The 72,089-nt window shown below is 42.4% G+C and overlaps 1 long non-coding RNA gene across 1 annotated transcript; it reads left to right on the forward strand.

The window, feature by feature from the left end:
• The first annotated feature begins 31,839 nt into the window (after positions 1-31,839).
• On the forward strand, positions 31,840-53,182 carry LOC124238367 (uncharacterized). The gene is made up of 4 exons (XR_006888296.1): positions 31,840-31,989; positions 33,918-33,982; positions 52,025-52,070; positions 53,100-53,182. It is a non-coding gene; the product is annotated as an uncharacterized LOC124238367 (long non-coding RNA).
• Positions 53,183-72,089: the final 18,907 nt, after the last annotated feature.

Below are 72,089 nucleotides of genomic sequence, written 5' to 3' on the forward strand. Positions count from 1 at the left end.
GGCTATGCAGACAGGGCCTCAAGCCATTATCAAATATGTCCATGAAGCTTGTTTTACTTACCTAATTTTCCCTGAGAGGAATTTTATGCTTATTCTCACAGTAACCATCACCTCCCTTGTCTGCCTGCTTGATCACGGTGTCTGTAGCTGGGAGAAGCTGGGTGTGAGTCAGCCTCTGTAACATGTGATGGCAGTCACGAATTTGGCAGATTGTCATGATGGTTAAGAGCCTCAAGTCTGCAGACTTGCTGGTTTTAGCTCCAGTTCCTCCACTTCCTGGCTCTGCGAGTTGGTCAAATTGCTTCTCTGTGCATCAGAATCCTCATCTTTAAAATGAGGCTGCTAAGAATATTACCTCTTAGGGTTATTGTGAGAATTAAATGAGTTAATTCATGAAAGTGGTTAGCTTACTAAGGGCTCAAAAAGAGACAGCTATTATTATTTCTAGCACTAGGTGACTTTAGGCAGACTGCCGAACCCTCCAAAACTGTTTTGTTTTTTCTATTTGTAAAACAAACTCCTGATGACATCAGCCACTGCATCAAACTACTGCTTTGTGATCATTTTTTCTGCTCATTGCCCTGCTGTGAGAGTTCAATGAGCGATGCATGTTGAGATTCTGTTCAGACTGCAACCCCCTAGGAGGCAGGGACTCTCCACGAGTGTACAGCTCCCAGCTGAGGCAGGCCACTGCTTGATGATGCCTGGATTGTGAAGATGACCAAAGTGGTGGGCTTAGACCTCCCTTTTTCCAAATGTCTTTTGGATTCAATTTGGAATTATGAACAAGTAAAATGTTTGAAAGTTTAAAAAGGTGACAATTACACAGGTAAGGAGACTATTATACCTTGTTAAAGAGACCTATGTTGAATTTTGATACACTTTTCCTTCTTCCTTTTCTTTGTCCACCTTTAACAAATAAACACACATGCCAAGTAAGGGGTAAACAAAATCAGCATGGTCCTGGCTCCCACAGGGCTTATAACTAATGGAGATGCAGACAGGTAATTAAGTAATTGTAGTACAGCCTTGCTAGATCAGAATAGAATGAGTGAAAGTTACTGAATTTATCATAGACAATGTCTGTGATCATAAACCTCTCTAAACATGTCATACATGTCTTGAGATGTATAACAAATATCATTTAAGAACAGACAATCTTTATTTAGGATATTGTTAAAAGTATTTTATATCCATCAATTTATATGGTCCTACAGCATCTCTAGCCAGCCCTGGTGGTTTAGTGGTTGAGATTCAGTGCTCTCACCACTGTGGCCTGGGTTCATTTCCTGGTCAGGGAACCACACCACCCCTCTGTCCATTGTTTTACTGTCACGGCTGTATGTTGCTGTGATGCTGAAAGCTATGCCACCAGGATTTCAAATACCACCATGGTCAGCCATGGTGGGCAATCAACAGAACTTCCAGAGTAAGACTAGGAAGAAGGACCTGGTCACTCACTTCTGAAAAAATTGGCCATGAAAACCCTATGAATAGTAGTGGAGCAATGCCTATAGTGCTAGAAGATGAGAGGACAACACAAAAAGACCTAGCAGCCTTCCGCTCTGCTGTACACAGCATGCTAGGAGTCAAAATTCACTCCATGGCACTAACAACAAACAGTATCTCTGGGAGGTATTCACTTCTTTCTCCATCTCTCCATTCATCTATCCTTCCAAACTTAGGGAACACCTCATATATTCTATCTAGGCCCTTGCACAAAATATTGGGTATAATAAAATATGGTTCTAGACGTAGAGAACCTTACTACCAAATAGGGGAAGACAAGAGATGAACACACAGTTATTTAGAGAGATAGGTGTGGTATAGACACAGGTTTTCCGAGGGAGTGAATTGTTCTGGTTATTTACTGTTGTATAACAATTCATCTCAAAAGTTAGTGGCTTAAAACAAGAATAGTCATTCATCTGATAGTTTCTGTGGGTCAGAAATTCAGGAGCGATTCGGTGAAGCAGTTCTGGGTCAGAGTGTCTACAGGTTGCCTTCAGGTGATGGCTGGGGCTGGGTCACCGCAAAGGCTTATTCACTCACATGTCTGGCACCTGCACTGAGAAGACACAGCAGCTGGGGGCTGGAGCAGCTGAAGCAATTGGGGACATTCAAATATCTCTCTGTATCTCTGTTTGATGTCTCCACATAGTCTCTCCTGCTTGGTAGCTTCATGGTGGACAGACTTCTTATGTGGTGGCTCGGGGCTCTGACGGTGAGTGTCTTCAAAGAGGGCACAAAGCATAAGCCATTGTCGCCTTTATAAACCAGACCTGGATCTTATGCAGCACAACGTCCGTGCACTGTCATTCATGGAAGGTGTCACAAAGACTTGCTCAAAGTCAAGGGGAAGAAAAACAGATTTTACCTCCTGATGGGGGAGTGGCAATGTACTGGAAGAGCATGTGGGACTAGTGATACTGCTGTGGTCATATTTAGAATATTCGGTCTGCCGCAGAGGCATCTAATATTTTTCTTAGTGGGAGTGTGCACAGGAGCAGCGTCAAGCAAGCCTCCACAGGTGAGGTGATGCTGGGGCCTGGTTTAAGGATGAGTAAGAGTTGACAGTCTGGATTAGGCAAGTAGGACATATTTATTATTCCCATTTTGTATACAGGGAAAAGAGGCACAAAAGAGTTTCTAAAGATACCTAAGGTTGTGAACTTTCATAATAGAAATGCTGGAAGTGGTTTCTAGTCTCCTGACCCTCAGCTCCGCTCTTGAGACAGCCAGGAGATACTCCCCCCGGAGTGGGGCACTTCCTCCCCTCAGCTCCAGGAAGCACAGCGGAGTCTCCAAGAGTGGGACACGGGGGCTTTTATTTAACAAAAGGAAACCTGTATTAGAAACGGTTGAAAAATGCTCCATTAGATCCTACTGCTGCAATTAATTGTAGACTCTTTTGATGAGTTCTTTGATGCTAAAACCTATCATTTAATTAACAAAAAAACCTGAATACAAAATCCCAGATACTAGAGATTCTAAGAAGTATATTTGAATTTAAGGGGGAAAGAAAGCCTTTACTTCATAGAGATAATTCCTTAAGGAGTTACCAGGTGAATTGATAAATTGAGTTAGTGACTTATGCTTTCCCCTCATGTACATTTTCTAAAAACCTTTAGAGATTATTGAATGAGGAGGATATTCTCTTTCCTTAGAGATCTTCAGGTCAATAAATGTTTATTGAGAACCGACTATGGGCCAGAAACTGTGTTATGTGTTAGGGGAACAAAATGCACACACCGTGGTATTTCCTCTCAAAAAGCCTACCCATGGTTAATTTGAATGTCAAACAAGAAATGTAATGATACATAGATATGCATGTATTGCTCTGCTGGTTTCGAAACTGGTTTGGGAGGAAGGGGCAGTCCTGCAGGAGAGGATGCTGGGCAGAGTCTGGAAGAATGTGTAGGAGTTCCCCAGGCATAGCTGGTGGGAAACAGGCAGAATAAAACATAATCTTTTGGAACTGCATGCAATTCAGGATTCACGGGATTGATAAGAATGGTGAATAAAATTAATTTCCTCTCCTTCTGGTGTAGCAGTTTCCATTTGTCCACATCAGTGGATTTCCTTAGCTGATGTCTCCCAGTACCCTTACAGATCAGATATAGAACTAATCTATTTTCTCATTTGCTTAAAAAGAAGAAAAATATTATACATTTGTAAAATGAGTAGCAGTGACTGCATTTCAAATCCTCTTTGTCTGGTTTGTGGAGCTGAAATTCCCATACTTTATCAATATCAGCCTTTCGAGTTGGTTTGGATTTCCGATGATGGAGCTCTCAATCTTTCAGGACTAATCGCTTTGGTTATTTCAGGGAGGACTCGACACCATAGTTACATGTGTTTCTACTTGCAGTCTCCTCCTTAAACTGGAAGACAGGCTGTGTCTTTCTTTAACAGTAACTGCTAGTTTCCAACAAATTTGATTTGTGGCCACTGGGGAAAGCAGGAAATTTCAGACAGAAATTCCAGACCCTCAGCTTCAGTTACAGGCGTCGCATCTCTCTCTCCTGGGATGCTTTCTCAGATAATTCTCAGAGGTCTGTCCTATCTCAGATCCTTAAATGTGTCTGGAATATCACCACATGTCATGGAAAGACTGATACATAAAAAAAGCCAGTCACAACGTAAATGCCTGACAACAGGGGAATGTCTGCATAAGTTACGGCACAGCCAAGCTGTTGAATGCATTGCTGCGGTTAAAATGAATGAGGCAGCTCTGGGTGTTCTATCAGAGAAAGACCTCTAAGATGTATTATTGAGTAAAAAAAGCAAGCTGCGGAGCAATATATGGCACCATTTATGTGCAGGTTACTCCCATAAAACAGTACGACACGTTTTCATGGGTACAGATATACGAACGTAAATGCGAGGAACCGCTCTGGAAGCAGAGATGCCAAAGGGTAGCAGTGGTTCTCTCTTTGGAAGACAGGACTGGGGCGATGGCCCAGTAGGAGCTGGACTTTATCTGTAACAGTTGAGAGCTTTTGTTACTTGTGTTTTTGTTGTTTATAAGGAGACCATACGCATGTGTTACCCACGTGATTTTAAAAACTAAAGGGAACCTAGGAAAAGGGACTGTCCTAGGCAATGGTTCCGAGCCACAGGGACATGATTGCCACAGAGGTGTTAAATTAATTAAACAAGGAGGCTGCCTTGGCGTCTACGTAAGCAAAGCAATTACCTAAACCTGTAAACGCCTCAAGGTTACGAAATCAAAACTCTAAGGACAACCAACCACGAACAGCCAATTAGGCTTTAAGCTGTAGCCAATCAAATAGTTTCCTTCTTTTGCTGCCTCAGTTTCTCTATATGTCTTTCCCCTGGTTCTCGTTGATGGAGAGCTATTAACCACTTCTGGTTTGGCGCTGCCCAATGATTTGAATTGATTTTTCTCAAATAAACTCTTTAAATTTTTAATATGCCTCAGTTTATCTTTTAGCAAAGGAAGGGCTGAGGCCCCTACAAACACTCATTCTGCCACTCATGACTGTGTTATTTTACTAAGTCACTTATCTCCCTGAGCCCAGTAACAACCACCTTGGAGAGTTGTTATGAGGATTATGTTTGATAATTTATAAAAAGCGCCAGACTCTTTCTCTTTCTGCTTTTGTGTTGTGGATGCTGGCTTCATGGCCCCAGCTTTAGTCCTGCTCTTGGCCTTCTCAGGGTTAGACACCCACCTGGAGTCTCCTATTGTTCTTTTGTTTGTAGTCCCCCGGAGCTCATGCCTCTGATGGCAGGTCCCCTGGAGCTTCTGTGGAGAGGCTCCCTCTCCCGTCTCCCTGCAGTCACGCAGAATTCTACCTGCTGGGATGACAACCTCCCTCGGGTGGAGGTGGGGCCTCCTGCCTTGTTGGCATTCTTTATCATTTATATTCTCATCCTCAACACAAAGAGGAATGTTTTCAGTTCCTGGCACAGTCTGGGCTTAATTCTCCTCTGGCAGTTCACCCCCAGAAGTTGTTCTCTGCGTGGGGAGCTGGCATTTGTAAATCAATGGAAGATTTGCCTGAGAGCAAACAGCAAAAAGACAGCCCAGCGCTGGGGTTTTGTTTGGATCTAATACACAGAGGGTGGGCTCTTCTGGGGCAAGTTGAGCACGCTGGCTCTGGCTTCAGGAGAGAGCAGGCTGCTGCCTCCGCCCCTCAAAAGGAGACACTTCCAGTTAGCACATTCTCGGGTCACCAGAGAAGGGCCTTCCTGGCACGAGGACGCTTTAGTTTCCTCCTTAGTACGCATCTTGTTGTTTTACAAAATCATTGCCCCTTTGAGCTTTCCAGGATGGTGGGAAATGTGGCTTATTAATTCCTTTTGTTTTCCCCCTGCAACACACTGCCAACAGAGAGATTTCGTTGTGTGCTTGTAGATTTCCAGAGCATGTTTGAGAGCCAGGTTTCTTATTGCCCTTATTTCTTGTTAATGATAGGAAGAACGTGAATTTCTCTTGTTGCTGATGGAGGTGAAGGCTTTTCTGTGAGCGTCTTTGGAGAACTGAACGCAGCCCACGGAGGTGTCCACACTGACTGTGGCGTGGACTGGCTTCACCCACAAATGGTCCAGCCACTGTGGCTGGTGGGAATTAGAGGATCTGGCCTCCTGGCCCAAGGATCGTCCTTCTTCCTCACGCACTTGCACTGTTGCCTGAGTCTTCCACTGTAAGAGTCTCCTCAAGGGTTGGTGCCAGTAAGATGCAAAATTGTCTGGAAGGGGAGCTGATCAAGGGATTCTCAAATAGTTTTTGAAAAACAAATGCCTGAGAAACATGGCATTAACTATCACCTATCAGATATTAATAGTATAAATTAGCACAGTAAAGATTGAAGACGTTCTCAAGTAAATAAAGTGGTTTATATTTGTTTATGCAGGTGTTTTCCACATTACACAATTTTCAGGTAAACTCTTTTATTGTCTTGAGGAACCAGTGTTCTCAGAGCGACCAACAACCTGATGGAATTAGTTTATTATTTTCCCCAGTCACTCTAGCAAGTCTGAGAGTTCAGGACCAGAGGAAGGAAGCCATTAAGAAAGGAGCAAACCCTGGATTTTGCTCCAAGGGAGGTGAGTGTTCAGTGATGTCTAAAGGGCTAGAGAGCCCTGTGAACTGATTAGCAGGAAGGGGATCTCGTAAGACTGCATCTTTTACATATTGACCCAAAGTTTATATTAACTTTAAGAAATCCTAGGTTCACCCAAAGACAACTATTAAATTGTTTCAGAATCTTCTGGCAAGCTGTGAGTCCTTATCCTACTTATGATGAGGATTATTTTATGCTGGTTACTTTTAAAAACTGCAGATGAGAAGGAGGCTCTGAGGAGTGGAATTTGCTTGCCCTTTGATGAGAGACATTTGCATTTGTGAAGGAAGTCTCCATCTGTGGGGGTGTCTCCCTCTCTGTGCCAAGAGAAAGGGGATATGGCCTTATCTCTGGAAACTCTTAATGGGGAACGCAAGGACTTAAGTTGTTTACTGTCTGATAACCTCATGTAACTGACCCCCCACCCCACACCACCAACATCCTCCTTTGTCTTTAGCTGAAGATAATATTTAAGGTGGTGACTTCTGGCATTTACTTAATCTGGTTTGATTTTTATATAAAAGCTATAGGACCACCCACTAACCAGACCCCACCTGAGCTGATACCATTTTACCAACTTTTTTTTACATATTCTTTCCTTTGTCTTGTAAAGAGATAACTCACATACCTATGCCTTAAATTTAGCCCTACTCTCAACCCATGTTTGCAGCAGCAGCTCCTCCTGCCTGTGGGTCCTGTCCCCATGCAACAGCAGCTCTTTACTGCCCATGGGTCCTGTCCTTGTGCTATTCCACGCTATTCTCTAAATAAAAGAGCACTACTGCCAGACCTTGAGAGTCCAAGAAATCTTTCTTTCGACTCCTTGGCTCACCGACCCTGCATCACTTATACGGAGTAATTCCAAATGGAATTATATACTAAACCAAACCTTTCCATCCACCCTGCCTCCCTCACTCCCTCCCTTCCTTCCTTCTTTTGTTCCTTCCTTCCCTCTCTCCTTCCCTCCCTTCCTCTCTCTCTTTCTTCTCCCTCTCTCTTCTTCCTCTCCTCTCCCTCCCCACCCCTACTCCTTCCTTTTCTCTTTCCTTAAATGGCACAGTCCATTTCTCATTCTGGACCTCCATTTGCCTCCTTATGAAGCTTTCTCAATTAACCAGTTTTATAGGCCATTCATTTCTGAACTCCACTCTTGTAACTTAGCTCCTTTAAAGTTGCCTTGGTCGACAGTTTTTTTTTTTTTCCCCCAAATAAAGCAAAGTCTGTAGAAATAGTGGCTAAGAGGATAGACCTTGGAGTCAGATGGACCCCGGTTCAAATCCTGGCCCTGTAGTGGTGGACACTGCAGCTTGGCTCATCCAGTCTCCATTTCCAGCCTCCTTATCCTGTGTCTAACTCTGTTAGGGAGGCTGTAAATGCTAAAGACTAAAGCAGCTAGGATTTGTCACCTGACATTATTCTGGTAAATGAGTTATTAACTGTTCATATATATTTAAAAATATAGTGAGAGTAAGGGGGGAGAGGGCGTGGCCCATACCATATGGAGTGTTAGGTGCATTACCATTTTCCATTAGAGCCTTTGCTTCTATTTTCATGGGCACTCCAGTGCAGAATCTGTGATCTTTTTTACTGAAATGCTGTTGAAACCTTACTCCCTACGTAGTAGAATTTAGTGTAAGTTGAGGTTTCCAAAGCTCTCCCAGAAAATCTTTGGGACTAAAGAGTCTAAAGGATCTTGGAAGATGGTGCTCTCAGCCATCCGCCTAGATCTGCGTGCTGCCTGCTTCGAGGTTGGAGTGCGTCAGGACTGAGCATGACCCAGAGAACAATGTCCCAGAGCAGGCTGACTGAGCTGGGGAGAAAGGGACACTTGGAGTTGTGGATTATCAGGGTCAGTGTCTAGAAGAACCAAGGTTTATCTGGAGTTATAGGCAAAGCAACAAGCCTAAAGAATAAGATGAGGGTGGAGAACAGCAGTTCAGCACACCTGAGAATCAATGCACAGAGAGAGCCCAGAAGCAGCATACAAGTGGTGACTGTGCACGGCACTCTGGTTCTGAAACAGCACTTGTAAGCTGTGTGGCATGTGAGCTGTGCCCCAGCTCACAGGAGGAATGCTGGAGCAGATAATAGCACTGATCCTGATAACCCTGTTTTATGGAGGTGGATTGTCACATGGGGCGTCCACCAAGAGATTTTCTCTATAGGTCTCAGTTCATTGACAGCACAAAGGTGTATTGTCTGTGCTCCTTGCTTATTTCCCTGGATTTCTTTTTCCAGCTCTGCAGAAGCCAGTGCTATTTAATGCATCTTGGCGTCATCACTCATCCCCTCCAGGCATTTGAATGATCTTTTTATCATCCCAGTCCACCGAGCGTGACTCCTTAACCCTCTGCCAGGGATCACTCAGTGAATGAAGCCAAATGTGGTAGTTTTAGAGCTGTGCTGACTCTTCGCCTTGGAACCGTTGTTTGAGCACACTGTATGGAGCATTTTCCTTGTCACTGGGCCACGAAGGCAGCTTGTCCCTGGCTTCAGTGGAAAGCTGGCATTTGTGAATTGATGACTGGCTTCTGGGGTATTTTCTCTCCATAAATTAAGATCCTGGATACTTTTGAAAATTAAGAGAAAAGGTGCTTGATTCATTTTCATATTCTCACGGGAGGCTTGTGGTCTACACTCAGCATTAATGTATCTCATAAAAGACTGCCTGATGCATAATTAAGATTTGGAAGCAGGCACTGTGTGAAAGCCATACAGAATGCATGCATTCTCCAAGCAGGTTAGAGCATTTGGTGTCCAAGTTCTCTTGTACAGAGTTTTAGTTTGCATACTGCTCTTTGCTGTTTGCTCTCTACTCTCAGAGCTCCCGTGTACAATTGTAAGCTAGGCTTATATGTTGTGCAGGTTGTGCACTGCAAAAAGGCACCATTATATTGTATACATCATGGCTTTGTGTACTTATTGTAAAAAAATCTCTCAGATGGCAATAAGTGTCTTATTTTAACAAATATGGAAAATTTTCTGACAGATGGTAGTGATGTGCTTAGAAGAAAGGGTACCTTTTCCGTATTTGCACAAAGGTCCCTGATGAGCAAGCTTCAGGAAATTTGAAAGGTTAAGAGATTGTTTTCCCTTGTCTCAAAATGTGAGGGTAGCCAAGTGTCTGCGTGGCCCTAACGAGGCAACCTTTGGAAAGTGGAAGCTTTTCAGGGAGATGGGGAGAGGGGCTCTTAATGGGAGTTGAGGAAGCAACACTGGCTTGACCCTCTTCTCCCCTAGAAATTGGAATGGCTTCCCTATGACCAGGGAGAGATTGGAGTGGGTGGCGGTCTCCATGAGAAGTGGAGATCCAGTCTCTGCTTGTGCACAGCACCCTGGATGGAATGTGCCTGGCCTGAGCCAGGGGACAATGGTTTGGCTTGGAAGTCTTGGCAAAAGATCTCTGAGGCTCAGCTTGATACAAGTCAGGGACATTCCACCTTCTAAACAGGCCTGGCCACCTTGGGCACTGAACATCTTAGCAGCAACCCATAGGGGTGTAAGGACATGGATCCCTTCCTCAGATTTTCTGGTCTGTGTAAGCCATTCCTCCCTCCCTAGGACTTCTGTAGGAATTTATATGATATTAAGCATCTCACTAAATTTAATCTAATGTAAAAATAAAGCAATGTGGTGTTTCTTGTATCCAAGTCCAATGGAGCAAATTTATCTGCTCTACACTTGAAAACAGATGATGCTTTTAGCTCAGAATCACAATATTTCCAAAACAGATCTCTCGTGTCAGTCACTGGGACCAAGTGTGATTGAGGGAATGTCTATGTTTAGCATTTTGTCTCTTTCTTTATAAAACACCCTCTCTCATTCGACCTCATTCACTTCTTCACCCCAGGAACCCAGCATGCATCTGGTGCATGTTTGCTGACCCAGGTCCCTCTTCTTACAGGAGGCACCCTGCACTCTCCTCCTTGCCTCACTCTGGATCCTATCTAAGCATACGGGTCCTGTGAGTCATCCTTTTCAAACCTACCTTCTGATAACAAATTGGGGTGATGCATTAATGACTTATGGTGAATTAACAGGTTACCCTGCTGTCAAGGACAAATAAACCAGAGACCCAATTAGCAAAGGCTATTTATTCATAAACTTGTACCTGCAAGGGAAGCATCCACTGCCACTTTATTTTCAGCAAGGGCTGGAAAGGTTTTATAGAATAAAAAGAAGTCTTGAGACAGTATTTGATTGGTGAGCTTTCAATTAGGGTGGCTTTCTGGTTGGCCTTTGTGTATATTTGGTAATCTTTAACTAATTCAATATTCATTTTTACATGACTGGGGAATTTTCAGGCTGGGCAGAATTAGAAGCGCTTTTCCGCCTCTTCAGGGCTATCAAGATATTTCTTAACTACGAGGGGCAGAGTGAGAAATGTGAGCCTGGCCGAGACCAGGCAGGGCTTCTTTCCTTTGTGCAAGAATGTGTTGTTCTTACTTCCAAGAATACAATTTCTCAAGAAATAGTTTCTCACTGCTGGCATTCTGCCCTTCCTCTTGTCCTATTTCAACAGCAGCAGCAGCAACAATAGTATAAGAAAAAAATCTGTTGTGCACTGAGTACTTATTAAGTATGGAGATTACAAGGTAAGTGTAGCAATTCCTGTTTCAGTGAAGGAGAAACTGAGGCTCAGAGAGGTTGAATGAACTGACCAAGGATTTTCAGCTATTCAGGTAGTAAGAGTCAGGGTTGAGATGAGGCCTGTTTGGTTCTAAATACCATGATCTTCCAACTCTACCATCTCCTCACTAGGTAAATGAGTAGAGTGGTGGCAGCAATTCAGGCCATTAGGCAGGGCTGGTGGGGGACCTGTTCTGGGTAATGAACCCCACTAGCATCTTCTAGATCAAACCTCCTGTTTGGATCAAATGTTAGCAGCCCACATGTGGATCTAGCTTTGTGTATAGAAACTGTCTATTCTGAAGTTGAGCATTCTTCAATTTCTGCTGTGGTTCACTAGAGAAGATGGCCAAGGGTGGTTTAGGAAGAGGTGGAGGCAGCCTGAGGGCTCCAGGGTCTGGAAGCGACAAGTAGACTGTGGCGACCCAATTGTTACTAAGCGCATTTGCTGCTGGGATCTGCCACCAAAGCCTTACATCTTTAGACGGAGGGTAAAAAAAACTGTTATTAAACTTTCAAAAGGAAAAAAATAGCAGTAGAGATGAACACAAGTTCTAGACATTTTCTCCCTTTAGTATACAATTGAGTGCTTTTCTCCTCAAATTTTCAGCTCAGTCTCATGACTCTGCACAGTCCTTTTATGGACAGATTGCCTCAGTAATTTGACACTAAGGTAGGATGATAGGGTGCTGTGTTGAAACAACCTCCCCAGAGTGGAGAGAGGTGACAGCAGCCGTCCAGAGAAGATGAGTATCTGATGGGACTTCATTGTACTTCATGGCATGTTGTAAAAATCCCTCCTTCTGTCAGTCTCGCATCCTTAGGGACATGATACCCTTGCATCCCAGGTGTGAAAGTCGTACCTAAATCTCGCTTCCCCTGACCCCTTAGCGTGCATACTTTGCAAGGGGAGGGGGCAGACGTTGGAGGATATTTCCAGGACTTCACTGGCTTCCCATTCACCACGAGGGTGATTCCATCTGCAAAGGGGGTATGTCATTGGTACTTGAAAACCACCCAAGGAAGCGGGTTTTAGTTACAGCTTAGTAAGGGGCCCCTCTGGGTATAAGAAAGGAACTGGAATCAGCTGTTGTCAGGGGAGGGGTAGATGAGTTAAAAGTTCCTGCCACCCCCACCCAGATGCCTAATGAATGCAGATGGGAGACAGGAGACCAATAAACAGATGTCTCTGCTGTTTGTGAATTTTATCGCGGAGGAGAAAAAAGTTACCATGTAAATCAGAGCAGAAAGCCAATACAAATTACTCATTACTTTTTAACTGCCACCAATCAATTAATGTTCTTTTCTCAGTGTTTGCTCTATCCCCATCACTTAGGAACTCGTACTTCCCTTCCCCAGAGCTGTTGAGTCATACTGGGAAGGTGTAAATGATAATCCTTCTCGAAGCATGACAATTCCCAAACTCTTGGGCCTGAATCATAATCTTAAAGGATGCTACAGGTACAGAGCCAGGGACCTCATGTTTCTTTGGCCACCTATGAAAGGTGGTGGAGAAAGGAGGGCTCCTGGTTATACTGACGAGTATCTGGTGGCTCCTAACCTAGAAAGCCGAGCTCTGTCCGTGCCTGCAAACTGCTCAGAGAGGTTTTGTATTAACCAGATGTGAGCTGAGGTCTCCTGACCACTGAGACTCAAATGAAGCTGACTCTGATCCCATTCCAAATTCAGGGAGGAAATCTAAGTCATTCCCAGTCTCTCCAGGGATGCTGGAAGGCGGTGGCTTACATTTCTGCCAGTTGCCCCTGGCTTCAAGTCTCTGTTTCCCAGAGTAATTCAGTTCACAGGGTGTGTTGCTGTCCCACACATGCTGTCATGTTCCAAAATGCACCATCTGAGGGCGGCTTCCCTTGCGTTACTACCTCTTCCCTGCACCCCCACCCCAAGGCCATCGTGTGGTCATTGACGTTAGTGAAGATTTGGGCAGATAGAGAGGACTGATATTATAAAAATGCAAACAACCTAAAATTGAACAATATTCTTTATAACCCCTTCACCATTTTTACCAACCCAAGCTCTTGGTTCACCTCACTCCTTTTCCTGATTCCCTCTTTTATCCTGTTCATTTCCCTTCCCTCCTCTATTCCTATCCCCCTCCCACTAAGGAACAACAGCAATGAAAGGCACAAAGCACTCAGCTTAGCTCTGGGGCTCTTTGCACATCCAAGGGCTCACAGAAGTGCTCTGCAGCACGGGGGACCCTGAACGATGCTCAGCCCTTCTCCTTCCCCATCAGTGTCTGCTGAAAGAGAAGAGGAGTAGTAGAGAGATTTTAATCCTCACTGATGTGGTTTATGACGCTCCTCCTAGCTCTTTCTCAGAAGGCAGAAGCCTCTGTAGTGAGATGCTTTTGGTGACTAGTGTTTCTTCCCTGCCGCACAAGGCTTATGTCGTCGAGCTAAGCAGACCTCTTCCGTTCTAAGATGTGTCTACTATGGTGGTTCTCCAAGTATCATTCCTGGACCGACAGTACCATCTGGGAACTTGTTAGAGATGCAGATTCTCAGGCCTCACCCTAGACCTACTGAATCAGAGACTCTAGGGTGGGGTCCAGCAGTCTGACTTAACACACCCTCTGGGTGATTCTGATGTACACTCAAATTTGAGAACCACTGAGCTAACAGATGGGCTTAAAAGGCACCCAGGCAGAGAACACTGGCCACAAATGCCAACAAATCATTAATTAATTAGAGTGCATGCCAAACACTACATTTTCCTACAGGGTTGATGACTGTAGAGAGGCTGAAGGCCTTATGGATCTTACCAAGTGAGGCCAAGGAGGAGAGTTAATGGAAGTTAATATTTATGGGGAACTTACTATGTGCTGGGCACTGCTTGAAATTGTTACACGATAGCTCGTTTATCCTTCACAGTAGTCCTGTGATGTAGGCATTCTTATTATCCCCATCTTACAGGTGGGGAAAGGGAGGCAGAGAGGAGTGAAGTAACTTGCTCAAAGACACACAGCCAGGAAAAGACAGAGCCCATATGAGGGCTTTATGACTCTAGTTCCCCTGTCTTACCACTTTGCCGTACCCTTTCTTTTCCATCAGCCATTTTTGAAAGGACACCTTTAACCTCCTGCTTAGCCTTTTCCTGTTGATAGTGGAAGAAATGGATTCGAAGGACTGTTAGCTCTTCTGCTTGGAAATAAAGGAAACCAAGAAGATAGGGAGTCACGTCTATGGCTCTCTTTCCTTATTTGTAAATAGGAAAGAAACACTGGGAGGCAGTATACTGAGGGAAATCTGAACTTTGAAGTCAGATGGGCATGGGCTAGAAGCATTGCTCATGCCAGCTGAGACTGTGGGCATTATGGTCCTCATCTGTAAAAGGTTTAAATAGTATTCATCTCAGGGTTATTGTGAGAATTACAGAGCCCACCTGTGTAAGCTCCAGAATGAACAATCCAAGCATGTGAACCCCTCGCTTGCCCCTTCCTTTCTTCTGCATAGAAGGATTTCCATAGAAGTAGAGTTTGGGAATAGCTCGTAATTTTATGGAGGATCCCTAGATGCAAACAGATGAAACTGGAATTACTGATTCCTTAATGTTGCTTTCTAGATTCTATTCTTCCTCTACAAGGGCATTTTAACCCTTCTGATTTCTGTACACCTAGAAGGATGCTGAGTGGGATACATTTTGATTAGGTGAGCAGTGGCGGTAAAAATCACTGGTCTTAAGTGTGGGTGATTAGGAAGCAGAGGAAGGTTCGCCTGTACCCTGGGCCTGTGGCCTGGTGCTGACCTGCACAACTGGCATACGGAACTGCTCTTGGGAGCTGCTGGATCCTGGGTAAAGTCTTCACCAGTGGACCAAATATTGCCTGCTCTTCTCGGGCCTCCTCACTGGCCTACGTAGAATCTACGCCTTCCAAACATCAAACATCTCAAGACCTCTCAGCAGCAAAGAGCAGAACAAGTATTCTTGAGGAGAAATGTGTGAGGGAGATAAATTTACCACGCGATGTTTAATTTGCCTCAATAATATCACTTCTGAATCCCCCCGACATTAAAATGATTAAGCAAATTGAAAGAGCTTTGTCATTTCATTGACCTACCATTGGCCCTCGTAAAAAAGTCATCATGAACTTCAAATGTTAGTGTGTGGTTACTAATATCATTTTAGCTTTCCATATTCTATACTTTCTCTAGTAATTATGTTGCTTCAAATAATTCTTTCTCAATGGCTATCCAGTGTACATTATGTGCAATTCCCAAAGTTGCAAAGAAACTTTCTATCGGCATGAAAGATTATTATACCATTATAGGGAAAGTGTGTGGCTTTTATGCCTGCATAATTGTCTTTTCTTATGGCAAGTATGCCCTGATCTCCATTCTTAGCCCATGTACTTTGAGGAAATGAATCCACTCCAGATTCCAGGGTGTTTCACACTATTGGAAGCTTGCTTATCTGTGCATTCCATCTTCCCAGCTGTCAGGATTGGTTCAGGAATAGGCCCAAGACCTAAGTCAGGTCCATCAAGGCCAATGAGGCCCTACTGAGGGATTGTGATACAGTATTATGGGAAGCAGAATCTCTCCTTTCCTCTGGATTTCATATTATATCAATGGGAATAAAAGATGCTGGGCTTAATCCTGAGGATTTTGAGAATGAAGCTGTCAAAGGGGAAGTAGAATTGACAGCTGGTTCCTGATGACATTGTTTGGTGTCTTAGTCTGCTTGTGCTGCTATAAAAGTTATCATAGGCTGGGCAGCTTTAGCAACCAACATTTGTTTCTCACAGCTCTGGAGGCTGGGAAGTCCAAGATCAAGGCACCAGCAGACACAATATCTGGTGGGGGCCTGCTTCCAGTAGATGGTCTTTTTCTCCTTGTATCCTAATGGCAGACAGCAGGGAAGCAAACTCCTTTGTGACTCTTATAAGGACACTGGTCCCAATCATTATGGCTCCACCCTCATGACCTCATCTAGTCCTAATTACCTCCCCAAGTCTCCCCCTCCCAGTACTATCACACTGGGGTGTAGGGTTTCAACACATGAATTTATGGGGGACATAGACGTTCAGTCCATAATATTTGGGTTCTGAAATAGGCCCCAAATTAACTTAATCTTGCCTATAGACTTTTCAGCTTATGTAAGCTATATATATATATATATATTTTTTTTTTTTTTTTTCTGCTTAAACTGGCTGGGTCAAATTATCTGCAATTTGCAACTGTTGAGCCCTGACATATTATTGTTTATTAATACATTCTTTTTGATTAGTTAGAGTCATAGAATTTTAGACCTGGAAGGAAATCAAGAGATTACCTAGTTCAGGGATTGGCACATTTTTTCTTGAAGGGCCTGATAGTAAATATTTTAGGTTTTGTGGGCCGTATGGTCTTTGTTGAAACTACTCAGTTGTGCCATTGTAGCTAGAATGCGGCCATATACCATACGTAAACAAATGAGCATGGCTGTGTTCCAATAAAACTTCAACAGGTGGTAGGCCCACAGGCTGTAGTTTACCAACCAGTAAGCTAGCTGAATCCTTCTTATTTAACTAGTGAGGGAATCAAGGCCTCTAGAAAATCAAATAGCCTGTCAACAAGGGACCATTTCGTTTCTGGTCAAGCTGAGAGAAGAACCTTATCTTCTGGGTTTCCTAGTACTCCATGTTGCTAACTCTTAACATAATCTGGCTTGATGTAAGCTTGAGGTTGAAAGAGCTTGGGGACAATGCAACAGCCTGAACTGCATTCTTGAAACTTTTGCCCATGAGGCTGGATGGGACAAAACCTGAGCTGTGCTCAGTCAGTGTGGGCCAGGTGGACCCACTTTTGGGAGATTGTTGGACCTCATTCTCTGCTTACCAGAGTTAGGTTTTGGTTCTTCTTCTTTCTAGTTTATTATTGAAATTTTTGTTATTTTTTCAGGTTGAGGTAAATTGACAAAGTTGTAATATATTTAAAGTGTACAACATGATTTGATATATGTACATATTGTGAAAGGATTCTCACTATCAAGTTAATTAATATATCCATTACCAAACATATTTGCTTTTTTTTTTTCTGGTGAGAACACTTAAGTTCTACTTTCTTACCAAATTTCAATTATACAATATTATCAACTATAGTTGCCATGTTATACATTAAATCCTCAGACCTGATTCATCTGATAACTGAAAGTTTGTACCTTTGACCAGCCTGTCTCTATTTCCCCCACTCTCCTGCCCCTGGCAACCATCATTCTACTCTCTGTTTCTATAAGCTTGATATATATATAGATTTTAAGATTCCATATATAATTGATACCATGTAGTATTTGTCTTTCTCTGTTTGACTTATTTCACTTAACATAATACCCTCCAGTTTCACCCATGTTGTCACAAATGATGGGATTTCCTTCTTTTATCATGCTGAATAATATTCCATTTTATATATCTCTCTCTCTCACTTTTTTTTATCCTTCCATCCATTGACAAACATTTAGGTTGTCTCTATACCTTGGCTATTCTGAATAATGCTACAATGAACATGGGAGTACAGATATCTCTTTGAGATAGCTATTGGTTTCCTTTGGATATGTATCCAGAAGTGGAATTGCTGACTCACGTGGTAGTTCTATTTTTAATTTCTTCAGGAAGCTCCATACTGTTTTCCATGGAGGCTGTGCTAGTTCATATTCCCACCAACAGCATACAAGTGTCCCCTTTTCTCTACACCCTTGGCAGCATTTGTTATCTCTAGTCTTTTTGATAAGAAACTTTCTAACACATGTGAGGTGATATCTCATTGTGGGTTTGACTTACATTTCCCAGATCCTTAGTGATGTTGAGTACTTTTTCATGCATCTTTTGGCCATTCATATATCTTCTTTGGAAAAATGTCTATTCCAGTCCTTTGCCTATTTTTCTTTTTATGAGGAAGATCAGCCATGAGCTAACATCCACTGCCAATTCTCCTCTTTTTGTTGAGGAAGAGTGGCCCTGAGCTAACATCTGTGCCCATCTCCTTCTATTTTATACGTGGGATGCCTGCCACAGCATGGCTTGATGAGCCATGTGTAGGTCTGCACCTGGGATCTGAACTGGCAAACCCTGGGCTGCCGAAGCAGAGCACGTGAATTTAACTGCTACACTACCAGGCCAGCTCCCTTTGCCCATTTTTTAACTGAATTATTTGTCTTTTGCTATTGAGTTATATGAGTTCCTTGTATATTTTGTATATTAACCTTTTGTTGGATATGTGGTTTGAAAATATTTTCTTCCGTTCCATAAGTTGCCTTTTCATTTTGTTGATGGTTTCCTTTGCTGGCAAAAACTTTTTGTTTTTTTGAGGAAGACTAGCCCTGAGCTAACATCTGCCACCAATCCTCCTCTTTTATGCTGAAGAAGATTGGCCTTGAGCTAACATCCATTCCCATCTTCCTCCACTTTATATGTGGGACGCCGTAGCATCCCACAGGCCTGTCACAGCATGGCCTGAGAAGTAGTACATAAGTCTGCACACGGGATCCGAACCGGCAAACCCCAGGCTGCCAAGCAGAATGTGTGAACTTAACTGCTGAGCCACCATGATGGCCCCTGGGCAGAAGCTTGTTCTTTTGAGGTAGTCTCAATTGTTTATTTTTACTTTGGTTGCCTTTGCTTTTGGTGTCAAGTCCAAAAAATCAGTGCCAAGACCCATGTCAAGGAACTTACTGCCTATGTTTTCTTCTAGGACTTTCATGTCCTATGTTCAAGTCTTTAATTCATTTTGAACTGATTTTTGTGTATGGTGTAGGATAAGGGTCCAGTTCCACTCTTTTGCTTGTGGATATCTGGTTTTCCCAGCACCATTTACTGAAGAGACTCCCGTGCCCATTTAAAAACTGCTTCTTTGTTTGCTATGGTCCTGTGGGACTCATGAATGCAAGTTGCATTGGCTATCAGAGCTAGGTGATTTGGGGGCCTGTTTCTTGGGGGGCAACTATAAAAGTTGGGGCACTAGATGTGTGGACAAGCTGCTTCCAGGGTGATGCTGGTGACTTGATTTTATTGATGGAGTGAGCAGCAGGGAGAAGGCAGGGGATGTGCCCACCAGTTTTTGCAGCCTCCAAGGCAGATTGCAGTCAGGACCTAGATGAGGGCTGTTTAGAAGCTGGACCCTCAGGCAGCAGCTTGTAAAATAGGCAGTCAAACCCTTTCAGGAAAACACTGGGAGATGGGCGTTTTTGCCTGCCCCCTTATGCTGAGCCCTGGGGGACGGCCGTGGAGAGTGTTCACATGCCCTTTAAGAACTGCTTCTTTGTTAGCTTTAATCCTGTGGGATTCTTGAATGCAAGCCTCATTGCTTTCAGAGCTGGGTGTTCTGAGGCCCATCCTTCGAAGGGGATTTCTCCATGTGTAGCCATACGTTTGGTGCATTCGTGGGAGGAGGGAAATTCAAGAGCTTCCCTTGCCGCCATCTTGGTCCAGGTTCCCCATAGAGGTTTACAGGAAAAGATGGAGTCTTTTACGGGTCAAGTTGGACTCCAGGCATTTTTCTGGGATGGAGTTATTTTCATATGGTGAGAGTAATTTGGATCTTCTTGTCAACTTTTTATTGCTGAGTGATAGAATGAGGATCAGTTCACCACCTAGCTCATCAGTTCCAAGCATTTGTACTTTTTTCTGTCTTTGTTTTTCTCCCAAATCCTGTCTTCCAACATCTGTTCTTCATCTTCATTGCTAATAGAATCAAAGATCACATCTTCCATGAGAGCTTCCATTATCGATCTAGTTAATTCTCTGGTCAGTTCTCTGATTAGGTGTATACCTGGAGTACACCATAAGAATTTCCACTTGTTGACATATTCTTTTGTGCTGTTTCTTTCATATGTGGGTAAGTGCTTATTTGCATGAAGGATCTCTCTCTTCCCAAACCAACATCAGGAACATTGGCTTTTATTTCTTTGCCTTACCTCCCATAGATCAGGGCTCTAGTTGTGGCAGTGGGTCTGTAAAGTCTGTCTGAAGACTCGCTGGTTCTTGATGTGCATGTGAAACCCATACAGTACTGAGTATGAAGTGATGCCTCAGAAACTTGTTGCAATACTGGTTCTGGATGACGTGAAGGATGTCAGATGGTGCCACATTGGAATTATCGTGGTCCTAAGCACCAGAACATCAACTTTAGGAGGGATTCCAAATAGAAAGTACTCATCTCATTACCACAGCATGAAGAGAAGCTCACTATTCAGACAAAATGCAGCTTCTAAGGAGAAAGAAGATCACATAGTTTAGAAGGACAGAGAGCCACAATATTGTACAGCCATTCCTCAGATTATCAAACAAGCAAGGGAGGGTGCCAAACGTTTGCAGATGTGTGAGTTGTTCATTTTGAACTAATTCTGAGTGTCTCATGATTCTTCACAAAGGATCTAGAGCAAGAAGTCAACCTCTACACAGTGGGTGTAGGGGGGTCAATGTGGGACCCACAAAATGATCCTGAGGACCTGGGAGAAGAATATAATCCAGATCAGAATTATTCCTTTAGCCACATTGGTTTTGTTAAATATTTGACAAACATTTATCGAGTGACTACTGTATCCCAGAATCATTACTATTTCTTGGTAAGAATGAAATGGAGATGGATATCTGAACCCATTCCTTTCTGTGATTTGTTAGATATTCATGTGTATAGTAAATTGTATTTGTTTTCACTGTAGAGTATTGGGCCAGCCATTTAACAAAATCTTTTGTGGTCTTTGTAATATTATTTATCAATGAAGATCTCTAAGCATTATATATGAGGCTACCTCTAGGTGCCTTGATTAGGTGGTCTTCACCTGATTTTTTATAGTCATGATCTTGGTGTCTAGAGTGCAGATAAGCAATCTTCCTATGAGATTCTATGTTAAGACTTATTTCTGCCCGGGCCTGCTATGCATTATACTAGGATACGAACAAACCACTATTTTGACATATATTTTCATGGTTTACTGTGGAGATACTCCTACCGACAATCTTTACTGCTAAAGAGTTATGTCTGGTGTCTATGGAAGGCTTGAAAACAATTCTTCCAGCTCCAGTCATTCATCCCTAAATAACATCAACCAGTTCTTTACTTTTCAAAAAGCGTCCTTTCTTCCAGGTGGTTTTGAGAAAGTGAGATTCACTTCTGTCATGAATTTAGGCCTTGGAGTGCATTAATCCAGGTTATGAATTGCTCCAAGAGGCTGGACCTGAGCAAAGCACAGTTTTGATATCCTTACTCACTGTTCTCAGCTGTTATTACCCCGATGTTGGAGGTGGACACTCGTGTCTTCCTGATGTCCCTGATCACCACTGTGGCACCACATCCAAGGTAACCTATTTTGGAAAGAATGCTTTTTTGGGGGACCAGCATTAATTGAGTGGCTACTATGTGCCAGACACTGTAAAGTCTTTACATTTGATATTCACTGCAAGCCCATGAGGTAGATATCCTTAAATATAATTTACAAAAGAGGAAACTGAGGCTCAGAGACTTTAAGTAAGTTGTTCAGCTCAGTCTGCTTCCTAAGTCCTTGTTTATTCTAGTGCACCCAAGAGCTCTCTACTTCACACTGCCCCCTTTAAACACAATGAAATTTGCCTGGATCACCGCCCAACCATCTTGGACTATCTTTTCTGTCTTGCAAGCCCATAGTGCTGAGGGGTTAGTGCTAAGGTTTTTTTTCTAAGGTGTTAATTGCTGATTTTACCTTTCTCAGGTGTATTTGCATTTTAAGAGTTCATTCATCTAATCAAAAAATATTTGCTAAGTTAATATTTCAATATTTATAAAGAGGCAATGTAGCATAGCTGTTAGGTATGGATTCTCTGGTGACAAATTGTCCAGGTTTAAGTCCTTACTAGCTATGTAACTTGGTTAAGTTGCTTAACTTCTGTACCTCATTTTAACAATATAGCAGTTCCCCCCTTTATCCACAGGGAAAACATTTCAAGCCCCGCAGTGGATGCCTGAAACTGCAGATAGTACGGAACCCTACATATACTATGTTTTTTCCTATAAATACATACCTATGATAAAGTTTAGTTTATAAATTAGGCACAGTAAGAGATTTACACAATAATTGATAATAAAACAGAACAATTATAACAATACACTGTAATAAAATCACTGTAGATCTTAGCAACCTCAGCATATGATTTTTCTCATTCCTTATTAAGTCAAGAACTTTCACTTTTTCACTTAAAGGAAGCACTTTAAGGATTCTCTTTGGCAAATCCAAATTGCCGGCATCACTACTCTTGAGCTTTAGGGCTCTTATTAAGTAAAATAATGGTGACTTGAACACAAGCCCTGCAATACCACAACAGTTCATCTGATGACAGAGACTAACAAGCAGTAGCATATACAGTGTGGATCTGCTGGACAAAGGGATGATTCACATCCTGAGTAAGATGGAGCAGGAGGGAATGCATGAGATTTCATCACGCTACTCAGAACAAGTGCAATTTAAAACTTACGAATTGTTTATTTCTAGAATTTTCCATTTAATATTTTCGAACTGTGGTTGACCACGAGTAACAGAAATCTGTGAAAGGAAAACCGTGGATAAGGAGGGACTACTGTATAATTATCGTGAGAATTAAATAATCAAAATCACATCAAGCTCTTGGAACAGTGCCAGGCAACATAGTAAGTGCTCAAAATACTGAGAGACAGGGAGTGAGAGAGCAGGCACATATTCTGTGCCAGCACAGGGGATGACCAGAGTCACGAGAGCTCAACTCAGCTCTTTACGGATCACTTTGGCTACTTCAGAAATGATTTTTTGCACAATAATGAAACTGTAATGAAATAGCTAAAATGTACTAAGCACTTATTATATGCCAGGCTCTAAACTAAGAGCTTTACTTGGATTATCTTATATAATCCTCAACAACTCTATGAGGAGCCCTTATCCCCGTTTTACAAGGAGAGGGCTTGAGGGGCAGGGCTGCGATTGGACCCCATCAGCCTGACTGCAGAGCCCGTCTGTGCTGAACCTCTGCTCCCTTCCGGGTTGTTTACACTCGACGCCAGCCCGTGTTCTCTCAACCTCTCTCCTTCAGGATCCCTCAACCTCTCCCACATGCTCGTGAGTTATTTCCCATATTAGTTCACAGAGACGTATTGCCAACTAGAAACAGACTTTTTTTCACTAGTAAAGTCTGTATTTCAAGAGCTTTGTGTGGATCAGCAATGGGACATCCGGCTGGGGCTGCTGTTTGCAGAAGAGATACAGAGGGAGGACGTACAGGGAATTTGGCCAAATGTGAACATTTATATTTTTCCAGATAATTAACTATGGCAGCTTGTAAGTAAAATATTTGCCAGTGCTCGTGAACATTACCAGTGTAATGTTATCTTTTGATTAAACACCATATGTTCTCTAATAATGCGTATGTATGAGGGATAGAGAGAAAGGTGCCAAGAGGCTCAGAATTCTGAATTTCTTAAACTTGGTGGGTGTCAGCCAGATTGTGATGTAGTTCTTGACTTTCAAGGGAGAGAGACAAGGATTTTGTTGATGATGCATTGTTCTTTCTCTAATCCGCCTACAAACAATATTGTCAGTGTTAACAATGTGAGTAATACTACACGCAAAGAGCACTGGGTTGAGTTTGGTAGTAGGAAAGAAAACCAGTAACTTCAGTAGTTAGGGTTTGGTTTAACTTCTCAATGAAACTCATTTTCTAGGTCAGTGGGTCTCAAACTTCAGCTGCATCAGCATTACCTAGTGGCCTAGGCAAGGTTAAACAGATTTCTGGGCTCTGCTCAGAGTCTCTGATTTAGTAGGTCTGGGGTGGGGCCTGAGAATCTTCATTTCTAACGAGATCCCAGTTGCTGCTGGTGCTGCTGGTCTGGGGACCACACTTTGAGAACCACCGACCTAGGCTGAGGTTTAGATTGTGGGAAGCAGCCTGCAAACATACTCATTGACCAAAGGTCCCATTGTGATGTTTGAAATATGTTCATTTCAACATGCTCTGAGAGATTCATACACATTTTCCTTTATCAAGGGTACGAGTGGTTTGATGAAATGATTTCTGGCATAAAATCAACTTGTGGTTAGCCAAAATTGTAAACCGGACCCTAATCATAAACTTGCATGTTATTATTATTATTTTTTTGGTGAGGAAGATTGGCCCTGAGCTAACATCTGTCACCAATCTTCTGCTTTTTGCTTCAGGAAGATTTGCCCTGAGCTAACACCTGTGCCAATATTCCTCTATTTTTTGTATGTGGGATGCCACCATAGCCTGGCTTGATGAGTAATGTGTAGGTCCGCTTCTGGGATCTGAACCTGCAAGCCCTGGGCTTCCTGAGAGGAGCATGTGAATTTACCACTATGCCACTGGGCAAGTCCCAACTTGAAAGTTATTTATCTTGCTGTAGCCATGAGCAGATCTTCAGAAACACACAAAAAACAGTGTCAATGGAAAAATGCCTATCTGCAGGCATCACAGTGTCCAAGTGGGTGGTCAAGTTCTTAGTCACTGGTTGGCTCATTGACTGGTGCTGCTGTCTCCATTCAGGGCTTTTCTCAGCAGTTCCTCAGTTCCCTGTAGCCTAAAATTCTCAGGATGCACAATTCTGAAAGATGGGACCATTGCATGGTTTTCTGGGTTATTTTGAGTAATATTGTTATCTTAGCACAGTTACAAATGTTAAAAAAAATATAAAAAGATATCTAACTCAAACCGAATCAACTATGACAGACAGATTGTACCATGGCTCATTGCATGGTGTCTTATTTATTATTAATAAATTATTAATATTGTTTCTAGAATAAGTAGAGTTGGGCTCAATTTTAAGTGGGCGTTAAAACTGCAGTATGTCAGATCAAGCATGATTAGAGAAAGAATGCCCCTAGAATTCATGGACTTCTCTTATTTCAATCGAAGGTGGTTGACTCAGAGTCATACTCCTGGTCTCTTATATTCCATTGCAACTTTGATTCCCTTTTCTGGTCTAGAGCACCATGAAGAATATGTCGCCTTTAACCAGCAGGTGCATTATCCAGGCTGTTGGATTCTGAAGTGATGGCTTTGAGGAGCTGTGGAGCAACATGAGGACACTGAAGTATAGAATTAATATATTTGCGTGGGCCAGTGGTTCTCAACCAGGGGCATTTTTCCCCTCTCTTGGGGACATTTGACAATGTCTAGAGACATTTTTGGGTATTACAGCTGGGGAATTGCTCTTGCTATCTAGTCGGTAGAGGCCGAGATTGCTGCTAAACATCCTACAATGCACAGGACTGCCCCTCACAACAAAGAATTATCCAGCTCCAAATGACAATTGTGCCAAGGTTGAGGAAACCCTGGCCTGGGGTATAAGGGAAGAGAACTGAGGTGCTCTCAGTGCATTGGGTGCCTTAGGAGGGTAAGTCCTTGCAGCCTGTGATGTCGCAGTTTCCAATGAAAGGATCCGAGAAACCTATACAGTGACCCGGGAGTACGTGATACCGTCAAGCCAGCTGGGAGGAGGACGTGGGCAGAAAGGAGGGTCTGTTTGAGGCCTTTTGGGAAGCAAGTCTGCTGCTCTCATCCAGCAGTGTGGAATCCAGCCCTTGCATGAACGTGGCACTCACTTCCAAGGCTGAGAAACAAATTGGCCCTTTCCTGACATCCTCATGTGGAGCTGCAGAAGTCATTAAATGGCATCTTGAAGGAAGAATGATTTCCCTCCCTTCAAACACAATGTTCCGTTAATTTATTCTGACTGGATGTGGAGTGAACCAGTGCTGGACAATGTGTGGGAATACAGGCCCATACCTCATTATCTCTAATGGGAGTTCCAAAGGCGCTCGCAGATTTAGTATCCTATTTGGTCTGACTTGTACAACACCTGTCAGTAGGCTGCTTTCCTGCTATGTCATTAATATTTAAATAATGTGATTTAAAGGTCAAACTGCACCTACAGCAGTGTTAAAATACATCATTTGGTTTTTCTAGATGGTAATGCGAAGGACTCGGTGTGGAAACTCGCAGGAGACAGTGTAAAGGTGATAGCCCTACTGAGGAGAGAGAAGCAGTCACATATGTTTTCATTTTATTATATAATTAACAAATTAAGGAGGTTGCTTCTTTTTTTTCCTGGTCAGAAACCTACATTGTTTGACTTGTCGCAGAGCCAAGCTATAGGGTATGAGTTCTTCCCAGACTAGCCCTGAGTGGGCAGGAGAGGGTGGGGGTCTTGCCTTCAAGGTTCCTTCAAGACTCCCGTCCATCCTTCTCCTGCTGCTGGTACCCTCACTCTTCCCTCATCTGTCTCTCTTCTGAGGCCTCCATCCTTCTCACCTCCCTGACTTACTCAGTGCTCCTTTCCTGAGAAATGCCTTGGCTGGATCGCACGCCTTTGCCTGCTCTGTGCCTCATTTTCAGTAGAGAGAACTGGTCTCCACTATCGTTGCTTTGGGAAGGATCTCATTAACAAATTTACAAAAGATGTTAATAAGGAAATGGTAGTAAACATTTGCCACCCAGCATCCAACTGCCATTCCTCCTTCTGTTGGGCCTTGGTGCAATGCTAAATTCAGGTGCCTGGCTTCCACCAAGGTGACAGAGGGCTGGAATTGTTCCTTTCCAATTGAGACTTAGTAGGTAAGATAAATTCACCTCAGTGGCCCCACGGTGAGTGGACTGTTCCTGCTTTTTGGAGTTCTGTAGCTTTCTTTGTTCTCTCTGTAACCGAGCCTGGATTTATAGTGGTCCATTGACTTTCTGAGCTTCCTGATGCTGTCCTTCGAAGAACTTCCTTTTTCCTAATAGAACAGAATTTTAATGAGATTTTCCTTTTACCTGAGAGTTTTGTCTGAAGGCAAAGCTGAGAACAGTATTTGACACACACTCCTCAAAGCCAAACTAGTTTTGTGAACTTGAGCCCTTCCACTACCTCTTGCCTTGGTAAGAAAGGCTACGTTGGTTTCCTGTTGCTGCTGTACCAAATTATCACAAACTTGATAGCTTATGACAACACACATTTATTATGTTATGGTGCTGGAGGTCAGAAGTCCACAATGGGTCTCACTGGGCCAAAGTCAAGGTGTCAGGAGGGCTGCGTTCCTTCTTTTGGCTCTAAGAGGGAGTCCCTTTCCTTGCCTCTTCCAGCCTCTACATTCTGCCCACATTCCTTGGTTCAGGCTTCCTTCTGTCTCCAAAGCAAGCAACCGCATCACTCCAACCTCTGCTTTTGTCATCACGTCACATAGGACTCTGGCTTTGCTCCCTCCTACTTTCACTTATAAGGACTCTGTGATTATATTAGGTCCACTCAGATAATCAAAGATAATCTCTCCATGGCAAGATCCATAACAATCACATTTGCGATGTCTCTTTTGCCACGTAACGTAACATATTCATAGGTTCTGGGAATTAAGATGTGGTAAGATGTGACCAACTTTGAGGGGCCATTATTCTGCCTACCACAAAAGGGAGGGGACTTTTTTTTCAGATTTGTTTCCTATATTTATTTTCTTTTCTCCTTTTTTTTGCACCTTTTTTTGGTTAATAAATGTAAATAAATAAAACACAGACCCAGAAACCCAAAACTTTTAGTTTAATGAACTATTGTAAGGCAAACCCCCTTTTAACCACCATCCAGGTCAAGAAATAGAACTTCACTGGCCACCCCAGAAGTCCTCCATATGTCCTATTCAAAATGCAGGCTCCTTTCTCTATAAACAGCCTAACTTTAGAGTGATCAGGTCTTTCATTTTTTATGGTTTTATCAGTTAAGTGTGCATCTCCAGACACTATAGTTTAGCCTTGCCCATTGGAAACAATCTGATAGGTCTTTTAAATCTCTTTTAATTCACAGGTTTCCTCTTCATCCCTTTTTTTCCCCTAAAATTTATCTATCGGGCTGTTTGACCTATAGAGCTTCCCACAGTCTGATTTTGCTGATTGCACATTCAAGCCACAGTTCAACATGTTCCTCTGTCCCCTGATTTCCTGCAAATTGGCGGCTGGACCCGGAAACTTAATTGGATTCAGCTTTGATCCCTTTGGCAAGACTCTAGATGATGGTGTGTTCTTTCACCAAGAGCCACATAATGTCTGTTCTTTGCTCTTTTTTGGTGTCAGCACTGTAATTGCTCGATGCCCTGCTTGATGCCCAGACTAATTAATTCACTGGGAGTTGCAGCATGGGGAAGTCCTAATGACATCATTTTTTGAGAAAAATATAGTTTAGGGGTAGGAGGGCTTTGTGGATCATGAGCGTTTGTGGATATGGGCTCCCCACCCACTCCACCCCCCTTCCTACAATTCATGGGAGGAGGGCTTTAAGAAAACCCTCCAGAATACAAGATGCCCTAAGCCCTGTCGTTGCCACTACTGGAGTAAGGACATGGAAGTGTCCCCAGAGGAACCTGAGGTGTCCCTTAGGATTTTCGGGTGGAGCTGCACTGACAGCAGGGTAAGGAGAGAGTGGTCCAGTGGGACAACGTCATGGTTCCAGGGGTCCTTTTGGACCTTATGAAGGGTAGCCAGGCTAAAGCCATCCTGGAGTCCCTCTGTCTCAAAGGGATGCCAGCAAAATCAAGCCTTGTGGGGAGTCTGGTTGGAATAGAAGCTGAGAGGCTGCCCAAGAGCTCAGGTGGTAGGAATCGCCTGTGTTATGGGATTGTGATGTATGGGGGTACCTGTGAGATGGCCATCAGGGCACCCACAGAGGACAGCCACATGTGGATATGTACCACACAGACCTTTGTTCCTTATACTTTTTGTCCTTCCTTGCTGTGCTTACCTAGAGAACTAGAAGCAGAGCAGTGGTGGGGAAGAAGAGTTTGGAAGGAGGTGGGAGACAGGGGGAAGACCAGAGTGTACTCACCTAAGCGCACGTCCACTGCTGTCTATAAATTTGTGGGTCTGCCCTGATCTGTTGGGGAGGGCAGGAGCTTGAATAGGAAGGAGAGATTAAAGTCTTGATGCTAGCGAATTGGACTGGATGGTTTATGCCTGAAAATGACATGTTCATTAATACTGGAAAAAGACAGAAAAGCTATAGGATCTGATCTGCCCAAGTTGTTGCCAGGGGCGAGGAAGAGAGCCCTGATGGAGGATGGTTGTGGGCATCAGTGAGAGGACAAGAAAGCTTTTTCTTGATTGTGCCCTACCAATTATTAGACTGATTTCTCTTAGGTTACCCAGAGTTACTTTCCAATGCTTGAAATCAAAGCACTGTGCAAAATACAAGAGAACTATGCCTCTAAGGGGTACTTGTGTTGCAACGCAGGGCAACTTTTAAGTTCAAGGTTAGTCTGTTTAGCATCCTTCACGAGGTGGGAGTGGGAAGATCTTGTTAGAGAAGAACGTGATGTTCCCTCCCAAAATGAAACACAGTGGGTTCTGTGTACAAATGGGAAAGATTTCTCTTTTTAATTTAATTTTTGAATAGATAATACATTTCCATGGTTTAAAATATTTTAAAAGGGATAAAGAGAAAGTAACCTCTTACTCTTGTCCCTAGAACACCCAGTTCTCATCCCAATCTCTTACAGTGTCCACTATTAGTTTTTTATGCTTGTACAAACAAATACCAACATATGTTCTTATTTTTCTTCCTCTTTTCGCTCAAAAGTAGCATACTATATACTTATTCTTCTGCAACTTGCCTTTTTTCTCTGTCTGCTTAAAAATATATCTTGAATGTGCTTCCTTATCAATTATAGCTCATTCTCTTTTTTTTAGCAGCTGGTTTAATAAGTTGTCTATTGGTACACATCTAGGTTATTTCCAGTATTTTTCTATTTAGATAAGTCTGCAAAGAAACTGTGTGTGTTCGTGTTTGCATATTGAAATTCCTCTGTCAAAGGTGGAAGAGCTTTTTTTCTTTGCCACTGCAGGTTCCTTGGTTGGAATGGGAAATTCTGGATGGCTCTCCTTTTTGGTGGCTTTCACCAAGCTCTGATTATTTTACCCTAGACAGGACTGGACTGTACCAGAGGCCAAATCTTTGTAACTTTTAAATTTGAGGAAAGGGAAGGCAAGCAAGAAGACTTGGTCTGGAGTTGGATTTCTCTCTTGGGACACGATGAGCCTGTCCCCAGGGAGAAGGGACCAATATTGCTTCCTCTCCTATTTTAGAGCACTTTTCTCATCCAAGGAATGGGGATAATAACACTCACCCACAGAGTAGCTGTGAGGCTGAAATGAGATTGGAACTGCACTCCCAGCTCGTAGGCACTCTGTAAATGTTAGACACCCAGCTGTTCTGTTAGCAAGGATATTTGATGGCCCCTCACTCAATTCAGTTCACTATTACAAAGTGAAATATGACAGGTGCCAGAGGAGCAGTAGCTGAAGAAAACCACGTGTGTATGGCCATTGTTCATAGAGGCCCAATGACTCCACTTCTTGGTTCTCTCAGTGGGTGTCATGTAAACATGCTTGATGCTCAGACAGCTGGCCCCACCCCCTACAGCTGAGCACAACCTGGTCAGACACTGGCAGTTACATTGGTTTCTACAAAGGCAGCTACTGTGAAACAGCAGAGCATGTTCAGGGCAATGTTAAGCAGCCACTGTGGAGAGGGGATGATGCTTGTAGAGAGAGACAGAGGTAGTTGCTAAGAAGTGAGGCTAGAGAGCCAGGCAGGGACTGGATCATGACAAGTGTTGATTGCTAAGTTCAAGCTTTTAGACCATTCCAAAAGCTATGGTTTCCATTGAGGATTTTAAGTAAGAGTGTGACCTGAAATGTGGCTGCATTTGCACGTAGAAAGAACACCGTGGCAACAGTGTGGAAATAGATGGAAGAGGAAGACACTGAGCAGGGAGTAAGGCAAGGGCCCCCGCCCCCCTAAGGCAGGACCATGGAAATGGAGGCTGTGACCCACTGGAGAGTGCAGAGCATGGGACCTGGTGAGGGGTAGGGAAAGGGCAGAGGGCAGAGTCTGGGACGACTTCAGAGTTTCTGGCTCTGTTGGCCATGGGGCTGGTGGTGCCAGTTTTTGAGCTGTATGCGCCAGAAAAGAAGCTGGTGCTGCGTGAGGACTGAAGAGTTCTGTTTGGCAGTGAGCTTGAGTTGCTGGAGGGACATCTAAATGGAGACATCTGGCAGGCAGTTGGGCATGTGGGTCTTCCTTGGGAGAGAGGTCAGGCCTGGCAATAGCATAGATCAGCCTCCTCTACATTCTTTTGCCGTTGCTATTTATTTTGGGGGGAATGTTCTTTCCTTTCTTTCATATTTGCATCCTCTCCCACCCCCTCAAAGCTGCCTTTTCCCTACACTGGAGACCATGCCACCAGTGCTCAAACACCCCTAGAGTGCAATTCCTCAACTAGTGGGCCCTTGATCACTATTTCCACCTGTTCCCTGAAACAGAGCCTGGCCCACATGTCTGAGAGTAGTGAGCATTTCTAGCCTCTGATGAATGCTGTGTCCACCAGCTACAATCACATGTAATGCAAAGATAGATTAAATGTTTCCTCTTTTGACTACAGGAATAATTATCAATTGTGCAGTGGTTTGTTTTATCAGCATATCAGCAGGTCTCCTGATTGGAACTCTTAAACTATGCCCTTTCACAACATCAATGGCGGATTGCTGCCTCCCTCTCTCTCACTCTCACACGCCCGCTGTTTCTTCTCATGGAATTAATTAACTGTTGTTCCTTCTTTTCCATATGGATGCCTACAAACCCACAGGCGATCTCCTCCTAAGAAACCCAGTTTTAGAGAAGAAAATGAAAGCTCTTCCATGTATCTTCTTGAACGTTGTAGAACGAGCATTGCAGCATAAATCACCCAAAATTCATCAGCTCTGACATATCATCAAAGAAGAGGAAAGACTTCTAATGAGGTGAGTGAATCTTTGTAAATTCAATAGTCCCTTTGAAAAAACCCTCACGTTTTCTGCTGCCATAGAAACCATCTTTTTCAAGTGGATTGTAAATAAAAACAGGGCTTTCTGGCTTTATGTTTATATTATATGTGTATTCTCTTTTAAATACGGAAAAGTATGCCTTATTTCTCTCTGAGGTGTCTGGTCTGTTGATCTTATTCTCACTGTGTCTGACTATTGTCATTGGGAAAACTTTAGTTCATCTTGCTGGATTAAAAGATAAGAAACATAGAGAACCAAAAGGTGCCAATATTTAGTTTTAAGCAGTCAGAGGTTTCGTGTTCCTGAGAGCAGATGAAGCATGGAAAAGAATTAAAAAAAAATCTCTCCCTCAGCATGGCTTAAACAGTGTTATAGATCTGTGTGGAATTGCTCACAGAACTCCTGTGACAAGAAGGCCATGGCTATTTTGTGACATTTCTTCTGTTTATTACAATTCACTTTGTGAGGAGAATCAAGTATTTCATCTAGGCAGACGAGGGTTGCCTTCGTGGATGGCTGCCCTTTCTGTATATTCTCCGGTTTTGACTGACAGCGCTGTTGAATAGAACATCTGAGAGTCTGAATCAAGGACGGGAGCAGCGTGGCTGGGAGCTGCTCCTGCCGTCAGCTACACCTGCCTAATACCAACAACGGCAGCAGGGCATTCTGGGAGACCTAGAGGTTGAAAGCTTTCTTTACTAACCTTGAGTTAAAGCATAACTGATTTTGCACATTTAAAATGCACTTCAGGAAAAAGTCTCCTTCAAAAAGCTGTCTATTTACCTTTAATTTAGCTATACTTTTCTTCTTTGCATTCCCATAGACTCCATCTTGTCACTCTAAGAATATTGAAAGGGTCCGTTTATGTTTCTGTCTCACCCACCAAACTGGCTACTTTTAAAGGGCAAGGACAGGGTGTTATTTATTCTTATATCCCAGTGCCCAGTTCAGCCCTGCACGTATAGGTCCTCAGTAAATATCTTCTAAACATTGCTGTATCTTGTAACTTGGGATGAGCTTCTCAAGGGCAGGTACCACGTCTCATTTATCTTTCAAATAATTATGAAGATAATTGTTTATATTTATTGGGTACTTGCATGCATTATCACTTCTCATCTTCTCGTCAATTCTATAAGAAACATTCTATTATTGTCCCCATTTGTCAGAGAATGAAATTGAGTCAGAAAGGTAATTTGCTTGAGTTTGTGCTGCTGGTAAGTGGCAGATCTGGGATCTGAACACAAATCCTCTGTTTCCAGAGCATATGGCCAGTGCCATAATATTATACTGCCTCCCAGGCCTCAGCAAAGTCCCTTGTTTAGAGAAGATATTAATAGATATTTGTTGAATAAATAAATCTCATAGAAATTCTGGTAGCTCGAAGTCATTAAATGTGTTTGTCTTGCTTTTTAGAAGTAGGCAACACCTAGTTTCTCAGGGTCAGGCTGGTTGATATGCAGGAGACTATTGTGGAAATCATGAGAGCTGTTCACAGATATTTGGATCTTACTCTTTCAAGTACATAGTAGAATTCAATTCCCTGTTACTTTCTGTTAATCAGGGACAAAATGATTTGTCTTAGCCCATGAAATACGAGCGGAAGTTATGTGTGTCATTTATAGGCAGAAGCTTTGAGGGCCAGTGTATTCTTCACCATGTACTCTTTTCCCTGCAGTGGTGAATGTGGATATAACTGCCACGGTGGTGCTTTTCTCAGCCTGGGTGTCCAAGTGACCTTAATAACAGAGCCCCTCGATGGTCCATGTTGGTCATGTGTAGCGTGAGGGAGAAATAAACCTTTTCTGTTGTTAGCCACTGACACTGGGGCTTGCTTGTAAGTGTAGCATAACCTTATTCATCCTGACCAGTACAAATATCGAATGAATGCTCTTCTCTCATTTCAGTCATCTGGATGTTGCTGGCAGAGGTGAGGCATCAAGAGGTTCAAGAGGTCTTCAGACGATCCCTGGTAATTCAGCAAATATTAAATTATTTCTCCTGTCATCCTCTTTTACACTTCAAGGGCAAAGAGTCTTGCCTTAACTTGGAATCTCTTGGTGGTACCTACTAGATATAATTCCACTTGAGTGTATTTTTAGTATGATTGCTTTTCTGGATTTGGCTATGTCTTAGGTTGAGTTCCCCAGAAACAGACTCAGAGATGAGAATTCACATGCAAGGGTTTTATTCAAGAATGGCTATGATGGGAGACCAGGGAGAGAATGAGGAAGCAGGACAGGGAAGGGGAGGAAGCCAAAGCATCACTTGGCCTTGGGTCAAATCTTCAGCAAGATCCCCGGGACTCTGGGTGGTAAGTTATACCTCGGTATTTTCTCATCTGGAGCAAAGGAGTTAGGCTTCCCTCTCCCTGGCTTAATAGTTATTGGTTAATTGTTGCCTTGTTGGGGAGTGGAATGTAAACTCCTCAGAACTGACTCCCTGGCAGGCCGTGGGCAGCCCCAAAGAAGACATACAGGTGCTAGCTGTTGAAAGTACACTGCAGAAGTGGGGAAGAGAGGATGTGCACAGAAAGAGCTAATTTTGGTGTGCACGAAAGAGTTAGTTTGAGCCTATTTTTAACTGTCTTTGCTTAGACATCCGTCAAGAAGAAATTAAAGATTCTCCTTCTCGTTTCTTTGTTACAATGAAAGACAGGGAGACATAGAGGTCCAAAATGACCTTCTTGTCATCAAGGAGGCAGTTGTGATGAAAGATGAAGTTGGCACTTATGACTTCTGAGTCCGGTGTCAAAGAATTGTCCACCAGCTTTTGGACACTCTTGGCATGAGAGCTGGATATATCAAACTATAAGGGGGCTCTACTTTAATAAAATCTGACATGCAGAAATCTAAATGGACCACAAAAACGAATTAGAGTATGTCTATTCATATTATGAAAGCATTTACTGAAGCTGAAAGGGCAGACGCCAGCATTCCTGGAAACAGATTCTAAGACATCAAAAATAAGAATCTTGCTGTGTAGATTTTTTTTTTTTAAAAAAAGAGTTTTACTAAAGAAGTTGGAGGCTTTGTTTCTTTTTAGGTTTTTAACAATAACTTATGTATGGGAATAGGATTATTATCCCAGAGGGGATGTGTTGGAAATGTCCTTTCAAGGTCTCTCAGGTGTTGTGATCACACTGTAACAAAATTGGGATTCTATGTGAGTGTGATCAGAAGTGTTTACGCATGACACCAGGCAATGCATGAGCATATGGAAGGAACACAGACACTGACAAATGTGTAGATTGCATCGTTATGTTTGCATGACTTCTGTTTTATACATCTGTCACAAAGAAAGAAGGAAGCCTGTGATTATCTTTATCTCAGACTGGCAAATGAATGTGTAAAAGTTGGAGAAAAGACAGACATTGTATTTACCAGAAACTCATCAACTACCAGAAGCTGTAAGTAAATGTGTGAGAATCAATTTCTTAGTGCTTGAAAATGTTATCAACCTTTCAGATACAACTGCAAATAACATGAGGTTTAAAAACAAATACCAAATATGTTCCTGTTAGGAAATGTTTTAAACTTTGCTCTTTATCAATAAATCTAAATCTCTTCATTCCACAAAATGCTCTGACATTTTGTTTTCCAAATATTGTTTTTTCCTTCTGGCACCCAACTCTTTTGCTCCGTTACCCCTTCTATGACAATCATAGAAACAAATCAACAAAAATCACCCTAAACCTTTAGTGTTCAATGTGCTGTGTTGGCTTCAACTCAAAAGTTAGCTGAACTTTTTAGTAGAATCATTTTCAACATGTTACTGTCTAGCTATCATACTTATGTCTTTTTTCTCTTTTTTTAAGAAAGGAGTGTAGCAGAAATAAAATACACCTTTGATTACGACTTTTTGAATCAGTAAGGAAACAGGACTGTGCAGTTGGCTTTTTTCCTTACAGTCCTTGAGTTCTCTGTCTCTTTGTGGAGCCTGCTGGGTGAACTCTAGGGTGCCTGCTGCAGTGGAATTGTGCCTCTTTCTCTCGAAGCAGAAGGTGCAAGTATAGTATTAAAAGCTTAAAAGCTTTAAATTAAAATTAAAAATTAAAAGCGTTAAAGCTGATGGGTACAGGTATATGTGGGTGTCACAGTTTAAAAGTATGTCTGCAAATTCTTTAATTTTCCTCCTTTCAAGAGGTAGAGTCTAATCGTCATCTTGCCTTCTTTCCCCAGAGTGTGGGCTAGACTTGGTGACTTGCTTATAAAGACTAGAATAAGGCAGGAGCGATCGTGATAGAACATGACTCCAGAGATTAGGTCATAAAAGAGGTTGTGGCTTTCTCCCTGCTCTCTCTGTCTCTCTCTCTCTCTTGGACTGCTCACTCTGGGGGATGCTAGCTGATGCGTGTCATGAGGACACTCAAGGAGCCCTATGGAGAGAGGTCAATTGCCAACAGCCATGTGAACAATCCACTTTGGAAATAGATTCTCCAGCCTCATCAAGCCTTCAGATAACTACAGCCCTGGATGACACCTTGATGGCAACCTCATGAGAGTCTCTGAGCCGGAACCACCCCTCTAAGCTGCTCCCAAATTCCTGACCCATAGAAACTGTGAGGTAATAAATGTTTGCTGCCTTTAGCTGCTAAGTTTTAGGGTAATTTGTTATGCAGCAATAGATATCTAGTACAGTGGGTATTCGGGGAATCAGAAGAATTGTACCTCCTTGTTTCTATTGACCTGCTCAGGCATCAGACATGGAGAATTCTTCCCAGGGAATGTCAGCATAGCACACTTGCCCAGAGAATGAAGGAGAGTGGATTTTTAGTAGATGGAATCAAAATCTGTGCTGGATATTCTCTATTTGTCCTCCTGGATTCACTTTCCACCATTTGCACCTTGCTCTATGTCCTGGAAGCCTGACATAGAGGGACTATGTCAGGTAGGGACTTCCTTGATTGGGCTCCCTTGTTCTCTGTTCTGTTGGATTTGGCCAGCAGGCAAAACCAGAAGGAGATAAGAGAGTGGGAAGAGAGAGAAGCCAGGGAATTTATTCTTCTGGCTCCCTCCCTCCTGGTCAATGGGCTAGCAGCGACTGTATTTCTTCACTGAAGGTCAGAACCCTCCTTAGCAGCCTTCTACTGCCTGACTTAACTGTTCCCTCTAATTGCCTTTTGAGGTCTGGGAGGGGCAGGGGCTCCCCACTGCTGCTAGCCTTGAAGTGCTTCACTGCATCCTTGTGGTTTGCCATAACTCTGGTCACACCTCTGAAAATAGTTTTCAATCGCCCCTTTTGAGTATGTCATCTGTTTCTTGCTAGCACTCTAACTGACACATCCAGCTTGGCTTTCTTTGCTGCTCTCTGGTGCATGAATAGCACCGAGTGGAGACAATTGCTTTGGCCTTGAGGGTTCCAAATTACTACCACCACCACCACCACCACCACCATTTGCTTTTTCTTCTCCCACCTTTTCCTCTTTCTCCTTCTTTTAGCATTAGACTCCTCTTTCTGAATGAAATTTTATGCTGAACTCCAAAATTTAAAATGTGTATAAAATTATAAAGAGAGATCTGCTTGGGTGGAAGAGGATGAGGAGGGCAGGTGTCCCATCCTAAGGACCTTTGCTCCCTCTTCTCCTCTAAGGGGATCCCTTGAGGTCCTGCCTGACTATGAAAGCTCGTGACTTTAACAACCACCTACTAGCACGCTGTCTCCCTCTGAATCTGATTTTATCCTCATCTTGACCCTGAACCTTCCCTTTTCCCTATTCCCTTTCCTCCTATCTTTGGATTCTCTTATCTAGAAACCCACAGTTATCTTTGCCTTTACAGGCACCAAACGCTTTCCTAATTCTCTACCCTTTGAATTTTGCCTGCTTTGACAATTCCTAACCACATACAAATCCCCAGTGTCTGCATTCTCTTTCCAGTATCTATTTACAGGTGTGCATTGTTGTAGGGAACTGAGATGCGACTGTCTGAGTCTAATAAGCATGCATGCCTTCCTTTTTCAACTGGGGCCTCAATTCTGCATTAGCCTCCTTTTAGTTCCATTCTGTCGATTTTCTGTTATGTCCTCTGTTGTACCTACTCTGCCCTCACCTCATCTTTTCTCTCAGTTTATAATCTTACCTTCTGCTTTGCTGAGGAGAGAAGTCCTTCAAGGTGAGCTCTCTCAAATAATTAACTTCCTTACCCTTGTTTGTTAGGAAACATCCCCTGAAACGGTAGTGGCTCAAACAGGATAAAGTCCATTTTCTCTTGTGTATAGTTAGGAAGGGGAAGATTCAGGGCTCTGCATTGGCTCCATGATCTTCAGGAACTCAAATGCCTTCCATCTTGGTGCTCACCTGTACCTTGGGTGTCGCCTCTATCCTCATGATCTGCAATGGCTGCTTAAGATCTAACTATCGTATTCACATTCCAGGAAGGGAGATGTGGGAAGGAGAGAAGACAAACATGTCCCTCTGTTTAAGGACACACCCCAGAAGTCACATGCAACACATCACCTTACAATTCACTCATGAGGTAGTCCCATGGCGTTGCTAAGTCTGGAGAATAAATCTTCTCTGGTTGGTCATTTGTCCAACTAAAATGTCAGAGGTTCTTTGTCTAAGGAAGCAAGGAAGAGCAACTGGTGGTCTGCTGTGCCACTTCATGATGTCTCTGTACAGTCACTCATTGTCTGCCTTTATTCTTCTGCCTAAGGAACCTGAGTCCCTCCTCCTTCTTAAGGCAACACTTCCAAATGTGCCTGTGAACCCACCCACTTCATAGTCATTTGAGATAGCATGCTTGTGTTCAGAACTCTAAGTGTGTTCATTTCTCTTTGTATTTCTGACACTGGGCATTCTTCCTGCATCTACCATTTGTCACGTTTGATTTCTTTGAAGCTGAAGTTATTCCACAGAGGTTTATTCATTGTGTTTAATAAATAACAGAGAATTACTCTTCTGCCTGCCTGCTACCCCTTTGGATTTTTTGTACTTGCTTAACTGCTACCCCTTTGGATTTTTTGTACTTGCTTAACTTTAAAAAAGTATGACTATGTATATATGATATCATGAGATATATATATATATATATATATCTCTTATGCTCTCTTTTTAAATGCTCTATTAATGTAGCTATTTAAAAGTCAATATATTGATTAAGAATACATTGTTAGTCTCAGAAAATAATAAAACTGTTCTGTTTCATTTTGGCTGGGCTGTTCAGATCCAAGAGGTTATCTGTAATCTTGTACCAAAGGAGATGCTTTGGAGGTAAATTTCCAGTTCAAGACAAAATGTTATCTGGACCCGTGATCTGTGCCCCAGTCTTATTTTATAAAGGTGATAGAGTGATGACACAGAGAGGCCAATGCCATTGAAAGAGAATTTTTATTATTTATATTTCCCAAGAAAAGGGGGCATGTCATGCTTTTCAGGGCCACATGGGGAAACACCAGGTTGGTCAGGAACAGAAGGGGTGAGAACAGGAGTGAGGGGAAAGCCTGGACTACAGCCTTCTTTGGGGTTTCCATGGGAACGGAAAGGCAGGGCAGGGTAAATAGCTTAGGACTGGCTAGTTTGAGTAGTTCTGGTGTGCTTTGGGGCAGAGAGGCTGTCCCTCACTGTCTGGTATGGGCCCTGGAGTGATTAGGCAGAAGAACACTGCCTCCTAGAGTGCACAAACCAAATAGAGGAGGTGGTTTGAAGTATGTGCTCTGGATTGGTTAGTTTGTATATAAAAGGCCCTTTATTATCTCTAGGAATTGGTTAGCCTTGTAGGGAGATAGTCTTTTTCAGGCCAGCAAAGTTTTTAAGATGTCAAATCATCATAAGATGCAGAAAATAAGAGAGTTGATTAATACAACCCTCTATCATTTTCCCAGTTCTCTTTCTAGTTCTCTCACCACCACATCTCTTTGTTCTCTGGCTGTCAGTTTACATTCTCTCCTAACATTTAGACTTAAGCTCTCCACTCCTCTTTCTCTATGTATTTTCAATCTGGTGCTGACCACATGTACTTTCAGGGCCTTAATCGATGCCCCTGTCTATCAAGGATAGGGGTATGGTCTTGGCTTAGTAGTGTTTCTCTCTGGGCCTCTGCTTCCTTGTCTATGAAATGGGGGGAGATGAGGGTGGGGGCTTCGTTTTTCCTCTAATCTATAACTTCATCTCAGAGGCTGTAACCAGCCCCTGCAAAGGGACCTCTTTCTGAGATGATATGTGGAGAATTTTCTCCATCACCAAAATGTTTACCTTGGAGAACAAAGGAAGGAAGATGGAATATTTCGGGGTCAGACAGGGAAGGAAGGGACAGGAGCAGATTTCAAAACTCTTCACCATCCAGTTGAGTATACAGCACCTGGATTCCTCTTGTATATTACTCCTGTGATTATTAACTTTAGGTCCCCACAATATTAATGTCTGCTATTTCCCAACACATGCCATTTGTTGCAACCCAATGCATATTTGCTGATCGAATTGCTTATTTCTACCGATATGTTTTTCCTCATGCTGTCCCCTCTGTCTTGCATGCCTTCTCTCCTTCTTCTTTCCTTTTATGTTTAGTCTTCAAGGCCTAGCATTTATACTCCTGATTTTCTTCTCTGATTTTTCTGACCCGCATTGAGCTCTACTTGGGGGCTTAGAGTCAGTACCATACAATGATCCCTTATCTAATCCTAATTGTTGCATATGTATTAGCTTTTTAAATTGGACCCTAAGCTTTGGTGGTCAGGGGCTGCTTTTTCTTTTGAGGAAGATTAGTCCTGAGCTAACTCCTGTCAATCCTTCTCTTTTTGCTGAGGAAGACTGGCCCTGAGCTAACATCCGTACCCATCTTCCTCTACTTTATATGTGGGATGCCTGCCACAGCATGGTGTGCCAAGCGGTGCCATGTCTGCACCCTGGATCCGAACCAGTGAACCTCAGGCCACCGAAGCGGAACGTGCACACTTAACCACTGCACTACCGGGCCAAGGGGCCACTTCTTGAATGCCCTGCCAATTAGAAGTCTATGATCAAAGTTTACACAATACGTTTTCTTCATAGGTCTTTCAATGGTGTTCTACTCTTCTTCCTGTACCAGCTGCGGAAGGGGTTTTCTGAATGCTTTGCTGCTTCAAAATTTTATGCTTTTATCCATACGATCTGCTATATTTGTACACTTGCTCCAGCCCTACTACTGTTTTATTGGCCCCACTATTACTACTTTAAAATGTAGTCAATTCCATAAACCTTGGTTTACTTATCTGACTGTCCCTAGGCTTAAGCCCCATGAGGGACATGACTTGCAATGGTTAGCACACAGTAGGTGCTCAAGACCTGCTGTTAGTATAATTGAACAAGAGACTGAGCTGGCTTTTCACATCATATACTCCCCTCCATCCAGAATACACCACCTCTATCTTATCTTGAAGGCTGATGTTTTATCAGAGTGTGCCATGAATGACGGCTTCCATCTGACCCTTGTAGAGACAATCTGAATATTTTCTCTGTGGGTGCTTTAGTGAACCAAATTAGCCCCGTGCTTGTCAGATTCTTCCCTGTCTTTTTGCTGCAGATGAAAGTAGAAGAAGTGAAAACTGGAACTCTCTTAACCTTTTCAAGTCTTCAAATAATGATTTTCTAGACAGATAAGACTAAATTGGTATTGGATCTCCACTTGGGAGCAGGAAAGGGAGCTGTTTACGGGCTGCATGCGTGTTGCTCATGGCTTCATTGTCTTCTCTGCTCTTTGGTGGAGGAAATTAAAACTCTGATGGTCAGATTAGGTGAGTCTAAGCCTCTGCCCCTTGTCTGCTGCTGCTGATGTGAGAATTAGGCTTATCTCCTGGTTCAGATGAGGTGGTCGATAATTTGAACACTTGAAGAAATAGCTCAGGTAATAAGATCCTTAAACTAAAGGGCTTGTGAATTGTTTAAAAAAACCACAGGCACAATCAAGAGCAAACAAACAATCCTTGCCCTAGGCTTCCCATCACAAAGCAGAGGGTTATCTACCTTGAGTAAAGTAGAGGACATTTCCAAATCATCTGCTTCCTAGGATGCCCTCCTGCCTGAACTACCTCTATTAGTCATTCCCTTGAGTTCAGGTATCAGTCTAAAAGGATGTGTGTGTTAACCAGGAGTCATCCGCTGTTGCCTTGTATTAACATGACTTTCATCCAGGTGTTTAGCTAGGCTTGGGGGAGCTGGACCATGGACCAGGTAAACCTTCAAGGGCAAAGGAGGCTGGCAGTGCTCCAAGTTCAGGAGCTATTGCTGAAGGCCCGTTTTCATTGCATCACACAGGGAAAGCAACTGGAGGGCACCGGTTGACTTCCCAAAAGGGAGAAATCATGGTTGAGAGGATAGGTCTTCCAACACACATATAGCCCACTTTTCGGTGTTGCCAAGACTTGTAATAGCCTCTTCAACGCATCCTTATCAAGGGCTATTAGTTAATCTGTGTTTATTGAATGTCTTAATTCTTGATGGAATGAGAATTAGAAGGCTAGATAGAAAATTTAAGTCATCAGACTTCACTCAGTTTAGTGGTGGGCATCATTATAAAATATACTTTTTTTGTACTTGCTCCTCTGTTACTAATCCTCTTATGGGATGGCTTTGAATCTCAAATCATATAATTCTGCACTATCTGGGATAAAGTGTTAGGGGAAATAAGCCCTGGATATTCATTCCCCTAAGTTTTCTCAGAAATAAAGCTTTATTTATTTATTTTTTTTCATGCTCTGTAGCTAAAGGATATGGAGTATCGTTGCATCTGATTCTCACAACAGTGTGACTTTTCTTCAAAAACCAGTGGTGCAGAATTGGTTTTGCACAGTTGCACAAGTAAAGAATCTGAGAGTCACAGTGGACCACTAGTTGAAGCCTAAATAAGACTACACAAAAAAATACTAATGAGATGCTGGAATTTTTCTCTCCATTTCTTAATCTCTTGCTCTCTCTTTCTCTGTCTCGGTCCCTCTCTCTTTCTGTTTATAGAAGGAAGAGGCTGTCTATCACACGGTCACTTTCTCCTGTGACCCTTTCATCTTACTAAAACATATCTCCTTGTTGGGCAAAGTTAGGTTCAGAATAGCATTGACTATCGTTCTTCAGTTTACTTAGTGAAAGATGAAATAGTTATTTATGTAGAGTTTATGTGAATGTTTGCAGTCCCGAGCTAAACATTGTAAAATGTATGACCCTTTTATTAAAAAAGCTTATCAGTTCTAGCCTGAAAAGTGTCCACAGCATAGATGATCAAAGTCCCCTTCTCTGTCTTGTGCAGACTCTCGCATGGTTCATTCTAAGCCATACTTTCTAAGAGGCCATTCACAAGGCTTAGGATGAAATCACACTGAGAAAACATGTCTTATAAGTAGCAGCTGAAGGAGCCAGGGGATCTTCAGCCTGGGAAGGAAGGAAACAGACTGAAAAGGTATTTGCTGTCTTGAGATATTTGAAGTGTTCGTCGCCCTGTTGCAAAGGAGCAGACTTTGTCCAGAACTTGGCCTGAGGTCTAGGAGTTATGAGCAGGAAGATCTGAACTTGTTATAAGGAGCAACTATTCATCAGTTACCAGGGGAGGGAGTGAGCTCTCTGTCACTTAAAGTATTCAAGCAGAGGCCGGATGCTCACTTGGGAAAGTATAGTAGGCGAGATTGGGCAGGGTTATCCTACGCGCCTGCATCTCAGGTGAGGATTCCCCCAGCATTATCCAGCAAAAGAGCAAGAATTCTTTTATGTTTGAATACTTACACAGGAAACACAACAAATGTCTATTTGGGGAAGACTCATAACATTGCAAATACTTTAAATGCTTTGGTTGATTCTACTTTGAATGCATTGCAGTTTCAAATAATAGAGTCAGTGAAAAATGAGGCAAAAGAATTTTTAAAAAGTTTAGTAATGGGTTCTGGGTATTTGACCTTGAAATTCAAAATACTGAGGTGGTTATAAATAAATAATTTAAAAATCATTAATACAATAGTACAGTAAGAGGTTACTCTAAGGTGGTAGTTCCTATCTGGGTGGCGGGGGGTGGGGGGGGGAGATTTTGCCTCCTGGGGATATTTGGAAATTTCTGGAGATGTTTCTGATTGTCATGACTGATGGGATGGTGTGTGCTCCTGGTACATAGTGGATAGAGCTAAGGATGCTGCTAAACATCCTGGAGCACACAGGACAGCCTCCACAACAAAGAATTATCCAGGCCAAATGTCAATAGTGCCACAGCTGAGAAGCCTTGCTTTATGGAAATCATGAATACAACTACTAGACTGATAAAATTGTCCCAGTGACAACGTCATGTGAATTCACAAAATGTTCTATCTTAAACAACTATTATGTGAGTGAAGATGATATGTTTTGAAGAACTGTGTTTTTTGTTACGTGGCTCAAAAAATGCCTTTGGTGACACCAGACATTCTATTGTCAGCAATGTGTGTGAAGAGTTCTAAGAAAGCTGTTTTATAAAATGTGTGAGTCAAAAAAGCAATATTTCTAAATAAATATGTTGTTTTGTATAATGTGTGATTTAAAATATTTGTTTGTAACTAATTTAATAAAATAAATTTTATAGTCATTGGGCAATTTAATCTGCTTTAATAGTTGATATATTGAAGCAGGCCAGAAATAAATTTTGATCTCCTCATTGGGAAAAATGGCTGAGTGCCTCGTATTCAGGCTAGCCTTGTATTTGGATGTCTACAGAAAATCTAATTCCAGGGTCCTAAGCTCTTTGTGTGTTTGTGTGTGTGTGTGTGTGTGTGTGTGTGTGTGTGTGGCTGTGTATGTGTTTGGTCATGGCATACATTTTTTGGTTATGATCTGAAATTCCTTCAATCTTAAGAATCTGGAAATATCTTCCAAAGGTAATCAAGTCTTTCCTACTTTCATTTGCTTCAAAAAATTACACACTGGAGGCCAGCCTAGGAGCATAGTGGTTAAGTTCATGTGTTCCACTTCAGCAGCCCGGAGTTCGCAGGTTTGGATCCTGGGCAGGGACCCATACATTGCTCATCAGGCCATGCTGTGGCAGGTGTCCCACATATAAAATAGAGGAAGATGGGCACAGATGTTAGCTCAGCACTAATCTTCCTCACCAAAAGCCTCCCGAAAAACACACTGTAAAATTCAGCACACTCGATGAGTTTTGACAAATGTGTACAATCGTGTAACCTCTGCCACCACCAAGATGCAAAGCAGTTTTCTGATCCTCCAAATTCTCTCCAGCTGCCCCTTGGTTATCAACCCCTTTCCTCTATGTTCTTGCTTTTTAAACTTAATCTTACACACTTTACAAGTCTAATGCTCATTTTCAAAATAAACTCTTATGCGGAGACCCAGCATCTAAGTGAGACCCACATGGATCTCTTCTGGGCAGAGTGGGGCATGTAGTCCTGAGTTCACCTGCTCTGTCTCCCTCTGGCACCAGCCAGGGCCCTGGGGATTTTTCTGGGAAACTGGTGCCCTGCAGAACGGTCAACACCACTGATCAACTTCTTCCACTGATCGAATGCTAGGTGGGCCCTTACAGTGTGCCGGGATAGCGGCTGGGGGAAGAAGGATGAACCAGATAGACACAGTCCCTGCCTTCAGCAAACTTTGAGTTCGATAGACAGACATTAGTCAAACATACTTACAAATAAAATGTAAAATTAAAACTTTGATAAGTGTTGGAAAGGAAAACTACATGGTACTCTGGGAGAAAGAGCCAGTTAAGCTAAGGCAAGAAGGATGGAGTTGCCCCTGCTCACCATTCATGTTCCAGGCAGAGGAAGCTATGAGAGCCCTGAGGTGGAAGGTGTAACCATGGGACAGCTGGTGCGGCCAGACAGGAAGGGAGGTCTTGGAGAAGTCGGCAGGGGCCAGACTAAGCAGGGCTTGCCTGCCATTAAAAAAGAAAGAAAGAAAGAAATTGAAAAAATTGAACTTCATCTCAAGATTTGGAGCCATTGAAGAGTATTACTGTACATAGGAGAGTGACAGGATCAGATCTTTTGCTCAGTCACACTGGCTGCTGTTTGAAGAATGGATTGGCGTGTGGGACGGGCAAGTACAGATGTGGAGGGAGTGGGGAAAAGACTGTTTCAGCAGCATGGGCAGGAGATGAGTGGGGTTGGGCCAGGGAGGTGAAGGAGAAAATAAAGACAAGCTAATGCATGGAAGGTTCGCGTTGGAGGTAAGTGAATGCTGGCCTCTTGGTGGGATGAGGAGAGAGTGACAGGGAGGTGGACCAGGTTTCTGGCTCAGGGGCTGCAGTTCCTGAGGTGGAGCCCTCTGGAGGTGGATCAGTTTTAGGAGGAGATTCAAGAATTCATTTCTGAACATGTCAGATTGTGGGGCATGGGAGACATTCAGAAGGCGATGCCAAAGAGGCAGACACATATCAAGGTGGAGTGCTGGAGTTTACCTTCCAACTATCGTTTACTTATTCTTTAGAAAGGTCCACCACTCCCTGGTCCCTGAGCTAGGTGTTTGGGTGAAAATATAGCTGTGGTGTGGTCTCTGCCCTGGAAACACTGGAGAAGGAAGTAGCATGCATTTGGGTAAATACGTTCACATAGCCATGGTGGCTCAACAAAAGATGCAATTTCTTTTCCCCAAGGGAGTCAGGAAAGTTGAGTTTCCATCTTTGCTAGATGGAGAGTTCTCTTAGATGGAAAGTGGGAAGAACATACTCTAGGGAGAGAAAGCAGATCATGCAAAGATTGCAAGGTATGAAAAATGATGGTCCACGTGGAGACTTTCAAGTAGTCTGATATATGCAGGCTGTAGAGTCTGTGTATTATGGGGAGTGCCTGGAAACAGGGACTTTGGGGTACGAATATTGAACTTGCACACCTTGCAAGGGAGAAGCAGAAAGGGCTGTAAGGAAGGAAGAGATGTGATAGGATCTGTAGCTTACAGACTAGAGTGTGGACTGGAGAGGGAGCGAGTAGGGCCAAGGAGATGGGCTGGGAGGACATCACACTTGTCGAGATGGGAGAGGAGGAGGGGCTCACAGCTGTGGCATTAGGGATGGAGAGAAAGGGATGATTTGGGGATTTAGGGGGCAGACTCCATTGGTATGGCTGACAGAAGAGATGAAAGGGACAAGAGATTATATTGTTTCCATTTTGAACAAACAGGTGGTGGTGATGCTGTAGCTACACTTGCAGGCTTTGGATGAGAAGCAGTTTTGTGGTGACAGTAATAAATGCTGCTTTGCACATGCTGTGTGTGAGTTCCTGAGGGGCCTCTGGGGATCTCCAGTGGTCCATCAGGATGATGCGAACCCACCGTGTTGACTAATTCTCTGGCACATTGTAACCCACCCAGCCCACACTACTCTGCATTCCAGTGTTTTGTTTAGGAGTCTCTTTAGATTATGGATATTTTCAAGAACGGGAGCTGGGCCATATTTTCCATTTATCTCTGCTTGTTATGCTGTAGATCCACACCTTTCAAAAAATTTTTTACTTCAGCCATAGTAAGAAATAAATTTTACATCATGCACAGACATATATCTAAAATATACCTTAAATATTTTTTAAAAAAATGCTTACCCATAGCACCTGCAGTGCACTTTCCTATCTCCTCTCCCCTCCCCTCATCTCTTCTCTTCTCCTCTCTTATTTTCATTTTCTATTCTAATTTCACTTTAAAAAGTTACCCCTTCCTATATTCCCTTTGGGACTAGTGGGCTGCACACTGCAGTGTGTGCAGTGTGGAGAGCACAACAAATAGTAAAGATCCTGGAAAATGTAGTCAGATAGATTTGGGTTTGAATTTTACTCTGTCACTGAATAGCCATATCACTTAACTTCTCTGAGCCTCAATTTTCTCGTCTGTAAAGTGGAGATAAATGCTTGAGTCATAGTGAAGATCAAATAAGAAAGTGAATGCACATAAATGTGCCTACTTGTATTCTTTTGTCTTGTTGCTCTCACAAATTACCACAAAATTAGTTCCTTAAAACTACACAGATTTATTATCTAACCGTTCTGGAGATCAGAAGTCTAAAATGGTTCTTACTGGGATAAAATCAAGGAGTCAGCTGGGCTTGTGTTCGTTCAGAACGCTCTAGAGGTGAATCTGTTTCCTTACCTGTTCTAGCTCCTGGAGGCTGCTTGCATTTCTTGGCTCATGGCTTCTACCTCCACATTCAATGCCAGCAGCATAACATTTTCAGATTTCTCGGACTCTGACCTTCTGCCTCCTTCTTCCACATTTAAAGGACCTTGTGTACATTGGACTCACCCAGATTATCCAGGACAATCCCTTTAAGGTTAGCTGATTAGCATACTGAATTCCATCTGCAACCTGATTCTCCCTTGCCATTTAACATAATATATTCAGAGGCTCTGTGGGCTAGGATGTGGATGCCTTTAGGGCCCACTATTCTGCCTGCCACAATAGTATAGTGAATAGAACGTGATGGATGTTCAACAAAGAGTTGATGACATTGAAGTTCCCTTTTAACTCTGACATTCTGTGAAATTGAAAAAGTAATTATGATTTAAACCAACACAACAGAAAACAAAAGAATCTAACCTTTAAATACATATTGAACTTTAAGCCAGATTCTCATTTTACCTTTGGGAAAGTCACGTTTGAACCCAAGCACTGGACTTTGCGTTTGACTATCTTATAGTTTTGAACCCAGGCATTACCATCAAAGCATCTTCTTACAACGCTTTGCTTCAATTGAGAATTTGATGAGCGTGCTGTCAGTGCCAATGTTCAAGTCAACAATAAGAATGTTGAGTGGGCCAGGTCTCAGGCCAGAGTCTTGTGGAGCTCTCCTAGACGCTTTTTTCTGAAACTGATCATTAATCAATGCTTCCGTTTGACCTGAGAGCCAGAAGGAGAGGGAGAACAGAGACAGAGATAAGAGAGAGAATGAGTAAGAGCAAGCTGTACTTCTGAGAATATCATACGAAACATGGTTTTTCTGGGCATCTGTGTCTTGGAAAATAAAAAGTAGAATTGTAATAAGGCCAACTTTCAATAAATATTAGCTATTTTTATTATTCTACATATTTCAGCATTTCTCCTAGACTATACCTGGAGTTCTGTACAAGACTCTTGCTGTTTCATGCTGGAAAGTTTGCCTCCCCTGCTGATGAGATTAAAGGGCTAAATCCCTGGATGATTAGCTAGCCTGCAAGCCCACAGTCGAGGCAGCACTAATTCCCGGGCACCTTGACTGCAAGAGATTTGGAAGCAGAGTCAACAACAGCACAAAAGAATTTTGGGAGCTCTTGGAGCATCTTAAGCAGCACTGAGAAGAGTGATGTAGGGCCGGGAGTTAGGAATCAGGAGGGTGAGTGTAGGACAGCTCTGCCTCCTCTGAAGAGGGCTGATAAAGGAAGACAGAGCAGCACAGCAGCCAGCTAAAGGAGGCAAAGGACATCACCACTCAGCATCAAACATGAGGATTTTTGCAGCTCTCTGAATGATGGATTGACTTTTCAGATTCCATTTGTCTTTCCACACTCACAAAGAATTGTGGTTTTCTGTTTCCCAGATATTCTGCCTTTAGATGCATGACTGAATCATGCAGTTGTCAGCTGATGTCTGATTTCATATTGATTCAGGTCAAGGAAGTTCTAGAATGTGAGGTTGGTTCTTCTTCTGAAACCATGAGCGGGGCCCTTATTGAGCACATTTCTTAACTCGGTGCCTAAACCAGAGCAGACGCTCTGTAAATTTTGTTGAATTTAAGAGATAATAGGTTCAAATTGCTTCTCATCAGACTTTTGTATGCATTTTCTTGATTCCTGGTCATTATGCAAATAATTTTGTGGGAATAAACTGCGTTTTTGCATAATAATAATATTTTATCATGGTAAGAGAACAAGCTTGGGAGTTAGGCCCATGATCAATCTCCATTTTGGCATTTACTTATAATCTATGTGACTTCAAGACACATTTAAATTATCTGAGTCTCAGTTTGCTCATCTGTAAAATGGGAATAATAATATTACCTACCTTACAGAATTATTGTGAGAAGTACTTAGATTTTTTTCTACCCCACTTGAGTCAGGACCCTTTTGTCTGCAGATAACAGAATACTCAATGAACATTGGCTTGATGTATGAAGATGTTCATTGTTAACTTACAAATCAATTTATACATAGGCAGTTCTAGGGTCTTTTGATGGTTCAGCCATTTCAGCTGGGACCCAGACTCTATTCCTTTCTGCTCTGCCATCTTGGCTCTTCTTAGCTTTATACCTTATGGCCACAAGATGGCTGCTCCAACTCGAGGGTACCATGTGCTCACAGCATTGCCACAAGAGTGGTGCTACAAAGCTTTCTTCTCAGAAACAGTCTGTCTTTTTATCGTATAAGTGAAAACTTCCCATGGACTTCCCCTTATGAATCATTGGCCAGAATGGTGCCCATCCCAAGATCAGTCTTTGGCAAAGAGAAATGGGTTCCCCATTGACTTCGGATGATCATGAGTCATACCCTGGAAGGTGAGGTGGGGCTGCTTCCTTCTCTGTCATCAAGGAGTCTCTGCCCTTAAGCAGGAAGATGGAGAGAACTGTTTGTTGGGTTGACTGTGAGCAACGTGTACCATGCCTCCTTCATGCTCCTCTCCCAACTTTTTCACACTGCCTGCCTTCTCCTCAGGTGCCTGATCCAGGACCCAGGCCTCTGACCTTTGTTTTCTTTTAGACATCAAAATCCCCAGTAGGCTAGTAGTTCTAAAGGGTTGAGAAATAACCCCTTGACACATGTTTGTTTTGTTTGCAAGTTCTGTCTCCCCCGATAGAGCATAAAGTCTTTGAGGATGAAGATTGTATCATATTCATTTTGTCTCTAGTAAGCAGCACAGAGCCTGGGAGATGTTTTGTGTTCAGATAGGTTTGCTGAATGAAACAAGTGCCTGAAATGTGAAATTTAATGAGAAAGTCATGTAGATTGGGGTAGGGATGAGGTTCCAGTTTAGTAAAGAACTCATGAGTGTAGAGTAGAAGAGTGATTTATGTAAATGCCTGATAGTTGAAAAATCAGATATTTAGCACCTAAGTTGCTGTTGACTTGCACAGCAATCTCCTTTGCACCTAGAAGCAGCTTCTGCCTGGGAAGGGAGGAGGAGCTGGTGAATGGTGTGAATTAGCTGGGTCTAGCACAAATGTTGCTGTGTGTGCTTATACATGTGTGTGAATATTGAGTCAAGTGGAATCTCCAGTAGTCTGTGATCTTTAACTCCTATCTAGTGCCCTGAGCTTTTGTCCAGCCCTAGCCTGGGACCCTTGCCTTGTTTGGGTATGACACTCCCCAGCTCTCCCCACTCCCCTTGCCAAACACACAAAGGGCAAGGCTAATGTCACACACATGTCTATATTTCCTGCAGTGAGAATGCTGAGCCATTGCACAGAAAAGATGAAGAAAATACAAGTGGCCTCCAGCCTGATACTAGGTTCACCTGCATGGGGATTCCTTAGCTAGCTTTGGGAGAGATTATTGAGCATTGCTTGAAACTTCACTCATATTATGTGGTTCTTATTCTATTTGTGTTATTTAGTCTTTCCTACCCTCTACACTGCTAATCTCTTAAGCACTCCAGCATCTCTGGAGCTATACATAATGATTATTGCCTGGGATTGGGGAGTCCTTTGAAAAGACATTTTATTCCTCACAGACTGCAAGTAGTCAAGACTGACACTTTCATTGAGCCCGTTTTCTCACCCTCTGAATTGCTATATGCTACATGCTGTTGAAGATGACCTGTCTCCTACAGATTCAAAACCATACGCTGTATTTTCAGTCCAATTCATTAGATTTCCTCCAACTTGGGTCTCTTATGTACCTGCACATAAATAATTCATACCTATTTTCCCCAAAATGAGGAATATTAGAATCATAGTATGACATATTTACTTTATTTATAGTGTGAGCATCTCATAAGTTACATGAACTGTTGGTATTTGTGATGGAATATCTCAAGGTTTACATTATTCTAGGTGTACAGGAAGTGGGTGTCTATCTAACAAAAGTCAAGATGGAGGTGAGGACGGCAGACAAGTAGGAAGAAGTGAAGCATGGGTCAACAAACTTTTTCATTCATTGCTTCCACCATCTCTTTTAGGTTTTTCCATCTACCAAGGATGGATAAGGCTGAGGATATAATTAAGGTAAGATCCCACAGTAAGGCTTGGCTTATATGAGAAACAAAGTGATTAAAAACAATGAGATGATGGGAGCAAAAGAAATGATTGTTGGACGCAGCTCTGATAGCCTAGTGGTTAAAAGTTTGGCATGCTCTGCTTCGACAGCCCAAGTTTGGCTCCTGGGTGCAGAACCACACCACTCATCTGTCAGTAGCCATGCTATGGTGGCAGCTCACATAGAAGAACTAGAAGGACATACAACTATGTACTGGGGCTTTGGGGATTAAAAAGGAGAGGAAGATTGGAAACAGATGTTAGCTTAGAGTGAATCTTTCCCAGCCAAAAAAAAAGGAAAGAAATGATTGTTAGACCTTCTATTACTTGGAGCCCAGTGATAGCTCTACATTTCTAAAATCCAGTGAAGATCATTAATTCTGATAATGATCCTAATATCCCTTATTATTATCCCACATTCATTATTATAACTTGCTGAATATGTCAGGTGCTGAGAGAATGGATTGATGCATTGGGCATATTTTGTTTGAGATGGAAAAAATGTGAACCACATTGGAGGAGAATGCTATTGTGAAACACACGTCTGGATTCTAAACCTGATTCCTTTCCTAACGAAATGAACTTGGCCAGTGTATTTGGTCTTTGAGACTCAGGGCCCATCATATGATAAACTGGGGCATTATCACCTATGTCTTAGTATTCTTGTGAGGGTCAAATGAGATCATGCATGTGAACAGCATGAAACAGTGCCTGGTACCTAGAAGGTGCTCAATACATGTTAATTCTCTTCACTGTATGCTGTAAGCTCTTAAAGTGTTAACCCAAGTATCATGGAATGTTTTAATGGGACTCTTTTTGTCTCTGTTTTGGCTGATACCCAAGACATTAGGTGCCAATAACCACTATATAACAAAGTGAGTGTTTAAGAACAGCTTCCAAAGGCAATTAAAAGCTTATTTATCCAGGTTGGAGGTTGTGGCTGAGATACAAATACTCACCAATACCCCCTATGTTTCTCTTTTCCTGGCCTCCTTGCAGTTATGTGGGGCCACATGACTAGTTCTGGTCAATGGGCTGTGAATGGATTGGACACCTGTTACTCCTGGGCCAAAGTGTAGAAGACTGGGTATTGCTTCTACATGTGCTGTCTTCCCTAGCCTTGGTGGTTGTAGCTGAGCCACAAAACTGAAGTTGCCTGGAACACTGGGTCACCTGATGGAGCAGCAGCCTTTGCAAGACATCTGGATTCTCAGCAGGCTTTGCCTGAGAGCGGAATAAAGTTTTGTTAAGCTACTGACATTTTGGGGTTAATTTGTTGTTTCAGCCTAGTATGTCTATGTAAAGGAGAAACTGGAAAGACAGGAGAAGATTTCTTTAAGGAAGTTGTCAACATATTGTAGCATGTTCTTTCCCTTGAAAGAACCTATCTTCCCTTGATCAGATGGAGAAGGGCAGGCAGGTGCTTCCCTTTCACTTTTACTTAATGAGAGAGCCTTCAAAGAGACCATGCACGGAGCTTGACCTAGTTGTCTGAGCACCACGAGGCACAGAGACTATAGGATCCAGAGCAGGAAGTCTGAAGGTGAGATACAATGTCCAGCTGGAGAGCTGGCTGCTTTGGGAATAGTCTGCACTTCCAGAGTTTATGGGGCAAGGATGGATGAGACAACGTAGGATCCAACTGGAAGAGAGCTGATCTGGAGGTGCCTTAAAGAGACTTTGCCCAAGATGGTCTCCTGTGGCTTTAGGACCCAACAGAGCCATGCATGTCTGGTGGGCTGGAGGGGGCAGTGGCTGGGGAGGGAACCGAAAACAATTAGTTGAAGGAGATAGTGCCTACCATTGGTCTCTGAAATACCCATGCAAAAAGGCCCCTGTGAGAAAGAGTTGGCCTTAATCCTCTGCCACAGCTGGAGGTAATCCTCTCCTGCCCTTGAATTCTCCTCTGCTTACCTCTAGAGGAGGCGGAGGTATCTTGTTGAGTTGAGGAGGGGGGCAGATGCTGTAGGTGGGGAAATGAAGAATGTGGCCTTGAACCTGGATGAAGAATGTCTCCTGGGTGAAGAAGCTTTGCTATTAAATGCAGTTGAAGGTTTTGACTCTTACTTGGGACCGAATAGTTTTATTATGAAAAAACATTGAGAGTCTGAAAGTAGACAATTTTTTTTAATACAAAAGTAACAGGAAAAATATAAAAATATTTTTTAATATAAGGAAGAATTAGTCCTACAAAGCAGGTTTGAAAAAGCCGAGGAGAGGATAATGTTTCTTTTGTTGTTGCTATTGTTGTGCTATACTCCCTCTCTCAAAGATATGCTTTCACAAGCATCATATAATTATACTATTGATTGTATTGACACCAAAACGTCCAAAACAGAACAGTAACTTGAAATATATCATAGAGAGATATCTTTTCTTAAACTGTGTTACAGAATATGAAACTGTGTGTAATATGTCATTCTCCTAATTATAGAATATAATCTCCTAATGTGGAAAAGAGTACGGAGAACCAGAGGCTCATGAGCCTTCTGTACAATGTCTTAAAAAAAAAAAAATCAATTAGTTGTAATGCAAAGTCTCTTGATAGGTAGAGCTCAGAGAAAAATTTAACAATAATTTTCCTAACTGCCTTTTATTGTCTGCAGCAATAGAAACAGCAAAACTAGAGATGGTACTCTGCAAACATGTTCCATGAGGAGACAGGTAATTACATTTTTATCAAGTGCACCTCTTGCCTTTTTTAAATGGGTGTGTTTATCCTCCTCTAAAATGTTTTACCTTATCTACTGTTTCCCTGCAAGAACGGCAAATAGTGTGCTCAATAATTATGGACACTGTAGGTTCTGGGAGATTTTCATGGCTGGAGTCAATGGGCAGCATTGTTATCTGAGGCCATCACACTGGGTTAAGTGTCTCTCAGGATGGATTTTCAGAGGATCTCAGTGTGTCTTCCATCCCATCAGTAGCGCCTGGTGGGAGGTGGTGTTGGATAATGGGTAAATGAAGGCCCTTGAAGATGGCTTGGAGATGACAGCCCCCAGACAAACCCCAAGTCATCTACTTGACAACTGTGCAATCTCGAGCAAGTCACTTCACTTACTTAAGCCTTGAGTTTCTTCTGTATAATAATATTATTACCTACTGAGAGTTACTCTGAGGGTTCTGTGTAATAATATGTGTAAAGCAGTAATACAGTGCCAGGTAAATGGCATGAGAAAAACTAATAAAATAAATAGAATTATTTCAGAATGATGATACAATGACCCTAACCAGAATTATAAAAAAAACACATGATGTGAAAAGGATAAAGCAGTAATGATGAAATGACAATTAGATAACCAAAAAAGGAGATAATGATAAGACGATGTAAAATTTATTCAATTATAGCAAAATGGGCATATGTCACAGTCCAAAGATATGCATTTTTTCCTCTTTCAAATTGTTTTAATCCTGATATTCCCTTTTAAAATTCAGGAAAGAGTAATATTAAAACCACTTAGGATTATTTCTCCTAACATACTCTATGTAAAGCACTTTCTGCATTAGAAAATCCAACAAAATTTAGTCTGTCTCTTTTTGTGATTGTAGTCTGCTTAGCTCGAGTCAGAGGATTCTCACTGAAGGCTTTGCTGGTAGTCCCCTTCAATAGAGGTTTTGGTGCTTGAGCTGTATTTGAATTACCTTAAAAAGGCATAGGCATGCTTCTCTGAACGTGAGCTGATTGCTCCATAGGGACTTCATTTTCTAGAAATATAGATGAATTTACTAATCTCCCTCTCTCTCTCACTTGTATATAAAGATGATATGGGATTGTTCCTTGCTGAGAAATTGGGTGATTTAACCTAATGAAAAGACTGCAAAGTTGTAGGAATATCCAACCTGCAGCTTATTCCCTTCTGAGCACATGGATCCAGGGTTTGTGTCTGTGGCCTTTACTTGCAAAATAAGACGCTGTCTGTGGCTTTGAATCTGCTGTGATCCTGCCCCAGGCCCAGAGCTCTGAGCATTCCCAGGGCCAGTGCTGTTTGTGGGGAGGGGCTGGGCTGCCAGAGGGAAGGGGTTGGTTTTCTTATTCTTTTTTCCCCCCACTGGTTATTCTGTTAAAGCTGTCTAGACATTCACTGAGGGCAGTCGAGGTGGAAGAGTGAAAACATAAATGCCCAGTAACACAGCATGCTAGTTCCCTTGTGCTCAGGTGTTGCCCATCCAGGTGTTCTCTGGCTTACTAATTATTAAGACCCTTCTCTTTTCTCTGTCCTTCCTTAGACTGGGTGCCATCTAGTCTTCCTGTTGGGTGTTCTTTCTCAGATAGCAACAGTGATAAATAATAAACAGAAACCATCTATTTCCCTCCTGCTAGCAGATTTCTAATGCCCCTAAAGCCATCTGTGAGGACATCTACATGTGGTAGCCTCCTTCTCCTCTCTCATTTATCTGCTTTGGCTTTTATTCTACTGCTCTAGGTTTATGGCCTTCATTTGTAACCTACCAGAGATCATAAAGAGGACTCACCTATTTTTCTTTTATCTTCCTCCCATTATAAAATTATTCATACCAGACCTCTTAATCTCCAGGTCATGTGCCTGATGTGCAGTAAGCCAAACACTGAGACATTGGTGCTAGGAAATGGAGAAAATTTTATTCTAATTGGCCAAAATGAGAAGATGGGAGGATGGGTTCCCTCAAATCTGCCTTAACAAGAGAAGAAAGCAGGGAGTTTTATAGAGCTAAGGGGCTTGGCAGGAGGTGTTTCAGAGAAACAAGGGGGTAATTGTGTTTCTTTCACTCCAGATAAGCCCTTGGGCAGTCTGACTTCTGGGTGTGAAGGGCAGCTGGGGGCTGGTAATCTGGTGATCCTTGAAGGCATTTTTTTTTCTTCCGTAAAACAAGTTCATAAATCCTTGTGACCCTTGAGTCACCACTCAGGTTAAACAAGAAAACAGCAAATTGACAAGGTTAACTTCTTCTCATCTATGTTTGTGTCAGAAACAAGGTCAAATCATCTTCTTATTGAATATTTACAGTAACCTTCAGGTTCCTGGCTTCAGTATCATGTCAATTTTAGACTATTTGGAAAACTTGAAAACAATTAAAATAAGACACGATGGATATCCCACCATTGAGAGAAACTAATCATTTATGTTTCTTTGTATTCCCATCTTGGTTTGACCTTGTGCATATATATATAGTTGAAATCATGCTGTATATTGAGTTTTATGTCTTGTTTTATTTAGCTTTACATTATCTTATGAGCGTTTCCTTATAGTAGTAAATGTGTTTCTCATAACCATTTTTTTTGTTGTGGTAACATTGGTTTCTAACATAAATTTTGGATGTGCATCATTATATTTCAATTTCTGTGTAGACAACATCATGTTCACAACCCAAAGACTAATTACAATCCATCACCACACACATGTGCCTAATCACCCCTTTTGGCCTCCTCCCTTCCCCCTTTCCCTCTGGTAACCACCAATCCAATCTGTGTCTCTGTGTGATTGTTTGTTGTTGTTTTTATCTTCTATTTATGAGTGAGATCATGTGGTATTTGACTTTCTCCCTCTGACTTATTTTGCTTAGCATAATACCCTCAAGGTCCATCCATGTTGTCACAAATGGCAAGATTTCATCTTTTTTTATGGCTGAGTAGTATTCCATTGTGTATACATACCACATCTTATTTATCCATTTGTCCCTTGATGGGCATCTAGGTCACCAAAATTGTAACCAAACAAGGGCTCATTCTGCTCACTGCAACACTGAAGCCAATCGATTGCAAATGAGTTGGAGAAATGTCTGTTCAGATCTTTTGCCCATTTTTTAATTGGGTTGTTAGTTTTTTTGTTGCTGAGATGTAGCAGTTGCTTCCAAGTCTTGGCTGTTGTGAATAATGTTGCAATGACCAAAGGGCTAGATGGGACTAGACTCTGCCTGTAGCTAGTCAACTCTCAGGAAACTTCCAGCATCTGCTGGGGTTTCACTTTCTCCTGGGGACTGTTCCCTGAGTTGCCCCAACTGCTGACTGCCTTCAATGCCTTTTTTGGTGGAAGGAGAAATGGACAAACATCTGTGAGTTGATGAACTCATATCTGGAATAGGGTAAGTCACCTCAGAGTGCACTCCCGAGAACTTTCTTCCTTCTGTCTGGGTGCCCAGTTTGTCTTGGGTCCATCTGTTCCTTGGGTCCAGGTGCCATTTTTTAGAGGGAACAGTTGTAGGACTACCCAAAATATCTAGTGGACTATTCTCTGTTAACTGCTATGGGGGTGATATCTGTGCAGCATGTGAGTATGGGTGCTGTGCCATCTGTGCCCAAGAAAGTCCCCCTGGGTTTCATACTGACTTGATGGGAAGATTTTAGTTACGAACCAATGACAAAGAAGATCTTTTAGTGTAACACTGCTTGGCCTCAGTATACTTTTTTTTTTTTCTGGGGGAAAATGGCCAACTAATGAAACATTAAACTATTACACCATATTGGAGCTTGAAATATTTTGCAAAAAGACATAAAGATGATGAGATCTGATATGTACAGCTTTCATGTTATTATATCAGTATAAAAAAAGGAAGGGAAAGAATATTTAATGGTATAGAACCCCCTGTGTTACAGGAGGAATGAAAGGATGATGAGATGTAATGATTTTACAAACCCTGAATGCACCAGTGACAGTCTGTGTGGCGCTCCCTCATCCCCCAACCAGGGAAGAATGCCTGACATGGGACCTGGACTAGGAAAGGGGTTTTTCCCTTTTCAGACCAAAGAAGGGACACAATTCAGCCATGGGGCTTCTGTTGGAGTGGGGCAATTTTCACTGTGACGATATCCCGTAGGGGTAAATGGCCAGTGCCAACTTGCAAGATTTGTATAAGTGCACAACCCCTCCTCCACCTCTGACATGTTTAATTGGAAGAACAATAATCTACACTATAGGGAGGATACTCAAAGAATTACTGAGTTATTTTCCTCCATTTTGCTACTTGCCATCCTTCTTGGGCAAATGTTCATATTTTCATGAATATGTTCCTAACTGGAGATTAAGAAATGATGGTAACTGATAAAGCAAGAGAGGAAGCAAACAGGCTCCATTTAGTGGATCCCTCTGGTACCCTTGAGGCAAACACTGCATTCCTATGGCTGAGCCAGCATGGGATCCCAGAGATGCTGCAGGGAGACTCAGACTAGAACATTATAAGAGGCGTATTCTGGCCAGATTAAAAATGGGAGTCCTTAAGCAGAAAAGTTTAAATAAGATACAAGACATTCAACAAAAACCTGATGAAGACCTTCTAAATTTCCAGAAAGAATCTACCAAGCCTATAGGCATTACACAGACACAGATCCAGAAGACCCTAAGAACCTCAAGATGATGAATATGACTTTCATAGGACAAAGTGCCGCAGACCTTACAAGGAAGCTAGAGAAACTGGATGGGCATTAGGTATGAATCCATCTTACTTAGTAGACATTGCTTTTTTTTTTTGCTGGGAAATATTAGCCCTGAGATAACATCTATTGCCAATCTTCCTCTCTTTCTCTTTTTTTTCCTCCCCAAAGCTGCAGCACATAGTTGTATACTATAGTTTTAAGTCCTTCTAGTTCTTCCATGTGAGCTGCCACCATAGCGTGGCAACCGACAGTTAAGTGGTGTGGTTCCACACGCGGGAACCGAACCAGAGCTGCTGAAGCAGAGCACACACAACTGTAACCACTAAGCCATCAGGGCTGGCTCAGTAGATATTTATTTTAAGGTGTACAATAACAAGGAATGATGGATAAAGCAGGAAGAAGTTAAAAAAAATGCTTCTCTGGAAGCTGCTCTGAGTGGACAGAAACCAAATCATCCCAGTGGAGGGACCAGCCAACTGAAGGGAGGTAAGCACCACTTGGGAAAGAACCAATGTGCCTGTTGCAAAGAGGAAGGACATTGGAAAAGGGAATTCCCTGAGAAAGATAAGAGAGCATGAAAGAAAAAAAAGAGAGAATCCACTCAGATGGTTAATAGAGAGGAAAACTCTGATGAGGGTTGAAGGTGCCTGGGGACCCTCTTGGACAGAAAACACCCTATCCTGATTTCCCCACAAGAGCCCTGAGCACAACTGACAGTGGGAAACAAATGGGTTGCCTTTGTAGTTGATACTGGAGCTATATATTCAGTTTTAAATACCAAATTAGCACAAAGAATGTCAATCTCAATCCCCATCACAGGGGTCGCTGGAAAAATCCAAAATTGTGCTTTCCCACAACCATTGGAATTTCACATAGGGGACTTGACATTAAAACACAGTTTTCTGTACATGCCAGAATGCTCTATTCTCCTTTTGAGCAGAGATCTCCTTTGTAAATTAGAATCATAATTGACTTTTGCTCCAGGGCAACGCAATATATGAGTGCCTCTGGAACAATCCCTGAGGTTACAGATGGCTTTGCTGGGTATCCAGAAACCAGCATTGGAATTATTGCAACCCAAAATCTATGAGAAAGTAAGGCTCCATGTCTGGGCAGATGGGAAACCAAGGAGAGCAAAGAACGCTCAGCCGGTACGTATATCCCTAAAGGAAAAGAGAAGGAAGCCTAACCTAAAAGAATATTTACTGAAACAAGAGGCTCAAAGAGGCATCCAGCCTCTTTTCAAGAAATGCTTGGAGGCAGGATTAATTAAGCCCTGCCAGTCTCCATACAACACCCCGATTCTCACTAAGGAAGCCTAATTCTGGTGAATATTGTTTTGTCCAAGATCTGTGTGCCATAAATGAGGTGTTTCAGGACTTGCACCCTGTGGTACCCAGCCCTTACACCATATTACCAAATATACTGGGAGAACGTGGTTGGTTTTCAGTCCTGGACTTAAAGGATGCATTTTTCTACAGAACATCAGTAGAGGAAACCCAACAATTGTTTGCCTTTAAATGGCATGATCCAGATACTCAGACAACTCAACAATATTGTGGACGGTCCTCCCCCAGGGATTTAAAAATTCTCCCACTCTATTTGGAGAAGTCTTGGCCAAAGACCTAAGCCATCTGGAATTACAAGAGGGACTGTTATTATAGTTACATGGATGACTTGCTGATAGCAGGTCCCACTTATTAACAGTGTTTGGCTAACACAATAAAGACTTTAAATTCCTTGGCAGAATGAAGATGTAAGGTCTCACAAAAGAAAGCCCAAATCTGTAAACAGAAAGTCACGTACTTGGGATTTACAATATCCAACGGCCAAAGAGAATTATTACCAGATCAGAAGAAGGCCATAGCATGTTTAAGTCCTCCCCAAACCTGCCAAGAACTGTGAGAGTTTTGGGGAATGGCAGGCTTCTGTAGGATTTGGATTCCTAATTGTGGACTTATAGTAAAACCCCTCTATGAGGCTCTGCAGGGTCTTGACTCAGAACATTTAAACTGGACCAAGGAGTGCCAATTGGTGTTTGACACCATTAAGGCTAGGCTGAGTTCAGCCCTAGTCCTGTGACTGCCCAACCTGGACAAGCCCTTCGGTCTCTATGTACATGAAAGACAGGGCATAAGTCTAGGAGTGTTAACTCAAAAATTGGGAACAATCTCTAGGCCTGTGGCCTGTTTTTCTGAACAATTGGATCAAACAGTGAAGGGATGGCCCCCTTACCTCCTGGCGGTAGCAACCACATGTGACATTCTTCAGGAGGCCGAAAAGTTTACTTTAGGCCAACCCACCAGAGTATATGTATCTCACCATGTCCTCAGATTACTGGAACAGAAAGGAGGATACTGGCTCACATCAGGAAGGATGGGCAAATACCAAGCCACCTATTGGATAACCCAAATGTCAGGCTACAAGTCACCTCAGCTCTGAAGCCAGCCACCTTACTCCCCAGTGAAACCTTACAAGCCTTAGAACGTGGCTGCTTACAAGTCGTTGAGACATTTTATTCCAGCTGGCGAGATTTAAAGGACCATCCTTTGGAGGAAACTGACCTGGAACTCTTCACATATGGTAGTAGCTCCATGAACCAAGGTAGGAGATGTGCTGGGTATACAGTTGTGACTTTGCAAGAAACCCCAGAAGCCAACGCCTGGCCCTCAGGGACTTCAGCACAGAAGGCTGAAATCATTGCCCTCAACAGAGCTTTACTCTTGGTGCAGGGAAAGAAGGTAAGCATCTAGACAGATTCCTGGTGTGCATTCTCAGTAGTACAGGACCACAGGGCAATCTGGAAAGACAAAACAACAGACAAAAATGAAATTAAACACAGCCTAGAAACATTACAAGTGTTAGAAGCTACCAATTAGCCCTCCCAGGTGGCCATGATACATTACCCTGGCCATCAAAAGGGAGAAACCCCTATTGCCAAGGGCAACTGGCTGGCTGATTAAGCAGCCAAAAGGGCTGCTAAAATAGAAAACCCCACTATGATCCGCCCCCTCCTGCCACAGATAGAACTATCTCAATACCAGCCAAAATATTCAGAAAATGACTTGGGCCAGGCCAAAGAATGGAGGTACAGTGTTGAGCACCCAGCAGGCTGGAAAAATGATACCCGAGGAATAATTCTGATCCTGGAGGCCCTCTTGTACCCCATCTTAAAACATGCACACGAGAGCACTCATTATGGAAGGGATGCTACCCTACAATGGGTCCAGAGGTACATCTCAGGGGCTCATTTACAAAAGACTATATAGCAGGTGACCCCAAACTGCATGATTTGTTTGAAAAGCAACCCCAGGACAGTCCCAGGTCCCCCTTATATGGGGACTCAACATAGAAGGGACTGGCCTACTGAAGATCCGCAAACAGACTTTATTCAGATGCCATGATTAACTGGGAACTTCAGGTATTTGTTAGTATTTATGGACACATTTTCTGGGTGGGTAGAAGCATTTCCCACTGGGACTGAAAAGGCATCAGAAGTAGCTTGTATTCTGCTGAATGAAATTATTCCTAGATTTGGCCTGCTTAACACTTTGCAGTGACAATGGACCTGCTTTCGTGTCATAAGTCACACAATAAGTCTCTAAGATACTAGCCATCAAGTGGATACTCCACTCGGCCTGGAGGCCTCAATTAACAGGAAGCACAGACAAGATGAACCACACCCTAAAGAAGAACATTGCTAAGATTTGTCAGGAAACACAACTGAATTGGGATAAGGCACTACCCTTTGCCCTGCTGCGAATCAGAGTAGCCCCCCGAAGTGGGCTTCGATTAAGCCCTTTTGAAATTCTGTATGGTAGACTATTTCAGGCCTCCTCCCTTGGGAAAAATTCTCCAGAAGCCTTATGGGGATATAATGATCACTAACCATGTAAAATCTCTAAGTTCTGTACTAAGCTCTATTCCTGACTTTGTTTCCAGCAGGTCGACCTACCCATCTGATTTCGCTTTACATTCTTACCAGCTGGATGACAGAGTCCTGTTCAAAAGCTGGAAAGAACAAGGTCTTGAGCATCAGCTGTCTGCTAAATGGACAGGCTGCTTTCACCACCTGTTCTTCCATGGAGCTCTCTGGAGTAAAACCGTGGATACATTGAATCCAGATAAAACAAGCTCTACCAGAAGAGACAACAGAGCAACCTGAGACCACCTCCTGAAAGTGCGAACACATCAAGGATTTAAGATGTGTATTCTGTAAAGTTCCTTAATCTTTACACAATACTTAGGACAAATACAAGGAATCAAGTATGCTTTAACATGTCCTCTAGTGCTCAAGAGACAATTTGTTTCTGTTTTGCTATTAATGGTTATGAGATTGCCTCATGTCAGTTATAACTTCTGCCTCCAGAAACATCTTCCCTTTCTGATTGTTGGTTACTGATCATGGAGAAAAGTCACTAACTTTGATCCCCTGACAGATGGCCAGAATACCCACTTTAATTCTATGAGGCTAGTATTTTTATATGATATAAACACCTAGACATTAATTTGGACTTTATGGGTTACATTTATTATATAGGACAGACTTTAGGGAAAACTGCTTGGGAACTTCTCCCAGGGAAGGTTTTTGGTAGAGATACAATCAGGACTAGAGCCACCAAGTATCAGCATTATTATGTTGCCATTGGAATCAATGATGAGTTGCTAAAAAAAAAATACCAGGTTATAACAGCAGTTACTTAGCCAAACCTTGTGTTTCCTGTCATAGTGCCATGTGTCCCCATTCCCCTCAGCCATGTTTTTGTGGATGGGTACCAAAAACCAAATCTTCTAATAAGAAGGGATGATCACATGCAGCAGGAGTAAAATGGTGGACTACTGCTAACAAAGGACAAAAAGAGATTTTAGGATCATTCAGGGCTAGATTGAGTGTATTGGGCCAAGTGGAAATGGCATTTGATGAAAACTATCACAGGCAAGAGATGCAATATTTAATGGCGTCAGGAAAATTAGGTGGATTATTGTTTCAAGAAGAAGGAAAGGGTTGGGAAGCAGTCTGGAAGACCAACCAAGCTTTAGACAAATGGATAAGCAAAACTCAGGAAATAATGACAAAATATGCTGAGTCTCAACTGTGGGAAAAGGCATGTGCCTCTACCCAGCAAAGCTTAATAGACATGCTTCTCTAAATGGAATCAGAAGTAGCAATGAAACAATGGTCCACTATCCTAACAGCTGAGGCCCAAGAAACCCACTTATGGGAAAATATGGGACACCAAACATATGGGAAATAATTGAAGGAATTTTAAGTCTACACTGTTGTTCTCTGACTGCCTTAGTACTCAAATTAAGAAAAGATTTCAAACATGAAGTAGTACAGCTTGTAGGAATAGATACCCTCCACAACAATTACCAAATACTTCCTATGGGAAGTTTCTGGACCCTCTTTTCCTTGCATAACTCAATGGGAACCAATTTCAGTTATGAGTTGTAAATAACGAAATGGTTACATTGGCTATTCCAACATATGGCTATGCCCACAACAGCAATGGAACTCAGAGGTAAGTCTGACTTGGCCTGTGGTAACAACTCTGGTTCAAGATACATTTGGTACATGGAAAAAGGGAGATTCTGTTGGGAAGGTGCCATGAATCGTACTGTCCGTTTATCAGATCCTTATCGTGACCAAACTGAGTTCATAATGAATTTGTCTAATATCTGGTGTACTACAGAGGTTACAGGTAAAGTTCATTTGCTGGAAACTAACAAAACCTGTGATAACACTGATGAAGAAGACTATACCTATCAGGAGTTAGAACTGAGACCCTCCACAAAGGTAAACTTAGAGAAGATGAATGGCCTAAGCAAAATCTAAACTTAGCATCTCAAGAAGTCCAGAGGTTCTTGAACAAGCTGGAGTAATTGAACACCAGGCAGAGGTCACTGTTACAGAGAGGGGAAAGAGAATCATTCAGTTAATCCAAAAATATGCAGAAGTTTGTTCTGGTTTCATCAGATGGCTCTCTTGTCTGATTGGGTCTGCCTCTAGTAGTGATAAAATCTTAAAAGTTACCTTTTTTGCCTCCTTCTGATAATTTGTATCCTTTTCTTACTCTGAGGTTGTGTTAACTGATAAAATGGAAAAAAAACTAAAGTCTCAAACAGTGTTAATCAACACTATTGCTCGAGAATACTTTCAAATCAAGTTTCGTCAGTTCCATTCCTCTATTCTCTACGATGCCCCTTGTCAGCAGGAAGTAGCCAGATAGAAATGATAGCCATATAAGATTATAGAATGGATAACTGACAGTGAGAAATTGATACTGGCCTGAAGTAAGTTTGATATGAGGGAAGCTATGTTGTAACTTAGAATAACCTCTGACTAAACCACCCAAGCTGTATGTTTTACCTTGCACTAGCCTAGGAGATAAATAGCTACCCTCTAGGAAATAATCCTGGCTGACAAATGTACAGCCCAATAGATATGGATGATAACTTTGTTATTTTGAGTTTCTTAGGAACATGGTGACCTCCTCAGAGAAGAACATCTATGCTGGCATATATCATTGAAGACAACTGAAAGACCTGTGGCATCTCCAGTCACTGATGCTGGATAGTCAATGTTCCTGAGCCCCTCCTTCATAGCTCACTAGTCTCTATACAACTGCCTCAAGATTATATGCTTGTTTAAGATGGTCTTTGGGACATGAGCCTACCGTCTTCTGATTTTGCTGGCTAATCAAATTAATTCCTTTCTCAACCACTGACTCATTTGTAGTTGATTGGCTTCAGGGTTGTGGCAAGCAGAATGAGCCCTTGCTTGGTTACAGAATTTGTCTGACTTCCAAATGTTTGGGAATAAGATAACTGGAGAGTCTGATCAGCACCTGCCAAGGGTGTCATTGCTGAAGACTGGTCCTGTGCAGTTCAGATCCTTAGCTGTGTGTCCCACACATGCTCACTTGTTGTTTCCAAGCTCAGAAATTGTGCTGGGTTGGCTGGGTCAAAGTGAAGGTCATGTTGGTAGCACTGTCTCATGCTACCCTAAATCTAGCCTCTGAGCTTCAGGGCCCTCTATTGTGCCCAGGCCATTAGATACCTCCTGCCTTGTGGTGAGATCTCTTTGGTGCCCCGCATATCCTTTCATCTCAGCAGACCTAAAGGTCCAGGAGCAACTGGTCCAGCCAAGGTGCTAGGAATTAGAATCTGGGAATAAGTTCAGGGCTGGGATCTCAGAAGACTCCTGGGCTGCTATTGAAAACTCATCCTCTCCTTCCAGGAGATTTGCCTCCCAGGGAGTGGTAGCTTTTGCTAAAGTCTGGTTGTAAGAGTATCCTCTGTGGTCTGACTGCTTGACTTTGAATCCTGGCTTTACCATTTCTAAGCTGAGTAATCTTGTGCAATTTGCTTAATCTGTTTAAGATTCAATTTGCTCATCTGTGAAAGAGGGTTTATTAGAGTACCTTCCCCTTAGGATCCCCAAGAGGATTAAATGAGGTAATCCATGTGAAGTATATAGTGTAGTTCCTGGCATGAAAATACTCAATAAAAGTTAGCTGCAAAATTATTATGCTACATAAAACCCAATAGGTCCTATTACACCAAAATGGAAGTTTTGGTACAAGGGGACTATTTCTTCATTGTGTGGAGAAATGGCTGGAAACTTATTTCTTGTTTAAAAAAATCTGTCTTAACGTCATTGATTAGTAAGTTTAAACTGTTTGTCCCCAACTTTATTTGCTGTATTTACTCTTTGGTGAATTGTCAGTTAATACTTTTCTTGTTTTCTGCATTCTTTGTATTTTTTTAACTAAACTTTTTATTTTGAGATAACTGCATATTCTTATGCAGTAATAAGAAATAATACAGAGAGATTCCATGTAACCTTTCCCTCAGTTTCCTGAGCATCTCTGTGTGTGTATTTATTTATTTTTCCAGTCTCTTTCTCTCTCTGGTTCAAATTGGATCATTTCTATTGTCCTATCTTCAAAGTCACTAATTCTTTCTTCTGTCCTCTACATTCTGTGGTTGAGTCAATCTACTGAGTTTTATTTAGGTTATTGTATTTTTTAGTTCTAAAATTTCCATTTGATTCTTCTTTATGTCTTCTGTTTCTTTGCTGAGATTTTCTATTTTTTTCATTTGTTTGAAATGGGTTCTTAATTGCTCATCAAAGCATTATATGATGGCTGATTTAAAATCTTTGTCAGGTAATTCTAACATCTCTGTTTTGGGGTCTATTTTTTTCCCCATTCAAGTTGAGGTTTTCTTAGTTTTTTGTATGATGAGTGATTTTTGATTGAAACTAGACATTTTATGTATTACATTATGAGATTCTGGATCTCAATTAGACTTTCTGTTTTAGCTGGCTTTTGTAACATCGCTCCATCAGAGGAAGGGGAGCCATCCCTTGTTACTGCCTGGTAGGGGTGGGATCCTGGTTCCTCATTCACCCTCTGTTGACCCCTGAGGGTGGTGGTGCTCCTCCTTACTGATGGGTGGGACTGAGAGATCTGCCTCCCCACAAAGTCTTTATCCTCACCTTGCCTGGGAGGGCAGGGGTGTCTTGTCACTGCTCCTACATTGCCTTCACGTGTGTCAAGGTGGCCACATCATAACTGGGTGGTGGTGAAAGTCCTGACTCTCTGGTAGGCCCCTTCTGACCTCCCCAGCATGGTGAGACAGTGCGCCTTGTTACTAGGTAGGTTATTTGGTATTGTGGTTTTGCAGCTTTCCCACATAGTCTCCATAATGTGATTGTGGGGGACCTCCTCATTGCCCATTACATGCTCATTACTGCATATAACTGTACTGCATGTTTGGCTTCTTGCTCTGCCTTTTCTGGCATCACCCTGGTGGGGGAGTTCGGGGCACCTTGTTACAGTCCAAAGGCTGGAAGTCTAAGCTCCCCACATGTCCTTTGCTGGCATGGGCAGGGATGGGTCATAGTTTTATCTGTGATGTTTGGCTGAAGTAGAGCATTATTGTCTAAAACTTATCTGTCTTGCTAGGCTGCCTCTTGCATGGTCCTTTTATTGGGGAGAGTAGGCTTTTCGAGGAGCTTTTCTTGGTCTGCATCCATTGGCCTTATTGGCTTCTTCAGCTCCACATCTGGGATACATATATGAGGCAAAAAGAAGACCCAGGGAAGTCACTACTGCATCATTCCTCAGGTCTCAAGGTTCCTAGCTGGTCTGCCCTCTTCTCTCCACCTTTCAGAGTCTTCTTGTTTGTTTTACATACAATGTCCAGGGGTTTTAGTTGTACTTAGTGGGAGGACCAGGGAAAAGTACATCTATTACATCTTCCCAGAAGTGGAAATTTCTCTGCTTCTCTTTAAAAAATAAGGTCTTATTGTTTTCCTTATAAGCTGCAAGTCAAATATTAAGGATATTAACTTTCTGAATGTCAAAAATGTAAAAAATATTTTTTTCCCATATACGGTTATTTGTATGCTTTTTCAAGACCTGTGCCACATTCTGCTGGACACGTAAAATAAATCATATTGACAATAATGGTGATGATGGTGATGATGAAGCAGAAAATACTGGCTAAAATGAAGTGCTTAGATCTTTGGCCCATTGAATTATCCAGGCTGTCTCCTGTTGCCATGGATTAATGAGAATTAGTCCCAGGGGAGTGAAGTAATGGTAGCAGATTTAAGGTTTGCATGGCCCTGTCCTTGAGTAAGAAGTGGGATTTTCAAGAGACTGATCAGGAGTATTGGGAGTATTGATAACAGGAGTGTCTTGGTCTCCAGTGGGCTGGGGAGTTTCCTGTTAGCTCTACTGAAGGACCTTAATGAGGACAGTTAGAGCTGCATTGAACAGCTGTCCCTTTGGCAAAATGCTGGGGACCTGCCTTTTATGACTCAAATGCTGCCAAGTCGAGACTCTCCTGGGACTCAGCGGCTTTGTGGGTCCTTATTTATATGGCATTCTTTCTTCTCCCTACAATCAGGGGATGCCCTCAGGACTTTCTTCTCCCTACAATCAGGGGATGCCCTCAGGAAAAATGTGAACCTTGGGATCAATGGTTTTGGGACATTCTACTCCATTTTTGCTCTTCCTTCATTGAATCCGTTTCATTGTTTAAACACTTGTTAGATTACTACATTATTTTCAGGAGGCATGGGGGAAAATAGAATGAAAATTATCCTTATTCCTCACAGGATGATAGTCAATAGGAAAGACAATGGCCATTACATTTAGACCCATGATGGAAAGAAGGACAAGATTATACTGGAGTGCAGAACAGACTAGGGAAGATGGTCAGGAAAGGCTGCCCTAAGGAGGTGACAGCTGAGCTGAGTCTTGTTGGGGGAAAGGAATTAGCCAAGTAAAGAAGGAGGAGGAGGGAGAGGCTGATCCCTGCATCAGAAGGATGTGCTTCCAGGTTGGTGTAAATAAAGAGTGGGAAATGTGGGGTGTATGAGAGGTACAACTGGAGAGGCAGAGGGGGTTTGGTGATGGAAGGCCTTATTGTCAGGCTACCAAGCTTGAATTTCAAGCTTAAGGACAAAGGACAACCAAGAAGGGTTTTAAATGCAGAACAGTAGCACAATGTTCCAGAAAGCTCATCCGATTGTCACGCGGAAGAGGAGTGGTTTGGGGAGGCATGATCCTTTGTCTTGAGTGTGATCGCTGCCCCTTCAGTCTTGGAGGAATTCAGTACATTCATTTCTACTAAGATATTAGTGTCTTTATATCACCCCTTAAAAAATATTTTTGTTGTTGTCACTGTGGTAAATTAGGATTGGGAGAAGGGAAGACAGCCTCAATCTTGTGGTGAGCCCTCAAACCATACCATATAGGTAAACATATTTGCTGAGCTCTAAGACATGCTAAACTTTTTCTTACAACCCATAGATAACTGAGAGTTGTTATCATCAGATAAATTCTTTCCATCCATCTATTTATGTAAATAACAGAAAGGGCCCTTGTTGTGAGTTGCGAAGATTTTCCTGGATGAGAAAATAGCTGCTTTTCAATGCTTTGGAAAAATGATAAAAGCTGATAGTAAAAGACGGGAAAATGAAGGCCACTTCCCTTTCATTTCCTCCCTTTGGATCAGAAACCATTAAAATCTAAATTAAACCTTGAAACACTCAGACAAGCAGAAATGGGAAAACATAGGACAAAAAGTATTTGAGACATAACTAGTGAGTTTGGGGAGGGGTGGGAGGTAGGGGGAATATTTGCTGTCCTTAGCAAACAATATCACTTTCATCAAAAAGAAGAAAAATAAGTTCTCTGGTTTCCTGTGTCCTGAGGCTGAGTTTAATTAAGGCAAGAAAGGGCAGAGAGAAGTGATAAATAAAACAAAACCTAGATCTGTGGGAAACTGCCCTAGAGAAGTTAGAAGAGTGCGAGACTGGTAATCATCATTACGTGAGGGATGGGATATGTCAAGGACAAAGGATGTCATGTGGACAATATAATGAAGCGCCATATGGGATGAGATAGTAAAATCCACACACCTTTTATAATAGCAGAACTAAGATGCAGGGTGCATGCATGAACTCTGGTTCTTTGCAGTTTGACAAAATGAATCCTAGGTGTCTTCCTCTTTGTCAACCTGGAGGATGGAACAAGTGGTACCTTCAAGGTGATGTCCTTGGCCCAGGGCCACTTAAAATATATGAAAAAGGAACCCTGGGTGATGGATAATTTGTACGATAAGGGTCACATTTCACATGATGTCAGGGAACAGGAAATATAGGCAAAACATAACCTAAGGCAACAAGAATGCTCAGAGAAAATGAAAAGCCAAGATATTAAATGCAGGATGAAAAACCCAGGTTTGCCTCTTTTGAGCTGGGTGACTGGGCAAGTGACAACTTTGCTATTTATCAGTTAGTCAACAAATGGGGTTAATGTGCACCTGCCTCATTGTAGGTATTGTTAAAAGGGTTAAGAGAATTAATATGTGTAAGGCATTTAGCACCTGGCACACAGAAAATACAATATATAAAAAAAGTTAAAAAGCTATTGTGATGAGAGTTGTCTGCCATAGTTATTGGGGCTCTGGGGACTCAATTTGAGATAGTATAAAAATAAAAAATGTCATTGGGTAGCTCTGAGCCAACTTGTAGAAGAGTCTAGAGTCAAGGGAGTGAGAAATCAATATTAGCATCCAATGAGGGATAGAAAGGATCAGGATGGGAAGCTGAGCCATGAATCAGGGGTAGGCTGGAGAAGACATGGAATCATAGCCATGCTGGATCAAACTGAGGGTGGTGTGTAAGTCTAGTAGGCAAGGATTTATGTAGCTTTTGTTCATTGCTATAAGCCCAGTGCCTGGAACTGGCCCTCTCTAAGTATTTGCTGAGTAAATGATTGAAATGTTGAGTGGGCAAGGGTCATGTTGGCCTTGTATAAAGGAACAGAATCAGGATGGATGATTGTTACTGGGAAGCAACCTCAAAGGCCAAGGGAACTCCCACAGTAGACAGTCTAGATTCTCTGGGATGTCCAAAATTAGAAAATCCTCAAGTTGAGATGGTAGAAGAAACCTAAGGTAGGATTAAAGCAATGGGAAATAATATCTCTGAAGAAATGAAGAACAACTTGAATGCGTGGAATTGTTGAGCTGAAATAAGGAAGACCGAGGAGCATCCATTAATGTTTTTCTCTTTCTCTTCTCCCCACCTCCTTCCATTTGGATCTCTGTCTTCTATC

Source organism: Equus quagga, chromosome 4 (genome assembly GCF_021613505.1).
Source record: "Equus quagga isolate Etosha38 chromosome 4, UCLA_HA_Equagga_1.0, whole genome shotgun sequence".
In the NCBI taxonomy this organism is placed as follows: Eukaryota; Metazoa; Chordata; class Mammalia; order Perissodactyla; family Equidae; genus Equus; species Equus quagga.